This window comes from Trachemys scripta, chromosome 2 (genome assembly GCF_013100865.1).
Source record: "Trachemys scripta elegans isolate TJP31775 chromosome 2, CAS_Tse_1.0, whole genome shotgun sequence".
Classification (NCBI taxonomy): domain Eukaryota; kingdom Metazoa; phylum Chordata; order Testudines; family Emydidae; genus Trachemys; species Trachemys scripta.
In genome coordinates this window covers 169,947,607-170,019,695 of record NC_048299.1, presented here as the reverse complement: position 1 = coordinate 170,019,695, position 72,089 = coordinate 169,947,607, and the positions used below count along the sequence as shown (strand labels likewise).

General features: G+C 41.3%; 1 protein-coding gene and 1 long non-coding RNA gene across 4 annotated transcripts in view; one reads left to right on the top strand and one right to left on the bottom strand.

The window, feature by feature from the left end:
* Positions 1-23,169: 23,169 nt before the first annotated feature.
* On the top strand, positions 23,170-53,735 carry BLOC1S5 (biogenesis of lysosomal organelles complex 1 subunit 5). 3 transcript variants are annotated; one of them, XR_004644655.1, is made up of 6 exons: positions 23,170-23,739; positions 25,531-25,613; positions 34,180-34,309; positions 36,356-36,414; positions 50,115-51,844; positions 53,025-53,735. XR_004644655.1 is itself a non-coding variant. In XM_034762287.1 (5 exons), the coding sequence occupies exons 1-5, from the start codon at positions 23,232-23,234 to the stop codon at positions 50,289-50,291; spliced, it is 957 nt and encodes a 318-aa protein (XP_034618178.1). In that variant the 5' UTR covers positions 23,170-23,231; the 3' UTR covers positions 50,292-53,735. The 3 variants fall into 3 exon arrangements, 1 of the variants encoding a protein (XP_034618178.1); XR_004644656.1 differs by having other exon boundaries at positions 50,115-53,165; positions 53,533-53,735; XM_034762287.1 differs by having other exon boundaries at positions 50,115-53,735.
* Positions 53,736-65,967: 12,232 nt separating this feature from the next.
* LOC117873191 overlaps positions 65,968-72,089 on the bottom strand; it is a 23,716-nt gene continuing 17,594 nt past the window's right edge. The window contains exons 2-3 of the long non-coding RNA XR_004644654.1: positions 69,196-69,241; positions 65,968-66,581 (exon numbers count right to left, since the gene is read on the bottom strand). This is a non-coding gene — a long non-coding RNA (uncharacterized LOC117873191). The remainder of the gene's footprint in view (positions 66,582-69,195; positions 69,242-72,089) is intronic.

Sequence of the window (72,089 nt, the reverse complement as noted above, 5' to 3'; positions counted from 1 at the left end):
TTCTGGCCACCCAACTTTGAAGGCAGTGCAGAAGTAAGGATGGCAATACCGCAATTCCCTACAATAACTTTGTGACCCCGCCCCACAACTCCCTTTTGGGTCAGGAAGTGCTGATCTCCCCCATTAAACCTATATAGTATAGGGTAAAAGGACACAAAAGACCAGATTTCAGTCTGCGATGCGTTTTTCATGGCCATGAATTTGGTAAGGCCCTACCTATGACTGTCTAGTAGCAGCCGCAGAAACAAACCAGAGGAGTTAATACTGCTTGGAGCAATATTAATGCCCATTCAGATATTTGGAGGAGAACATGCTACAGAATTGTGGCTCTACTCCATCTCCATCCACTCTTATTCTCAAATTTCCCTGGATCCCCAAAGAGGCTTCCACATCATCTTGAACATCTTGACTGCATTACATGGATCCAGCACTCTCCCACTATCCTACACCTTCCAGCATGTGTTGTCAGTTTTAGTTCCTCTCAGCTAATAGAAATGGAGGAGGTTCAACCATCATACTGAATAAAAGGTTAAAAATATCACAAATATTACCAGAAAACTAATACAGTAAATAAAGGTGATTATGTATCATTCTGTTGTCACTCTATCTTAAAAATGTGCCTAGAAATGTGGGAATTAGAAGGGAATTAGTAAAATGAACATTATTCCCAATGGCTAGAAAGGCATTTGCTCAAGTAGCATATATTCTAACTTCAACATTACAAGCACAGTTAGAATACTTGATTTTTTTTATTCTCCACTTAGGATTTTTTTCAGAATGGAGTGAAAAAGGATGGGTTAGTAGTACTTTTGCCTTAAGAAAAAGTTGATAGAATTAGATCATATTGATTTATTTTCTATGTTTATTTATATTTTAGATTGTTAGAGACAATTAGGCTTATAAGAGAATGTTGAGAAAACATGACGAATAGTGCAGCTTGGCCTATTTAAAGTTGTATGGGGTACATTTTTAAAGATAAAATTAACCTTCACATGATGTACAGCTGATGCTTATTTATTAATGTAGATGATCTTTGTGAAATTGACATTCTGATAATTCTGTATGGAATGCAGATGGATAAATACTCCACTCTTTAAAGACAGTTACTCCTTGTCCTTCTGCTTCTGTTTTGTAATAGTTCATTATACACTCACTAAACCTCAATAAAAGTGCTGTAGTTTTTCCTTTTCCCCTCCCCTTTCCCTTTTTTAAACTTCTGTTTGCTTAAGGGTGCAATAAATAGTGTAATGGTATTTTACTTTGTTTTGTTGTTTCACAAACTGATGATTATGATGATGACCATAATGATGTGATGAATTTATTTTCACAGCATTTCATAAACAATGACACTCTTGTTTAATGCATCTCATCATTGCTTATTATTATTATTGCATAATTGTTTGATCCAATTTATTCAAGGCCTGACATGTTATGGTCTTTTAAGTATGTGCCTCTGGGATTTAAGGTTGCTGCCATATGGTGTGATAGCACTGCATGAAAACCTTTCAATAATTGAAGAATTCAGTAGAAGAATAAATGTGATCATTGTTAGTGTGCACTTAAACATCCATTTATCATGTTGGCTTGACTTACTGTACTTCCAGGGCTGGCCTTACCATGAGGTGAACTGAGGTGACCGCCTCAGGTGCCAGACTGTGCGGGGGCACCGCTAGGACCCAGAGTGTAGAAAATTGTGTCTGGTGCATATGCATTCTCTCTGCTCTATATGCACAGAGATGGTGGAGTTGTCACACCCCAATGGCCCCCTCCCTCAGGGAGTCCCCAGGGAAGGCAGATCAGCATTGTACATGGCTAATGTTGTTGCAAGCATCACAAAGCATTTTGGGGAGGGTCAATAGTGTGTAGTGCGGAGTAGAAGTTTTCTCAGCAGGTACGAGAGGCCTGCAAAATCATTCATTGCAATGCAATGCATGTATGGAGGCAAATTTTACCAGTCACCAAATGGGAGGCAGTCACCCAACATTTGCCTTTGGAGCACTTCCAAGTCCCAACCTTCCTCCCCAATTGTACTTGGGGAGGGTCACCCTCCAACTTGCTCTCCTTACCCAAATGTGGCTTCCCCGCCCCCAGAAAAGGCAGATCCTAGTGGGCTCCTTGTGGGACAGGGCCAATGCGGCAGCTAGTATTTGGAATATTCAGCAAGGGGCCATGAGAGAAACAGTTGGAACAATTTTTTTTTTTTTTTTTTTTTTTTAAAGAGCCATGGGGCTGGTAACAAGTGCAGACCTTACTCATCTTACAGTGGCTACTGCCGCCCTAAAACATACTGCCGAATTGGCCCTCCACACGCGGGATACCTTACAGGGACTAATTAAGACCATAATTGAGGCTGGGGATCAATTAGCATGGAATTCGGTATGCTCCCAGCTCCAGCAATATTTAGCCCTATAAGTCCGTAGCATCCAGGAGAATGTGCTCTATGGAGTCTGGCCCGGGGAAATCCATGGCCACACAGGAATTCCCCAGGAACAATGGCCTTTTCACCACTTCTGGAGGCTCCTTAAGTGAAAGTGCACAGGCATAGCCTGTTCCTTCACAGCTTTCGGACCCATGAAAGGAGTATGGGCCCCTGCCATGAAAATCCAACCAGGCATGTGGGAAGGCTGCCTCTTGGACTGGGTGATCCATCGTGACATGTGGGAGGTGGATGCTCCCCCAAATGACACGGCTAAGCGATAGTCCAGGAATGCAGTCAGGACCTATGGATTGCAGAGGGCAACACTTGGCAGCTGTGGCCTATGGAGCCCCCTCAAATAATGTGTAAAGAGAAGGCAATGCCAGGCCACTTTTATGAGGTGGGTCAACACATCTGTAGGGAAGGGGAGGCATCAGGATATGCCCCCACTGCAGCACATGTGTTTACCACTACCTCTGTAGGTGTTTAGAGAACCATCAACCCCTTTTGATTTGCTGTTAAGATCATGAACACAAATTTTCAGTGCACTGGCCCATCGTTATGCAACAGACTGTTAATGTTTCTAACTATGTTGTGTTTAATTGTTCATGGATAACACCCCATGTGTTTCTGCTGTTGGCACACATCCAAGAGCAGCTTTCAGTATTCCAGACAGATGCCTTCTCCTTCATGGTGTTACAACACACGTTTAACCAGAAGAAAGCTGCCTTTACCACCACCATTCAAGTGGGGCATCTATGCCAACAAGAAAGTGTTATGCTATGTTAATGTTACTAATGAAGCCAAAAGTCATTATTGGCTGGTGTATGCAATTGTTGCTGTCCTAACAATTTGGTGCATACTTTTAGGTAGAAGATCAACAGTAACCCTTGCCACCGTAGCGGGGGAGGAGAGGGGGGGCAGGAGGAAGAGGGTGGAAACCTAAATGGTGACCCCTCCCAACAAAATGTTGATTGAGGGTCAAGGGGGGGGGGGAAATGTCACACCCCAATGGCCCCCTCCCTCAGGGAGTCCCCACGGAAGGCAGATCAGCACTGTATGTGGCTAACGCTGTTGCAAGCGTTGCAAAGCATTTTGGGGAGGGTCAAAGGTGTGAGAGTGTGGAGTGGAAGTTCTCAGCAGGTACGAGAGGCCAAGAGGGAAGGGAGAAAGAAAACAGCAGAGAACGAAACAATTCAACACTCCAGCTAGCTGAATCCGAAGATCAGAGCTGGCCCCCAGCCAGCCCAAGGACACAGCTCGCAGCCAAGCCTTGGCTGCGAGCCAAGAAAGATGGGGGTTTGAACATTCTCACAGCTGCTCAGAAAAAGAAGAATCCTACTGCCCAGACCTGCAAACCGGCAAGGCCAACTAAAGAAGATAACCAGCAAAGTGTGAAAACACAAACGAGATGACAAAAGGGGGGTGCCGAGCCAAGCATCCCTGGAGCCGGTGTGTTTTGGGCAGCCGAGAAGGCCACAGCAAGCCGATTGGAATTGGTACAAAGAGCACCAGGCACAGAGGGCCCTGGATGACGACACTCCCAAAGGAACCCAGGACTTAAAAACCCTCCCAAGAGCTGGAGCAATTCGGAGAACACAGAAGATTCTTGGATGACCCGGGCCCAGGACAGCACTCCCCATCCACCCTCCCTCCCTCCCCGCTTCTTCTGACATTACACCTAGACTTGGCCAGTCTGGGTTGAGAGAGTATGAAAGTGGGTTAGGGCTTGGGGCATTAACGCTTTCTTCCTTCCTTTGAGTGACATGGAAGCATTTCCCGCACTCTCCACTGTTATTATTATTTTATCAATAAAGCTTTAAAATTCAGATGTGTGGTGTGCCTCATCATCTCCTCCCCAAAAAGATCCTGTGGTCCCAGCCTGATCAACTATGGGCCCAGGCACATTGGTAACGAAAATCTGTCACACTGTGCTGGAGGAAGGAGGGCACAAGAGACATAACAGGCAGGCAGGCGAAAAGGTGAGAGAATAACAGAAAGCAGCAGGAGCTGCAGAGAGAGAGAGGAGGAGGAGCCTCTGATGTACCTCTCTAGCACCCCCAGGAGCCTGGACTGATTAACACCAGCTTCTCAGGGAGCTTCCCGTTTCCTGCGGCTTCCCTGAACCCACTTGAGGAGAACAGGCAGTCAACTGAAGTAGTAGGAGCCAGTTAGGCCCTGAAGACGCTGATATCTTCCCTCACTCAGGCCCTGCTACCAGCCTGCTTATTTGTCCCCTTCAATTGGGTGTTGAGAGCCACTACAGCTGGCACAGAACAGCAGTCATGAGTGAAAGAAGAAAATGCCCCTCTGGGACAGCATTCAGAAAAAGCAAGCAAGCAAATGAAGCTTTTCTATCTAAGCAGGAAGGAGCTCTCCTGAGATACACAGACACAAATGTTCACAGTGAGCCTTCTGGCCCCAGTGAGGATGTGAGTGGTGAGGAGATGCCTGATCTTCCAGTTAGTCAGAGTGCAGGTGACCTGGCAGCTACTGCAGCATCTCAAATGGATGTAACCATGCACATTCCTGAAGAAAAGTGTAGCTCAGAGAAGAGTGTGGTGGAGGTGCAAGAAACAGCTGCTGCTGAGTTTAGTTCCTTAAGTCTAGATGATCCAGGACTGTGGACCCACTTGAGCAGTAGCCTGAGGCCTTATACTGCATGGGCCACAGCAAGTGAAAAACTTCATGTTCCCTAAAAGGAAATGAAAATAGAAGTTTTCATCCAACACATTACTGGCATGAAATCCCCAATGGTGACAAAGTGGAGAGGCCATGGCTTATGTACTCAAAAACCCAGAATACTGCATACTGTTTTTGTTGCAAACTCTTCCAGTCTAATGTTCCAGCCACATTGGGTTCTACAGGAACAAGGAGTGGAAAAATCTGGCTAGAAATCTGGTATGCCATGAAAAGGCGGCAAATCACCAGAGAACTTTCCATGGGTGGAAAGAGCTTGAGATGAGACTAAGGTTAAAGGCCACTGTAACGTGGTGGGACTCACCCCTGCAGCACCTCCTGTCAGTCATCCTAGGAATTAGCTCTTTGACCCAGGAGCGCCCTCTGCAGGCCAGTGTCCTGCTGGGAGCGGGTCCCTCCTGGAGTCCAGTGCCCCTTTCAGGCTGGGGTGCTGCTCCCTGGCAGTACCCCCACAGATCTCAGTCTCCCCTCCCCAGGGAACCCCCACCCCCTATCCCCACCTCACCTCAGTCTTTGGCTACTGCCAGTCACTATCTAGCCCCCATTCACTGGGGCAGACTGCAGTATAATTGCTACTCATCACTGGCAAGGAGGGTTTTGGACCTGCTGTCTCTGCAACCCCAGTACCTTCTTTGGCCTTTAACAAGGCCAGCAGCCTGGGGTGGTTTCTAGGCTGGAGCTCCCCAGCTCCTCTGGCCTTCTTCCAGGCCTGCTCCAGTCTTGGTATCCTCTCAGCTTCCAAGCAGCCAGGCCCTTCCCTCTCTATCACTAGAGAGAGAGACTCTGTCTCTGGCTTCTGGCCCCAGCCCTCTTATAAGGGCCAGCGGGGCCCTCATTAAGACAGCCTTGGTCTGATTGGGGCATGGCCCCCAGCTGAGGCTGTTTTTCCCAATCAGCCCCACTTTTACTTCCCTGCCACAGCCCACTCCTTGGGCTGTTTTAAGCCTTTTAAGACAAGAGCGGGTGACCACCCCGCTAGAGCCACCATAGATGATCAGTGTCAAGAGAAGATTGCATCAGAGTCTCTTTACTGGCAAATGTTCTGAAAAGGCTCATTACCATTGTGAGAATGCTTGTTATCCAAAATCTAGCATTGCGTGGCACTTCAGAGCAGCTGTATGTGCCAAACAATGGAAACTTCCTTAAAATTGTGGAGCTGATGGCTGAGTTTGATGCTGTACTCCAGGAGCATCTAAGAAGAGTCACCACCCAAGAAATGTACACACACAACTACCTTGGAAAAACAATTCAGAATGAGATCATACAGTTACTGGCAACAAAAGTCAAACAGAAGATTGTGGCAGATCTGAAGTCAGCAAGATATTACTCTGTTATTCTGGACTGCACACCTGACATCAACTATACAGAACAAATTACTTTAATGGTGCATTTTGTAACAACAACAGAACCTAGTGAAAATGTCCCTGCAATGGTGACTGTCAGAGAAAATTTTCTAGAATTTATTGACATTGATGATACTCAGGACAGGCTCCAGGCACCACCCGAGCAAGCTGGTGCTTGGGGCGGCAGATTGAACGAGGCGGCATTCCGCCCAATTCTAGGACGGCATGGGCGCTTTTTTGTTGTTGTTGTTGTTCTGCTCCGGCCGCCCTGTAGGGGGCGGCGGCGCGGAGGATGGGAGCTCCCTGCAGCAAGCCCGGCAGGGCAGTCCTCATCCTTCCCTCCCCGCCTACCAGAGCAAAGCCCTCGCGGCAGGCGGCACGCGGCGGGAGGGGCCGCGTGGCAGGACCCCGCTGTAGCCCTGGCCGCCCCCCTTCTCTCTCTCTCCCACCCTCTCCCTTCCCCTCCCCCCCGCTAGCCGGTCCCCCTGCACCTGCGCTCCAGCGCACAGATCACTGTTTTTTGTTTTTTGTTTTTTTTGCTTTGCCGTTCTGGCTGCCCCGTTTTTTTTTTGTTTTTTTTTGTTTTTTTGCTTGGGGCGGCCATAAAGCCAGAGCCGGCCCTGATGATACTACAGGAGCTAGTATGACAAATGTGCTTCTTAAAAAGTTGGAAGATACGGGAATTGCAATAGCTGATATGAGAGGTCAGGGCTATGATAATGGTGCCAACATGCGAGGAAAGAACATGCGAGGAAAGAACAGAGGAGTGCAGACACAGATACGAGAGTTAAACCCTTGAGCTTTTTTTGTCCCATGCAGTTCTCATTCATTGAACTTGGTGGTCAGTCATCAGCTTCTAGTGAGCCTGCTGAATTTTTTAATGTAATTCAAAGCATCTATGTATTTTTCTCTGCATCAACTCATTAATGGCAAATTTTGAAGCAACATCTGGGAACATTCTCTCTGACATTGAAACCACTGAGTGCCACATGATAGGAAAGTCGAGTGGAGGCGATAAAACCTATCAAGCACCAATTGGAAAGATAGATGATGCCATGGTTGCCATTATGGAGGATAATGCTATGACAGGAACTGTTTGTGGGAGAACAGTGGCAGAGGGAAATGGAATCACCAGAAACATATATAACTTCACATTTCTGTGTGGCTTAGTGTTGTGGCATGACATACAGTTTGAAATAAATGTTGTAAGCAAGAGACTCCAAGGTGTTGACCTTGTTATATCTGGAGCAATGGAACAACTGGACAAAGCAAAGTCAGACCTACAGTCTTACTGGTCAGATGAGGGATTCCAAAACATTCTGAAGAGTGCACAGAAGTTGGCAGAGGAACTTCACACTGAAGCTATTTTCCCACCCATTCAAGAATACAAGAGTCACCAAAGAAGACGACATTTTGATTACAAGGCATGGGATAATCCCATAAGAGACCTCAAACAACAATTCAAAGTTGAATTCTTTAACTGGGTGCTAGATTGTGCAATACAGTCAGTTGAAGAACGTTTCATGCAGCTCAAGGAACACAGCTGTATATTTGGGATGTTGTATGATATTCCAAAACTCCTCACTATACCTGAAGAAGACCTACACCAGCAATGCAGGGCACAAGAGACAGTGTTGACACATGATAACATGCGCGATATTGATGCAAGTGATTTAGGTGATGAACTGAAAGCCCTTTCAAGATACATTTCAGCAGGATCAACTCCAAAGGCTGTTCTGGAATATATGTGCACAGATAAGATGACCACCCTCTTTCCAAATGCTTTTGTTGCTCTGCGCATACTTCTAACACTTCCTGTAACAGTTGCCAGTGGAGCTGAAGTTAATAAAAACACATCTACGTTCCACATTGATACAGGAGAGGCTGGTTGGCCTTGCAACCATCTCAATAGAGCATAAGCTGGCCCAGACTGTGGACCTTCAGCAGGAAGCAGTTCAAATCTTTGCAACCAAGAAGGCATGGAAAGCACCACTTTGATTATTCAAACAGATAAAAATGCCAGTGTTTACTATGCAGACAAGAAAAGTTCATTTGCTGTTCAGGCGTTTGAAAGTTAAGGGTTACTTAAAATTTTTGAACAAGGCATTTTAAGTTGTTAGTTCTCCTTTATTGGGGTAGGTAGCAGAGCAGTACCATGAGAGGAGGAGAACAGGAAGAAGGCAGAATTGAGACCTTTCAATGTTTTGGCCCAAGTGAGGAGGTATAGGGGCATCATTGGAGCTCCCCGCCTGAGGTGCCAAAATGTTGTGGGCAGCCCTGTGTACTTCTGATTCCCAGACTCCTAGTGGACCAAAATCAGGCTGATGATCACCACTTTCAGACAAAGTTGAAATTGGTGACCAGGTACCCCATTGGTATATTAGAAATACATAATTATATACGATTTACTTCCTTAGTCTTTACATGTAATTTAATTTTTGTATGGGTAGTCAGACCAGATCCTGCTTTTGGGAGTCTGAGTGAGGAGTTTCTTCATTCCAATCTACAGGACAAATCAAATTAAATATGTGACTATGTAATGTATGTAGGGAAGGAAAGAAGAGACTTGAGGAGATGAGTGGAAAGGAGAGATGTAAGAGGATGGAGGACTCCACATAATTATGAAACCAGTCTAGGTTTTTTGTTCAGGAAACAGCATCATATAACAATCATGACCACATTCATGGTCATGACCCCCCACAACAGACACAATGGTCATCAACAGGGATCAAAATATGAGTCCTTTGGCACCAAAGCATGAGCTAAGAAGAACTCTGTTGCTGTGTGTAAATAATAAGCTGTCATAGTTACTGAGGCAGCAACTAGAGGGGCACATAATCTCAACATTAAGTCACAGTAGTAGTATAACATGCTCACTTTTCATGATTTCCTTCCTTCTTCATCATTCTCCATTTTCTTTCTGTCATGTTCCATCTGTCCCACCAACCACCACAGTATGTCCCAATTGTGTGCACAGAAACTAGTTTGCATAGAGATCTCTTCTGGTTAACTAAAAAGAAGTTCATCCCACAGTCCACTTAGGCAAGTTACCGGAAAAGCTGTAGTGAAGATGCTATCTGCGCCAATGGGAGGGCTTCTAACATCAGCGTAGGTACTCCACCTCCCCAAGAGCCAGTAGCTATGTCAATGGGGGCGTTCTCCCATCAATCTAGCGCTGTCTACATTGGGGATTAGATTGGTGTCACGCAGGAGTGTGGATTTTTCACATCTCTGAGTGATGAAGCTATACCAACCTAATTTCCTCATATAGACCTAGCCTCTGAAAGGAACAACACGCACAAAAGGAGCATGTAGGGAAGAGGGTTCTGGAACTGGGTCACTCCCCATTATCTTTGTCGAAAGGGTCTGCTCCCCACAGCTGCGAATTGCAAAAAAATAAGGCAAGTAACTCACAAGAGTGTTAGCAGAGAGAACTACCAGAGAAAGTTGGAGGTAGACCCATAGATAATAATGATTGATAGGAATATCTACAGATGCATCAAAAACTTCACCTAGGACACCCATCCCAGTTCGAAGAGGTCAAGTTATGTCTCTACCTATATAGGTCTCTGGGGCCACTAGCATCTTTTCTCTCCCCTGTGCTTTCCAGCTTCCTGCAGCTGAATAATGGTTATCTGCTGCATGGATGTGCTAGTGGGAGAAGGGGGCTTGCTATGCCCTTCCCACAACTACATTTGCACTAGTGTGGCCATAAATTGTTCTTATATGTGTGAGTACGTAAACTAATAAGTAAATACAATTGTGCTATTTTATTGATACTGTTAAAATGAGACATAATGTGTATACCTGTTCATTTTCCCTTCTACTTTTCCATTTCATCATTTATTTATTTTAAACTCAGGTATATTTCATGGTCTTTATTGACAATATAAAAGTTGTGGAGATGTGCCTGTTTGATGGATTAGTACACTTATCTTTTGCCCCCAAATACCAATATTTCTTCTTAGCATCCATGTTTAGCTCATCTTACTGCTGTCTGTTACTGGAGATGTAAGTTTCATATTCTCCATACATCTGAGCACACTTCTATGTATTAAGCAATCTTCATTTTATTCTTAATTTATTGAAACTGAATTATACTCCTTGCCCATCTTTGAGCTCAGGGTGAATTTTATTGCAAAAGCAATGGGTGTAAAGTGGCCATCATATATTTCTTGGCTGAACAAAGCTTTTGGATTCACACAGGGGCTTCATGTCTCCTGTACTGGATTTATAACACTGTGGGTCCCACCTCTAGAGTAATAAATAGGGATATCAGAGATAGCAAAGAGAATTTGATTGTGCAGTAATAATTACTTGTTGCTTCTGTGCTCACATTCCTGCAGACTTTGCCTTTATTTCATGTACTGTTAGTGACTATAATTCCTTTTATTGCAGAACACAGCCAAGCTCATCTTTTACTGGGCAGGGAGGAGGGAAGTTAGTATTTTTTTATTGTTGTTACATCTTAAGGATTCCCCTTTCCCCTCCCACATTACCTTGGCCCCTTTAGGACGATTTTGATCTATTAAACTTTCCCTTCTCTATTGGAAGAACTAATCTTTTTTAGCGTTTCCAGCCTGGTGATCTAATTTGACAGCTCTTCGGTGATGTCTATTCCACTTCAAAGAGGCAGGTAGCCTAAGGCTAGCCAGCTGTATTGTGGATTCTGCAGATTTGGCTTGCTGTTCCTGCTGGGTGTCATCTGTCTTCTTAGTCTTGCAGTGGATAATTTTTGTCCTCCCTAACATCATCTGCCTGAGCAGTTTCTGCCTGGCAGGCCTGTCTGTCCAGGTTGAGCATCAAATACAGTAGCCATACAGCTAATCTGACAAGGCACTACTCCAAACAGTACAGCCCCAGGCCTGCTTTGACCAGGATCAGCATCACGGCCCACAAACTTCCAACTATCATGACTGCAGTCTCAGTCTTCCATCACAGATGCAGCCCATGGACTTATTCTGCTCACATAAAGTATGTCCCCCACTCCCTTCTCTTAAGGGATGTCATTTCAATTCCTTGTATCTCAGGAGAAGTCTGCCTCAACAGGTTTGGGTTTCCCTGCCTGTTGCCAGCATTTGACTTGGACACCGCCACTTGGATGAAACAATCCTTTAGTGCATTATTATTGCTAGACAGCCTGTGGGAAAAATGACAGGATTCAGCATGTTAATCTGAAGATTTTGCAATCCAGAATGCTGCTAACACTAATAGCAAATGGCACAATGATCCCTAAAAGAGAAAGCGGGTTCTATTGCAAGGCAAAAATGACACAGTTTGTTTAGTAAATCTTCCAAAAAATACATGATGACTACATATGTTGATTTACATGCTCCAAGCCATAGATATTTCCATATTTTTAAGACTTGATGACTATTTCTTATAAACTGACAGGTAAGGGCTCCACAAATATTGTCTTTTTATAGTAATCACCTCCTTCAGCCTCCCTTAATTTTTTTAAATATGCTTTGTTAATAAGTTAGACAAGGCTGTGTGAGCAAGGTGGGGGGGGAACATGGAGCAGCAAATAAAGCATTTTTTTAAAGATAAGAAAAAAGCAAAACAAAGAACAGGGATAATTTCAGGATACTAGCTCTGAAGACTTAGGCACTTATCTGTCACAATATTTGCCCTTGGTTCAGTCCTATAATTCAGAACCTGACATTGTTCATGATACAAAAATTCTGTCCTAGAAATGAAGTGGTTCTAAACTCTTGGTCTTTCAACTACAGGATTTTCCCATTAGCAAATAAGGGGAAAGCTGGATTCTAATGCTTGGAGGCAAGGAGGGGTAGAATTTGCCTGGGACACACGGGGTACATTTACACTGAAAACAAAAAAAAACAAAAAACCCTGGGGAATTGAATCTCAGAGCCTGGGTCAACTGACTTGGGCTCATAGGGCTTGGGCTATGAGGCTAAAAGTAGCAGTGTAGATATTCCTGTTCGGGCTGACCGCTGGCCCCAGGCTTTGAAACTGGGGGAGGGGAGAGGGTCTCAGAGCCTGGCTCCAGACTGAGAAGGAACGTCAACACTGCTATTTTTAGCCAAGTAGTGTGAGCCCGAGTCACTTGTCCTGGACTCGGAGACTTGCTGCCCTGGGGCTTTTTTGCAGTAGAGATGTAAAGAATGTGGAACCTTGAGAGGACTGCTGCTAGGGTTCAGCAGGGAGAAAATCAGTTGAGCAGCTTTGTCCATTATCAGTAGAACAAATAGAATATCCTGTAGATGTTAATAATGCAGTCACAATAATAATTTAATCAATTAATGATTGTAATGTGCTTTGGGCTCTTTGGATGAAAGTGCAAAGTAGCAGTAGTTATTATTACTCATGAAACCCCTGTAACTTCCTAGGACTTTAAGTGATGAGAGATTTTTTGCTTATAATATTTTATCTCTGGCAAGAATAATCTGGCAATAGCCTTTGGCATATAATATTTATGGAACATGCAATACTTAGAGAATAAAGAACAACATTTTTAAATTGCACATTATAAGAGAGCTTTTAAATTGCACATATTATAGGTGAGCACCACCTATCCTTAAGGTTGCCTGACCTTTCCAATTATAAGACCTTGTTTTTAGATGTTTATCTCCTTGCCAAACTTTAACCATTCAGAATGAAACTTCCCATGCTTTCAATTGTCAACTGTATATATCATTATGCATACACGCAAGGTGGCTGAATTAAGGTTGTACAGGCAACCTGAATTCTGGCATCTAGCTTTTGAGAGCTTGATTTTGCAACCATAACAATCTCTGAATGATTGTCCATATGCACATTCCATTTGTAGTGCAGCCCACACTCATAAATTCAGAGTCTTTTAGCCAGCAATGTCTGTGGCAGCCACACATGCACCTTGAGTTTACTTGTTTCCCGTACAAGGGCATAAAAGGGCAGAGTGGACTAACTACCATTCAGTTCCTCTCACTGCCTCCTGGCTTCAAGATGGAGCTGCTTGCTATCCATTGTTCAACAAACTGCTGGCTCTTTCTTCAATTTGTAAATAGTACAGTTAGTTGTTGCCCACTGACATTCTGTTAATTTGTATTAGAAATGGGTTTAATTTTACCAGAAATAGCTATTTGTTTCTGGTATTAGGATGACTTCTTCAAAATCCCCTGATGAGCACTTAAAATGTTTGTTTTGGTTGGGACAGTAGCACCTCCCTGGAAAACGTGCCATTTGAAAGTCCTCACTCATCTGATCCACAAAACAGGGAAGCTCAGCTCCAAATCTACTTAATGCACAAATCAATGAGACCAGCTTTGGATCCTGGGTCAGATTTGGATCCTAAAAATGCTAATACCAGGTCTGTAACTTCCCAGGCCTCCTCAGTATCATCTCCTGCTTCAAAATCTGGCAGGTCAACAAGAAACTGTCTCCAAGAGAGACACAGAGCAGGGGAGAGTCCAGAGTAGGTCCCTGACTATGATTTCCTTGAAGACAAGGGTGGCTTCCGCACACCACTGTGAGACTTCAAGGTCTAGTATGGTTACTTCTGAAGCTTGACCTCAGCATGGTACCAAAGTTTAGGTACTACAGTGGTACTATTTACGGTTTTCTTTCACCGAGACTGATAACCCCCCACCCCGAAACCAGGCAACATTTCCACAGGAAAAGACTGATTGCCTCTGCTGCTTGTTCTTTGCAATCTATATCTGTACCAAAACACTCATTTTGATGGGACAGTCAAAATGTCAAGGCATTTCCAGGGATTCAGAAACCCCAACCCTTCCTTTTAGGGACCATTTGACTTTCTTCAGGCACACATCGTCCTCCAATGGTCCTACCCCCTCAAACCATTGTGTTATGGACACAATTACTGTGGGATATCTAGTATAACACTGTGCCAAATCCAACCTCCATTCCCCAAGCCTCTTCAAGGACCCATCTCCTGAGGACCTACAACTTCAAGAAGTTTTCTTGCTTCTTTCCCCTGGACCCCCAAAAAGGGTTCCCCCTCAGTACCAAGGAAAAGGATTTTACAACAAATACTTCCTGATCCCAAAAAGAAAGGAAGATGGGAGCCCACCTTGGACGTAAGAATGCTCAACACCTTCATGCACAGGTTGAAGTTCAGGATGGTCCTGCTAGTACCCATAATTCCCTATCTGGATCGTAGGGGCTGGTTTGCCTATCTCAGCCTTCAAGGTTGGATGCCTAACTCTTGGGGTGGAGAGCTCACATGGATGGTCTACAGCAGAGGCGGGCAAACTTTTGGCCTGAGGACCACATCAGGTTTCTGAAATTGTATGGAGGGCCAGTTAGGGGAGACGGTGGCCTGCCCCTCCCCCTATCCAACCCCCCTGCTTCTCGCCCCGATGGCCCCCCCGAACTCCTGCCCCATCCAACCCCACCGTTCCCTGATGGCCCCAGCAGGACCCCTGCCCCATCCACCCCCCTCGCTCCCTGTCCCCTGACAGCTCCAGAATCCCTGCCCCTGACTACCCCCCTGGAACCCCTGCCCCGATTCAACCCATTCCCCGCCCTCTGACCGCCCCGACCCTATCCACACCCCTGCCCCCTGACCACCATCCCAAACTCCCCTACAGCTGCGCCGCCCAGCAGGAACCAGCCACGCCACTGCGCAGCACAGAGCACCAGGTCAGGCCAGGCTCTGCAGCTGCACTGTCCCAGGAGCTCGCAGCCCCGCCACCCAGAGCATTGCGCCGGGGGCACAGTGAGCAGAGGCTGCAGGGAGCGGCGGGGAGGGCCTAGCCTCCCGGACCAGGAGCTCAGGCCAGGCAGGAGGGTCCCGCGGGTTGGATGTGGCCCACGGGCCATAGTTTGGTCACCTCTGGTCTACAGGCTCAGGATTTTTGGACCACATGGGAAGTACAGATGCACATCGTTCTGGTAGACATCAGGGCAGTGCTCAGAGCTTGCAAGTCCTTTCTCCATCACATCCAGAGCAATCTGTCCAAATAACGATGGACAATACACGTATTATATATATATACAATATATATCCCCTGATTTATATCAACAAATGGGGGAGGGAGAGGTGAGATCTTCCCCATTATGGCAAGGAACAGTCAGGTTATGGAATTGGTGCATCAGGCACCAGATCTCCCTCTCAGCAGTACCCTTACTTGGCCTGCAGAAAAGCTAGACAAACTGAGAAGGCTGTTCTCGAATCATGAGTTGGAGATCAAACACTGGATCCTTCAGGATTTCTTTTCAGATTGGGGCCATCCTCTTCTGCCTATTCACAACTCACAAGTGTCACGTCGTTTATCTGAGAGGCTATCAGATGCCAGGCTATCATGCCTTTTTAATCTCTTGGTTGGGAGGCCCTGATCTATGCTTACCCACCAGTCTTAATGATTCCAAGAGTGATGTGCAAGATAACTGATATTGATAGCTCCAAAGAGGCCAAGACAGTTCTGGTTCCTCAATATTCTGAACTTTTCAGTGTGCCAGTCAAAGACTTAGCCTCCACTTCCAGAATTGCTTTCACAGTGAGAAGGAAAGATCCTTCATCCAGATCTGAAGTCTTTTCATCATGGTTTGGCAACTGGATGGATGCTAAACTTTTAGAGAAGTCCTGCTCATCTCCTATACAAAATATTGCATTAAACAGTAGGAAAGATTCTTCAAGACGGACGTTTCCTGGTGAAATGGACAAGGTTTTCTTCCTGGTGTCTCCGGAGGTCTTTGAATCCACAAGAAACTTCTGTGCCTGATATTTTGGAATACCTACTTAATTTGAAACATTAAAACCTGTCGCTTAGCTCAGTCTTGGTTTGACTGCTATTTCTGCATACCATCCTCCAGGGGATGGACAGTTTTTTCTCATCCAACTGTAGTGATTTTTGAAGAGTCTTATTGTGGTGTTACCACCAGATAGAGAACTGATCTCTCCATGGGACCTCAATTTAGTGTTTTCTGCTCTAATGGGTCCACCCTTTGGATGGATGGCAACATGTTCATTATTACATCTATGTATGAAAACTCATTTTTAGTCACCTTTCTAGATACAGTGTTTCTTAGGAACATCCTAAATTCCTACTGAAGGTTGTCACAGACTTCCATCTGAATCAACAGCTTCACCTGCCTATATTTTCCCAGAACCCACATGCTTCTAAAGCAAAGGCTTTGCTTCATACATTAGATGTCAGATGTGCTTTGGCATTTTATTTGCAAATAACAAAATCTTTACGATCTTCACCCAGATGTTTCATCTCCATTGAAGAGAGGATAAAAAGGGAACCCCTCTCATCTCAGAGATTGTCCAGATGGATATCTGACTGTGTGAGGACTTTTATGAAGTGGCTAAAATGGACCCTCATGCTTCTCTCAAGGTTCACTCTGTCAGAGCTTAAGCAGCCTTGTCAACATTATTGAGAAATGTTTCTGTTGCAGACATATGTAAAGCAGCTACCAAGGACCTATTCACACATTTATGAAGCATTACAATATCAGTGAAACCTGCAGATCAGATAATGTGATTCCACAACTTGCCCTCTATCCTCTTTATCTCAGTCCTATACCACCAACCAAGATTCTACAGTGGAGAGGAAACTGAGTGGCGGTTGGCCCACTCTACCTTTTTATGCCTTTGGTGTGGGGCATGAGGACACTCAGTGCTCATACACAGCTGGACAAATGACTCTTGAACTCAGAGTCATGGGGCACACATGCACTATGAATGGAATGTGCGTGAAGTAAACTTCCTTTCTTTTAATGTACCGTATTTTCCGGCGTATAAGACGACTGGGCGTATAAGACGACCCCCAACTTTTCCAGTTAAAATATAGAGTTTGGGATATACTCGCCGTATAAGACTACCCCTCTTCCAACGCACACCAAAAAAAAATTAAAAAAACATCAGATTTGATTTCAATATGGTAATTTTAATTCAAATGCTTATGACATGCAGGTACTTAGCAGGAAAACTGTCACTTATAAACATAAGGCTGTTTGTCATCAAACATGTAAACATAAAACAGTGCAAGTGGATTAAACTTTTCCTAATTCACTCTAAAGCTGAAAGGAAGGATAAGACAATAAACCCATGGGAGCTGCCATGCTGTTTGTTTTCTAAGCTGTCAACCAAACTGGAACTGATGATGATAGGAGGAAGATAACAAACAAGAGAGAGAGAGCAAGTGCCGGGCAAGTCCCTGGCGAGTTAGCAACGCCCATCATAACTGCAAGCTACGGTATTTTTACAGGTTTTGCTGGCGTGACAGTTTCCCTTTAAAAGCCTTCAAAATCCTCCTGTTCGTCATCTGATATCAGAAGTACATCAATGACATCTTGTGATACATTTGTAAGCCAGTCATCGTATGGATCGAATTCCGTATCAGATGGTGTGGTCTCAGCTTCGGCTTCCTCTTCATCTTGCCACAAGTAGTCGTCCTCCATACCATCTAATGAATTTGATATGCCACACTTCTTGAAAGACTTGATTACTGTTTCTGCATCAATATCATTCCAGGCTTTTATGACAAACTTGCACAAAACATCCAACTGTGGAGCACGCATGTTTCCTCCTTTTGTGAATGACTTTTCGCCGCTAACCATCCATTCATTCCACTGTTCTTGAATGCGATCTTTAAATGGCTTGTTTAGGCACACATCCAGTGGCTGTACCAACGATGTCAATCCTGCACTAATAACTGCCGCATCTGTGTTTAGTCTTGCACATATCCCACACCAGTAGACTACATTTTTGAATAAGTCCACCTGGTCGCCTGCTCCATACATTATCAAGCCATAGCTTTACCCCTTCTTCATCCATCCAGCCTTTTTCATTCACATGTACAAAACAACCAACAGGGAACTTGAATTTCGGCATTGTTTTTCTTTTAAAAATAATCATTGGTCTCAGTTTGGCACCATCAGCTGTGCATCCTAGTACCACTGTAAAACTGGACTTCTCATGTCCTGTTTTAATTAAAATTGTTTTTTCACCTTTTTGATGGACAGTTTTATTTCCAACCATATCAAAATTCATTGGAGTTTCATCCATATTTCCAATACTACTTAACGCATAGCCATGTTTAGTGCGCTGTTGTATTACGTATAGATGGAAACTATTTACTTTGCTATCAAGATCTGCAGGTAATTTTGGGGCGATTTTCATCTTTTGCCTCAGTACCATATTATGCCTTCCCATGAATCTAGTACACCAGGATACAGTGGCCTTAAATCTGTTGCTGTGATCTGGGTTAGATTTGGCCCACTGAAGTGCAAACAAATGTATTTTATTTCGTGTCACTACATAACCGTTTTGGCGATGCTCATTCACCATGTCTGCTACATGTTTTTCGAGTTCTGGCCAATGTGGAGTGCCTCTTCTTAATACACACTTACCCCTTAGCATACTCTTTAATGCTTTTTCATTTGCTTTCCAGTCCCGAACCATCTTTTCTGTTACTCCATATTGTCTTGCAGCAGCGCAGTTATTATGTTCCATGGCAAAGTTTACAACTTTAAGTTTGAAACTGGCTTCATATTTCTTTCTTCTTGCCGGTGGAGCCATGATGGGGTTTTGACTGTTGGACATTTGTATACTGTACTGTATGTACTGGTGCTATACTGTATGAACAGGTACAGATACTGGTGCTGTACTGTATGCGGTACCCAGTATACAACAACCACCCAATCACGGCAAGCGATGTACCTTACCGGCGATTGGCTGGTTGTTGTATACAAAGCCTGCTTGGATTGGTCAGCTCTCCCTGCCTACCCAGCCCTCCCTGTCTCCAAGACTATCAGAGCGGTAGCGCAAACACGCCTCTTTCACCCGTCTGGCCCGCCCTTGTATCCTATTACCTCCTTCTCTGCCTCTCAGATCTCGCACATGCGCGCCTGCACCGCTTCACTGCAGTCCTCAGGAGCGAGATCTGAGAGGCAGAGAAGGAGGTACAGTAATAGGATACAAGGGCGGGCCAGACGGGTGAAAGAGGCGTGTTTTTCTGGGCACAGTGCCGCTCTATCTCTTTTTTCCATACCCCGGGCGTCCCGGACGCTTGCAGCTTGCTCCGCCCTTCACTTACACCTTCCCGGTGAGGCGCCCCCTCACCTCGTCATCGGGCGGGGATGCGGCCGCGGCCGTTTTTGAGCTCCCCCCACCATATGCGGCGACCGCAGATTCTCCAGTCCGGCTCGGAAGTTTCAGCACCCGCCCTATAAGACGACACCTGGCGTATAAGACGACCCCCGACTTCTGAGAAGATTTTCCTGGGTTAAAAAGTAGTCTTATACGCCAGAAAATACAGTACTTTGCAGTGTGTAATATCTCAGAGTTTTTGAAGATTTGAACTCTTATTTCATCTTTCTTCACTGTCAAAAATAGTTTAAAAGGGTTGTAATGGAAGGGGGGGGAAATGGACCTAAAATAATACTATTATATTTGTTACCTTTTTGCCAGGCAGAGAGGGTGTTATTTGTGAAGCCACAAATTAATCTTCTAATGAGGGAACATGAAACCATTATGCTTCACCCCTCTGCTATTGTAACAGTAGCTGCTACAGCTACTTTGGCAGATCTCTGGTGTTCCTAGTACAATGAGTGCTGCTGCTGCTCTGGTATTGTTATGGGCCAGCTCTTTAGAATATTGTATTTAGTTATTATTTTGGCATGCTGTATGGTGTTTTATCTGGTGCAAATAATAAAAATGTATTATTAATTATTATTATTATTATTTATTTGTACTGCAGTAGTACATAAAAGCCCAAGCAGGGATTTGGGCCAATTCTACTAGCCACTGTACACACATGCAAAAAAGACAGTTTCTGAAAAAGTTAACAAGATGCAAGTTGAATTAAACGTGAAAAAGTTTATTGAAAATAATATCACACTGATAGTCTCAAATTGCTTTAAAATTCCACAGTTGGAGACCTTTTCTTTTTGTTGTTTATTAAATGTCACCCACTTTATATATATATATATATGCCAGAGGTGGGCAAACTACATCCAGCCCCTCAGACCTTTTAATCTGGCCCTCAAACTCCAGCCGGGGAGCGGGGTCGGGGGCTTGCCCTGCTCCACGCGCTCCCAGAAGCAGCGGCATGTCCCCCCTCTGCTCCTTTGCGTAGGAGCAGCCAGGGGGCTCCGAATGCTGCCCCCACCCCAACCGCCAGTTCTTCAGCTCCCATTGGCCGGAAACCACAGCCAAAGGGAGCTGCAGGAGCGGTGCCTGGGGACAGGGCAACGCGCAGAGCTGCCTGACCACACCTCCATGTAAGAGCCAGAGTGGGAGACATGCTGCTGCTTGAGGTAAGCGCTGCCCAGAGCCTGCATCCCTGACCTCCTCCCGTGCCCCAACCCTCTGCCCCAGCCTGGAGCCCTCTCCTGCACCTTGAACTCCTCATCCCTGGCCCCATCCCAGAGCAAGCACCTCCAGCCAGAGCCCTCACCCCCTTCCGAATCCCAACCCCCAACCCCAGCCTGGAGCCCCCTCCTGCACTCCTCATTTCTGGACCCACCCCAGAGGCCACACCCCCAGTCCTCACCCCCTCCCACACCTCAACCCCCAATTTCGTGAGCATTCATGGCCCACCATACAATTTCTATACCCAGAAGTGGCCCTCAGGCCAAAAAGTTTGCCCACCTATGAGATATGCTTTCTGTTTTGTTAGCCCATGCATCTACTTGTTTTTCACTATGAGTGTTTCTGGAAAAATACTTCACATTGTGTGAAGAGATGCTGTTATCAGGACATTTTGAGATTCTATACTTAATTCTCTCACACTGTGAAATTCCCTATTCAGTACTCCTCATCAAATTTACTCAGTTTACAAGTTAATTGACCGTTTCTCTTAATTCCAGCCCTGCAAATGTAGCCTGCAATCTGAAAATGTAGTTATTCTTTCTGCGTAAGATGTTATCATATGGTAGAGTTAGTATTATTGGCTATTTTCTGTACATTTTGACCATTGTTGTCTGTGGGGATCACAGAGTGGAACAGGGGTGATGTGCAGACTGTACCTCTCCCAAGAAACTGGCAGCTCACCAAAGAGTAGCATCACAGAGTTAAAGGGTGTTCTTCATTCCTTTAGCAACTTAGGCAATGGATATGGTATTGTAAAAAGGGGAAATTAGGACTTATTATAAAGGGATGTATGTAAAAACCCTGTGAACCTCACACAGACAAATAACCATATTTCTTATATCCATTTTCATTCACTTTTTGTCTGGATGGTGAATGAACAGAAGATTTATGTTTGAAAAAATATCAAAGTATGAATTTTGAAAATAGCTGGTATTCAAACCTCCTAGGCTGTCTTTCTAGTAAGCTAACATAGAAAGGGACAGTCAAAAGAAAAATGGAGGCAAACAAATTCATTAAACAAAGAGGAGTCACAGGATAGGGGAGCTCAGTGCCATAGAGTCACAATTGTGGGGGGGTTTACTCTCCATGGCTCTGCTAACTCCCAGATGGTGACACTAATTACCATACCACCATTGAGAGCTGCTCGCCTAATGTACAAACCATGGACCATGCAACTCAGGAGACCTAGATTCTATTCCTGGATTTGCCACTGGCCTGCTGGGTGATTCACTTTGCCTCTCTGTACCTCAGTTTCCCTATTTGTAAAATAAGGATAATGATACTGAGCTCCACTGTAAAGCTCTTTGAGACGTACTGATGACAAATGCTTTATAAGAGGTAGGTATTCTTGTTTGTTTGTTGTTGGAAGACAATACATAGAGAACCTATCAGCTGATTTATCTACACTTCCTCTTACACAGGCAGGAAAAACAGACATATTTCTGACTACTTCTCAGAATAACTTCCTGAACCAGGGAGATTTTCATTACTTGCATCTGAAGAAGTGAGGTTCTTACCCACGAAAGCTTATGCTCCCAATACTTCTGTTAGTCTCAAAGGGGCCACAGGACCCTCTGTTGCTTTTTACAGATTCAGACTAACATGGCTACCCCTCTGATTTCTGAACCAGGACTCCTTCCCAAATAAGAGAAAGTTCAACCAGTTGAGGGATGTGTGTGAGTGGCAGAGCCATGGCACCGTAGCACAAATCCAGTCAACACAGTATTAATTATTTTAGTTTCCTGACCTTCAGAAAGATGTATCAAAGTGCGAGGCTGAGAAGCTTTACACTTGTTTCCCTGAATGACCCTGTCAAAAATTTGATGAGCATCCTTCTATCCCATTTCATACATGATGAAAATTGTCCCATTTTTCTTACATATGATTTTACATTAAGGTATTTCATTACAAGCATCCAGACTACTGCAACAGAGGCTATTTACTCAACAGCACAATACAAAAAACCCTATACATTATGTTCGTTTTTTAAAAACTCTGTCAGTGCCTGGTAAAGGTCCATTTGTAATGCAGAGGCACAAGAAGGCAGAGTTAAGGTTGCTGGGGGAAATTGTACTCTGAATTCCCTCATTTTGGTACGATTTTCAGTGGCGCTGTTTAGATTTCAAGCTGCAGCCATCCAGCTGTTGTATAGAAAACCCGTTTTGCACTCTGTTGGTCTGTGGCCGCTGTACTGAGCAGGTGAGTGATGACCCCCCTGCAGGGAGTGAACTAGTCTATGGTGAGAAAGCCTTGCCAGTGTGAGCAGCTGTGTCAGCAGAACCGGTTCCTGCCGGCAGCCGGGCTGCCTTGTCAAGGAACAGGGCCTGGGGAGAGGCGTCACCTCCCGGCCAGCTTGGGACGGGGCTGGCCCCGCGGCGGGACGCTGCTGTGACACGGGGAGAACCAGGCTGGGGCCAGAAGCCGCTGCTCAGAACCAAGGCCCGCCGACGCCGTGGTGGGATACAGCGAGGGCGGGGCCTACCCAATGGGTGCCTGCGGACAGGTACCCGGGCCTAGCTTGGCCACTGGGGTGCTGCCACCGTCACAGGCGTGGGGGCGTGTACTCTCCACGAGTCTGCCGAATCCAACAGGGTGGCCGCGGTTGCCATGGCGGCAGCGCGAGTCATTCACCCTAACGAAGGGCGGCCCGGGTTTAAGTTCTGAGGCCAGAGTTCGGCGCAGCCAAGTGACGTCATACCGAGGCGTTGGGAAGGAGGCAGAAGCTAAGAACCAAAGCGGGCTGCGCAGAGCTACGTCACACCGCCGGAACGCCTCAGCGCGAGCCCCGCGCTCCTGCCGCGCCCTCTATCCGCGGTGCGGGCGCGCGCGCGCGCATGTAGTAGCTCGGTGGTCGCCGCCCCGCTGCGGCCGGAGCTGGAAGTGCGGCAACATGAGCAGCGGCCCCGGCACCCCGGGGAAAGCTGCGGGATCCCCGCTCCCCGCCGGCAGGAAACTGGACTCGGTGGGGGCGGCGGCCCACCCCATTATCAAGGGTAAGGAGGGGACCTGGCCCCGCCCCCGTCCCAGGGTGGAGACGCCGCGCTCAGCCCCTGCTGTCTCCGCCGGTCTGTGTCCGGGGTCTGCCCCGCCCGGGCCCGCTGAGCGCCGCGCAACGGCCGCTGGGTGAGCGCGCGGGGCTGTGTCCGAGTTCCCCCAGCCACCCCCGGAGTAGCGAGAGAGTCGCTCCCTCCCCTTTAGCACAATTCGCCCCTGGAGCTTGTGGCACGAGGTGGCGAGAGGCTGAGAGCTCAGCAAGATCGAGGGAAGGGTCGGAGGTGTGCGGCTAAAGCGCCCCCGGGATGGCATTACAGAGAGGACGGGGTGCCGGTGCACGTATTTAGCAGCGATATATATACTCGAGTTTCAAGCCAGAAAGCCAGTGCTAATCACCTGGTGTTAGGCAGAAACTTCCCTTGTGAACAAGTCATTGCCTAACTTTTCAGTACAGCGTTTCTTGTACCTTCCTCTGAATTAGCTCATACTTGATTGGTGGCCATCTAGTCATGTAGCCTGCCTATGACAGCAGTGTAACTTGGGACGGCAGTTTTTATTATTATTTTTTGTATATAACACTTGTTTTCTATATCTTCCTCCTGATGTCACTCCTGAGGTTGTCCTAGCAAGGATAGCATTGTTAATCACTGGCTGGCATTGCTGCCTTTTCATTTTCTTTGTATCTTCTGCAGCTCAAATACTAACAATTCATAGACCTGCTTCTTGCCTTCCTGGTGGTGCTCTCACCTTCATGCCTTTTCTTGCATTGCTTTCACCACCTGAAATGACATCCTGTTTCTGTGTAGTAAGGCCCACATTTTCAGATTTAGGTGTCTAACTTTAAACCCCTTAATAGTTGCTCTGATCTTCAGAGGAGCTGGACACTCACATTTGCTTTGAGTAAGTCAATGGGACTCTTGGGAGCTCCCATATCATCAAAATTTTGATTTAGGGATCCTTGCTCCTTTCCTTTCAATTTCTTCTTGGAAGCCACTTCTTTTGCCTTCCTCTCTTTTCTGATTTTTGTCCTGCTTCAATTTCTATTTAAAAATATCTGAACTTACATGAGTCATTCAGTGATACTATTTAGCATTTTACCATACACTCTGTATTTGTTGCAAACTTTGTCCATCTTTTCCATTTTCTCAAACATGAAATAATCTACTTATCTGTGTCAGGTAGGAAGTTTTTGTAGGTGAGTTCCATCAACTGCTGAATCTAAGCTCTCATTTAAGAAAAATATATTTGTAGGCATTATAGTTGCAAAGAAAACTTTCCAGACTAGTTCTAAATTGATGTATTACTGTCTTCTAGAGTTGTGGATGTGCTTTCACTGATGCTTTCAGCTTTCCCAAACAGTTGCTGAGTGGAAACTGACAAGAATCAAGTTAGTTTCACTCTACTCTGCTTCTTGTCAGTTATATGGAGCAGCAAAGGCAAATACTGCAGCTGTCCTTTGAGGATGAGGCCTCCAATAGTGGGTGATAGGTGGGGGAATGGAACCCCCTCATGCACCCTCGTAGCAGTCAGGAGGGTCTGGGATGGCAGAATATTCTTTTTTTGTGGCATTTATTTTAAGATGATGGGTTTGTTGAATTAGCCAGAAAAGCCATCTGATACTATCATAGCATTAGTTGAAATCTTGTATTAGCTTGCTTGTCCTTTTGGATAATGGTGTCTTTTTACTTTTCCTCCTTTTGAAATATTCTGTGCTTCACTGTGTTGTTTTTTTACCTAGTATCGATTGTGTCTTTAGAAAATTAAAACTTTGGATTTCATTACTCTTCTAGACATTGGAGAAATTCATTCCCGACTGCTGGATCACAGGCCAGTTATTCAAGGAGAAATACGTTACTTTATTAAAGAATTTGAAGTAAGTATTTGTTTTTAAAGAGAAGATCTAGTATAATTATGAAACTTCATTTAGCGTGCTTTTATATTATCAGTGGCCTGTTATATATACTGAGATTTGAAACAGTTTTAGCACCTTCTTAGAGAATCTTGTTTGACATGCATTTCCTGCCCAAAATAGATGTATACTACTTCTTTGAGTGATGTCCCTATGGGTGCTCCACTTGTAGGTGCAGCAGCACTCCCTGCACCTGGGATCAGCGATCTTCATCAGCAGTGCCTGTCAAACTGCACATGCATATCTCCCTGCTCTCACACTGTGAGCGGGACATATAAAGAGAGCTGTGCGGTCCAGCTGCCCCCAGTTTCTTCTCTACCACCTTTGGTCTGGGATGGTATCTGCAGCCGAGCCCATTTCCTGTTCCCTCAATAGATAGTGCCTTATCTGTTAGTTGTAGTGTAGTTAGTATTTTCTTTTCGTTCTCCTTTCTTCTGTCTTAAAAAGAAAATTTTTGTTTGTTTGTTTTTTAACTTTACCTTTATAAGTATTTCATAGCTTAGTTTTTTCTTTTCCCCGCTTCGTGCCCTTCCAGACTGAGAAGCTATTTTTCTCTCACCATTATGCCTGGATCCCCTGGGTTTAAGAGGTGCTACTCACAGAATAGTCACTGTCTGGAAGAAGGACATGTCCCACAAAATTGGTCCCACTGCCACGGCCTGACAGCCAGAGCCAGAAAAGACCAGGACATTGGGTTAAAATTTCTCCTCATCGGGAAATTGTTATGACTGTATTGGACCTGGGTCCAGACTCTCCTCCTGTGAGGCCCTCACGCTCTGCCAGGTTGTCTGCCAATCCTAATTCCCCGCATCCCTTGAAGAGAAAGTAATCTCTTTCTCGCTAGGACTAAAAGAAACTGTCTCCCTTCTCAAACTTTGAGGCACAGCCCATCAGAACACAATCCCGTGTGAGGTCAGTTGCCTCAACATCATCTGACAGGAGACGTAGCTCCAAGGCCTATCCAAGTACCTCTAGTAGTGATCCGAAGAAATTGTCTAAAGACCATTACTGGGCAGACCTACAGTCCTCAGCCGACTTCAGCTCTGACCGACTTCAGAAGCTACAGCACTGACAAAACCGCTGGCACTGGCGTTCTTTTCGACACCAGCCAGTTCCTCCGCACCGGCCACATTGGCACCAACCAAGTCTCTTGTTCTATCTACTGTATTTGTTGCTATATAAAGAACAAAATAACTTAATTTTCCAGACACCTGAAAATGTAAAAGTGTATTAGAGGGTATTATAGATGAAGAACAAATATTTTATTTATTTGGAAATGTACACTGGCACTTCTCACCAATGCATCTTGGTCACTCTATATCAATACAAGCAATCAATTAAAAATGATCAAAATATAACAACTGCTTGTTTACAAACACACACGTTCACTGTTATTACAAAGGTCTCTCAAAAGCTTTGGCTGGAGTGCAGTGCAGTAATCTAGTCTAATGTTACAAAGTCACTGATGTGGGTGAATCATCAGAGGAATGGTTGCAGCCTCCTGGTTGGCTGTAGATGGAAAGGCTCTGTATTGCAACAAATATCTGAGATTTCAGGAGAGCAGTGGATCCATACTGACTCTGAATGCTGTAAATGAAGAACTTTTTTTAAAAAGCAACAGAGGTCCTGTGGCACCTTTAAGACTAACAGAAGTATTGGAGCATAAGCTTTCATGGGTGAATGCCCACTTCATCAGATGAAGTCTGCGTCTGATGAAGTGGGCATTCACCCACGAAAGCTTATGCTCCAATACTTCTGTTAGTCTTAAAGGTGCCACAGGACCCTCTGTTGCTTTTTACAGATTCAAACTAACATGGCTACCCCTCTAACTTTTTTTAAGATCCAGAAAGTGTGTAGTAAATATATACAGTACTATCAAGTTTATCTGAATGTTCTGGGGAACATATGAAACTTTTGGATAACTGGGCATTCAGATAAATAGAAGTACTATTTTGAGCTGGGTTCTAGCTGTAGGCTGGGAGGCAGTAAACAGCTGGGAGTGGCAGCCTGAAAAGTCACTTGGGCTTTGCTTTACCCTCAGTGATGATTGCAACATCAGTGACATCTCCATTGCACTTTTTATTAGGAAGGGCCATGACCCAAGCTGCGAAGCTCTGTGATGGAAGAGGAACACTGACTGGAGATGCAGCTGTAGATACAGCTGGTTACAGGGGCTGTGCTTTAAACTGGACACAATTTTGTGTCATGGAACCACTTTGTGAATGGATACATTGTTATACTGGTATAGCATGAATTACACATCATGTTTTTTATAATCGGAAGGATATGTATATCTATCCTTAAGAATGTATTGCTTGTGATTGATAGAGATATCTGGGGCACATGTGGATTCGGATAACTAAGATTTTCGGATAAAGGGAATTCAGATAACTGGGAGTGTAGTGTAGCTGTTTAAAAAATGTGATTAGTTCTTCTTTCTCCTCCGTCGTCCCTCCAAAAAAACGTTTTGAGAGAGTTGGTGAGTGAATCAATGAGTTTTCCTTGATTGTCTGGGAGTTGTGAGCACAAACTAACTTAAAGTAATCAAATTTTGTTTGGCACATAAAGGGCTATTCTCTTAATGTGTGCATCTACTTGTGTGTGCTGATTAGATCCACCTAGTTATTCGTTTGGTCTAATGGCTATTTAAAAATATCTTTGCACTGAAGTGTGCTATATTTAACCTATGCATAACACCTCCATCCTGTGATCTTACTGGATCTCAAGCTAAACAGGGTCTGACTGGGTCATTAGTTTAATGGGAGAATGTATTGCTAGATAAGATGCAGTATATGACAACCTTAATTCATAGCATAATTTTATGGGGATCATTATGAGAGCTAAGGGGTTAAAAATAACATGAGCATTTGTGGATATAAGTGCTGCAAGATCTTTCAATATTGATTAAGGTGTTAGCCCAGGTATCCTGGTGGAAGTCCAATTTGGTTAATTGCTTCTGTACACATACTAAACTTACCCTGCAGTTTTCAAAGAGTACAGAATTCTTTACTTCCAATCCTACTCTATTGTATAGGTGCTGGTGATTGTTTTTAAACAGCTACTAGTTTCATTGGTGAGTGACATTATCTTGGTTATACTAAGACTTATTTTGGAAATGGATCTTTGTGGGGAGGACCTCTGCACCTGGGGGGGGGGGGGGGCTGGGCTATGTGCCTGTGTAGAGCCCCATTGGTGTCAGTGGAGCTCTCCATGAGTGCAGGGGTCTATCTGTATGGAGCAGTTTGCAGGTTCAGTGCATGAATATATTTATGAATCTTTCATCATGAAGGATTCCTGACATGCTTTACAGGGGTATTGTGTGTGGAAACTGGTACAGGGCCTGCCTGCATTATGACATTCTAACCAGTGCTTTTAGTCATAATTTGACTGGCCATCAAATTTATCTGTATTTTTAAAAAGAAAATGTGTTTTGAAGTAATTTAGTTGTTGGTGTTCTGTGATGGAAATATACTTGTTACTTTCTATGGATTGTTAGATTTAAAAACAAATCCAGCCTTAACATATTGTATATTTATTTATGTATTTGTTTGTTTGTTTTTATGGATGTCCACAATGTGATTAACTTATTGCAGAATATTCAGTTGTTGATCTTTTATATTTTACAAAAGGTAAGAGAACAGTTAAAGAATGATGACTTGTATCCAACTAAGAACAAGGTTGATATATTGTTGAAGGAGAAAATTTTTGCTAACTCAGTTTTGAATGAGTGAAAAATAATTGCCACAAGATGGCAGCAAAATTTAGGAAAAGTAAATAGTATTCTGTATTTCTAAAAGATTAATTCTAAGAATAATTGTGTTCACACACATCTACATTTTGAAGGAAAAGAGTATGGCATTGAAAGGGTAAGATATTTGATTAGGCTGATATAATATGAAGACTTCCTTTAATATTTTTGCTCAATTTTTCCTTTTACAAACATTGCTTAATGCAATAATGAGGTTGTCAAGCTGTCTAGAGTAGCTCAAAAGCGTAAGTGCCACCCTCAGGGGAGACTGTCAAGGATCAGGGCACAAACCCCAAACCTCATTCATTCAACAGGGCAATTGATTACAAAGTGGGGGGAAGATCTTAGTCTACTTCTAGCAAAAGACAATTTTCTTTTACCTTAATTATACTACCTTAGGGGCCCACTATAACATATTACCAAGGTTCAATACCGTTGTTTCGGTGGGGCGGTGCTGGGGAAGGAGGGTTTGTTTCCGCGGGGCAGGTGGCGCTGGGGGGGGGGGGGGGGGTTGGTTTGGGGGGGTGGGGGGGGGGGGTCCATGGGGGGGGGAGCGCTGGGGGGGTTGTTGTGTTTCAGAGGGACTGGGTGGTGCTGTGGGGGGGTCGACGGGGCCGGGCATTTTGGCCCTCAGCTGTTTTCTTTGGAGTAATATGGCCCTCGCCGCTTTACGAGTTGTGCAGGCCTGACATAAAGTCACAGACAGTCCCCTTTGGCACTCCAGTCTATCTTGCCACCCATGCAAGCCTGCCTTTGTGATAGATGGTCCCTTACACCAAAAATCCCAACTGATCCCCAGTCCCAAAGGACCAGTCACTTGCCCCAGGTCAACTGAACTTCAGATCTCAAATCAAAGACAAGGTTTGTAGATAACCCTATAATATTAACTAAAGATGTATTGAAAAAGAAATTTGAATTATTTTACTTCTGGGGGAATTCTACACCAAAAAATTAAAAATTCTGTGCATGATATTTTAAAATTCTGCAAATTTTATGTGTCAAAATAACACTACATAATCATGCCAGTTTCAGTTATTTTGGTAATTTATTTCAAAATACCTGTCAGCAAGTATGTCTGTAACCACACACACACACTCTCTCTCTCTCTTCCCCCCCCCCCCCAGGAGTAGAGAATTAAAACACACCCCTATGACAACCCAGTTCCTGTTTCTCTATTCCCTCGCCCCTCCAAGCCCAGCTGGGGGACTATACACCCACACCCCCTTCTCCCCAGAGCCCAGATACCCGCACACACACACACACCTACAGCCCAGCTGCAGGGCCTCCCCTTCCCCAGGTACCTACACCTCTTCTCCCCCCCCGCCCCCCGAGCCCAGGGATCCAGAGGGAGAAACAGCCTGATACTTGGTCCCAGGTTTGTGTGGAGTTTCCTGCGCACCGCCATCTCCTTCCCTCAGGGCGAGCGGGAACTGTAGCTGCCAGGAACCCTCTAGCTCTCTCTCCTGGCAGTGTCTTTTATGTGTGAGCTGGGCTCTGCCGGGTCCAGCGGCACTGTAGCTCATTTCTGTGGGGGGAAAAAATTCTGTGTGCACAATATTTTCTGCAAAATTCTGTATTGCACAGTGGTGCAGAATTCTCCCAGGAGTATTATTTAAACAGTTAAAGAAGGTAAGCATACACACAAATGAGATACAGTTTTAGGTTCTAAAGGGCAACAGAAGCTGCTATAATATGCAAGCTCTGTATGTCCTTTAGGGTTAACCCAAGCCAAGAAGCTTGGGGATCCCTTTCTTATATTTATAAATATTGCCCTCTCCAAATTCCTAGCAGCACAGGGATTAAAAATCTCTGTCAAGAAAAATTATTATCCCCTTCCCATAGACCTCAAACTGATGGGACTAGAGTTTATGCACATCTTCACTTCCTGGGTGTGTGTGTGTGGGGGGGGGCGATCAGTTTTTTTTTTTTTTTTTTTTTGTCCACTGATGTTCCACAATAGCTTGTCTGATATCTATTGGCCTTCTTTTGTTGGGGAGGAGATGATGCCTCTTGTGATAAACTAGTATTTCATACTTGGTAATGCTTCTCCTATAACTGTGGGGTTTTACAGTTTTCACAAACTTTTATAGTTACAAAGCAAACATGGAAATATTACCTTATAGCATAGGATACAGATATTATAAGTAAGATTAATATATGCAGCATCCTACAAGCATTTCATAAAATCTAAACACATTCTTATGACTCTGATATCTATTTTAGCAATACTAAAACAAAGGCGAGGCAGACTGGTTTCTAGCTATGCATTTGTCAATGTTCAGTGAAGCTGAGGGGCCTTGGCATGAGCTGGCACCTGGTCTGCCTGCATCACAGAGGTGGAATGCCCTTTAACTTTTATCCTCTTAAATTCTAATAGAAAAAGTAGCTATAAATCCAAACACACGCAGGATGCAGATCTGATGGAAAAACAAGGTGCCATTTTTAGTTACATTTTAAGTGGATTTAATTTGTCTCCATGCTAGTTTGACAAGACAAATCTAGAAATTTATATCCATTTTTCCTGCCAGGAGAAGCCCACTTTGCTCCATACACACATTTTAAAATTGCTTTTCACCAAAGTTAACTAATAACTGTTGTCTCTAATACATAAATGTCCTGTGCAGCTCTTCAGAGAATTTATCATTTCAATTTAAATTAGGGACTACAAGGATAGGGTAGACTTTCCAGCCTGAGGGCTTGATCAGAAGCAAACTAAATTAACATAGCTGTCAGATTACAGCTAAGGTTTCATTGTGCTAATTTCAAGTATCCTTAAATTCTTGCTGGAAAGCTGATTTTTTTCCATCACTCTTATCCTTCTAGTAAGAACCACCCTTTCTTTTATTGAAGCAAAGGATAGTTTACACTTTTACTTAAAGCAATAAGGCTTAGATGTAGGCTATGTCTACACTAGCTCTTTTGTTGGCATAAGTTATGTTGCTCGAGTGTGTGTGTGGGGGGAAAAACCCACCCCTGAGTGACATAAGTTTCACCAGTATAAGCACTGGTGTGGACAGAGCTGTATTGGTAGGAGACGCTTTTCCACTGATATAGCTACTGCTGCTCGTTGAGGTAGTTTAATTATGTCATAGAGTGGCTACATGAGTGAGCTTACAACAGCGCAGCTGCATTGCCACAGCTATGCCGCTGTAAGTTTGCTAGTGTAAACATGGCTTTAGTTTAGAGTTTTTCCTCAAAAGCTGACACTTATCTATAGTTTTGTGGAGTGGTCTAATGCTTCAGGTCTGAGGGGTGTTTTCTTTAAGTGATAAACTAGCATACACTAAATAGTGACCTTTGGTGAGAACACTAACATCCTTCACTGATAAGAGTTTCATATTTGGAGGGATTGTAATCTAGTGAATATTGGACTAAGGATCAGAAAATCTGGTTTCTATTTGTAACTCTTAGAGCAAGTCATGTAAGCTGTCTGCACTTCCGTTTTCCCCATCTTTAAAATGGGAATAATGATGCTTGACCACATTTATGAAGTACTATGTAAGAGTATTATTAGTTGCTGTATTATACATTATTGTATAGGCTGGTGATTGGCAAATTACAATAGAGGGTTGGTTACTTGCAGCTCTACCTGCCAAAATGTAAAGACCAAGCTACAACAAAATCCAGCAGAGGGTCCTGTGGCACCTTTGAGACTAACAGAAGTACTGGAGCTTATGCTCCCAGTACTTCTGTTAGTCTCAAAGGTGCCACAGGACCCTCTGTTGCTTTTTAAAGATTCAGACTAACACGGCTACCCCTCTGATACTTAACAAAATCCAGGATAACTTTATGTATTTTTGATTTCTTGGGATGGTCCTGTGTGGCAGATCAAGCATAATTAAAAAGAGCAAAACACCATTGGAAAAACAAGGGCATAGTGGTGCTGTGTTGCCGGAAGCTTTATTTTAAAAAGCCTAAGCAGTAGAGCCTAGGCAGCTCAATTAGTAAAATGCCATTAGCACTGGGTTTGCTGATCAGCAATGAGTTCAGAAGAGATGCCACCTGTTTAGTCATTAGCATTACATTATCCTTTTAGTTTTGATTTCATCACTATACTTCAGTGTCAAAATCTTACTTGCCTTGATTTTGGCCCTGGATCTTTGTCAGTTCATGTACGCTGCCAGTATTATCACATTGCTAAACTAAAAGTGAAAGCTATCAAAAGGTAGAACTATTATCATTTAATTGTTCTGTAATCTTTTATTAATCAAATGCATAAGCGTGTGATGATTTCAGTTTTCTTGCCATACCCAACCCTTATTATAAATCTCAGATATCTAAATTACTATGTTTTCTCAATCCATCATATGTTAAGTTATAAATAACTTCAACATTTGTCACAGGGAACAAGAAAGAAGGGGACTTTCACGTTTGTTAATAAAGCTTGTAAATAAGCAGATGTGATGTTTTAAGTGGCAGTGATCTCTTTCATTCACTGTGATGAATTGTGCTAAACTTAATTGTTTATTAACCTGGGAACCACATTATACCTGCAAAATGGATTTTCATATTAACCCATGATTGCCACCTAATTATCCATTTGATTTCTGTTTGTTTTGTATGCATGACATTAAAGCTAGTGGGGTCTCCAGCTGTAGTTTACTCCAACTAAATAAACTGTTTGAGGCATATTATAGCTATTTAAGAACAGTGTGATATGTTATTACAAACCTTAAAAAGTCCAGTTAGAGCTAAATAATTACAAATAGCTTCATATAAGTATCCGCTAATGAAAACCTATGTAACACATGAAGAGCTTTCCTTTTTTACTTTTCCTAACAGGAAAAACGTGGCCTCCGAGAAGTGAGAGTTCTTGAAAACCTAAACACCATGATCTATGAGACAAATGACCAAACTCTCCCTAAATGTGAGGAGGTGATGCATGGTGATCTGAATGAAGTGTTGAAGAGATGTAAGCAAGAAGCTATTGTTTTTTTTATGGTGTAGTATTTTAAAAGGAATAATTTCAAATAATTTGAACTCAATATATGATCCTTGCTAAAATTGCTATTGTATAATAAGCCTTATACATGCAAATGTTTAATTCTCAGCTCTGTGCAACTTTAAAAAAGACTTACAGAACATGTATTTCTGCTCTACTTTGGTCTTATCCAATTCCTGTTAATGTTACTTTGTAGCCTTTCTACTGACTTTTAAGTGAGAGTTTTCAGATCCTAAAGGTGCAGCCCAACTTACTATGTAAATGTTGCCTGATAGATAGAACGCTGGACTGGAACTTCAGTGCTCTGACTTCAATACCAGGCTCTGACATCCTGTGGGATGATCACGGGAAGTCACTTCACTTTTTTGTGCCTCATCTTTTTAATCTTTAAAATGGAGATAATGATCTCCTTTGTAAAACAACACTGTGTGTATGTTTTTTAAAAAAAGCTCTTAGAGCACTTTTCATCCCTAGATCTCAAGGTATGGTTTTACAAAGGAGATCATTATCTCCATTTTAAAGATTGAGAAATGGAGGTTCAGAGAGATGAAGTGACTTGCCCATGGTAACCCCACAGACCAATGTTAGACCCTGGAATTGAACTCAGGGCACTCCTCCAGTATTCTGTCTACCAAGCTTCACTGTCTCCCATTTGTACAGTAAGTTTGGCTGCATTTTTAAGGTCTGAAAACTCCCACTGAAGTCGATGGAAGGGCTTTAAAGTAACATAACAGGAATTGGATAGGGCCAAAATGGAGCAAAAATGCACTTTTTGTTTGCAACTTGTTTAAGTTGCATACGGATATGTTGTATGTGGATACAGTGCTAGTTTCCTAGTCATAACCATCCAATTATATCTTTTATGGCGTAGATTTTATGTAATGTGCTCTCTTCTAAGGTCTATATTTTACTAGCTTTGTCAGTGCCTCTGTATTTTATACTTTCATTTCAGCCAGCAGCACAGCCTTTCTTAGACACAAATTGGGATTAGGTAATTAACTACAAAATTCAATCTAGCTGTAAAATTAGGTAGTTTATATATGTCAATAATATTTCACTTTGTTATAATCAACTTGTAATATGTATAAGCATGGTCTCTGGCATATATAGAGTAGTACACAGAAAGAGATACTACGCACGTGTAGTAAAGATTGTAGAAAAATATTTATACTTCGCATACTACTACTCAAAGAATGCAATCATGTAAGTAAAGCCTGTATCCAAATATATACACACTAGGGGGCATAGCAACCTTGAAATTGCCATTACCTGACTTTTGAGTGCTTTGCTGTGTAATTTATACGGCAGTACTACTGCTTTAATGATTATAAGAATAAATGAGTGACTGATAAATATTTCAGGAAACTAAGTTTTGTGTTATTGAATGCAAGACACCTGTTGAGGGAAAGATGAGTCTGTTCCACTGTGCACAGCATGTATGGAATATGATGTCAAACGAGTCTGAAACTGGCTAGAAATATAGTTACCACTGTTGCTAACACATTTTGGTAGAGCTAGGCTCACAAGGTAGAGGAGACTAGCTCCAATTTAAAAATGTTCTCCTTGTATAATTTTTTACTAAATCATTTATATTTGGAAAAAAATAAGTAACAAAGAAACAACCAAAACTTAGTGTTCACCCCATCTGGTTCTAGTTATTGGTTTACAAGACTTCTAGATCTTTTCTGCGGTGCTGAGTAGCGCACAGTAACTTGTCAGCAATATTATGGAATATGGGCACAGGAGGACTTGGCTGCCTTTCCCGTTTGGCTTCTAGAAAGCCCAAGGGTACAACTTAGTGCTCTATGTCCACATAGTTAGCATTGTAGAGTGCTTCCTACAAATACTGGGAAGACTTCTCAATCCAAAGGTAAGTGACCCCAGTGGGCAAAACCCATAGTCTTTTTGTGTACAGTGATAGTGTCCCAGTAGCCTCCTGGGTTTTATGCCTCTTTCAGTCAGGTTTCTCTTTGAGCTAGGGCAGCTGATTAATAGACTGCAATTTGTTTGTTTCAGTGCAAGCAGCGAACCATAGGATCCTCAGACTCCAGCAGAGGGAGCAGGAAGAAAGAAAGGTAAAGACAGATGGGTGGATTTATAATGTAACCTAAATATAAGACCCTCAAACTCATCCACAGCAAATTTTCTTGCTACCTAAAAATTCTTCAGTAAAACATAATTTAGGAATGTTTTTACTGTCATTTGCTAAAAATTCAACTTCCTTTGGAATGACATCTGCAAATGTAAGAAGGAGCTGAATAAAGCAGCCAGCAGTCTGTGTTATAGGAACACAAGACTGATAGAGCCACCAGCTCCTCCCTCACTCTCCAAATGTTTGGAAATATCTTTAAAATGTCCTTTTCAGTATTTTCCCCCTCTTTGCTCAGAGTGGTATTTGTCACATACTGGAGAAATTAAAAAAAACAAAAACAAAAAAAACCCCACCTTATTTTCCGTGGAACAAAAAACACTCACAAATCTACCAGAATGGAAATGTAAAGCTTTCCTGGTTAGCTGAAAACATTGAGCATGTTATTGCTTGTTGAAAAGGAAGCATTTCATGCTTGTGCACTGGTTATTTAATGAAAGGCCATATTATAGGAATATGTGAATCATTGGAATCCCTCAATTGGCTGCACTTTGCTTGTTTGAATTACATCTACTCTAAACCTCAAATTTGGAAAATTGTACAAGAAATTAGTTTCCTATGGTACTTCTGTTCCCATTTCACCTTTCATAATTGTATTTCAAAATGGTACTTTATAATTCTGTGGAGATTCAGAAAATGCCAGAACTGAGTCACATGAACTAAGATGTGCAGTGATGTGTATCAGCAGGTGTTCAGATTTTTCCTTCTTTTCCTTGCAATATGTCATGCTTTTCATGATCATCAGAGATGGCTAATCTAGCTGCAGTAGAGTACTGGCACTGTGTGAATAGTATCATGTCATGGGTCCTGCCAACATGTAGGTTCATTGTACCTAACACTGAAATGTAGATAGGAAACTAAATGAACCTACTGCCTCTTGCAGTTCTGCTATTCTTTCTGAAGTGAAATTGAAAAAGGTGGCTTGCTCTGTTTCAGAATGTTCATATTACTATATCTCCCCACTCAAGTATCAGGTTTATAGCTGGAGCACTAATCACAGCTACAGTTAAGGTTCTGTGCATGTTTCTTTTAAGGTGTGGTAAAACTTTAACTTCTTGGGTTGAAACTTCCCAAGTCTGGTCACTATCAGGGAGGGTGACTTTTTATTTATATATTTAATTTTATTTTAATTTGAATGAAATGATTCAGCCACTTTAGAGAGAGAGAGAGAAGAATGGGACAAAATGCTTTCCCTTATTGCATAGCTTTTTTTTTTGGTTTTGTTTTAAATAAACTATTTTGGCTTTTTCTATCGCGCTAATGTCAAAATGGCTGGCGTTAGCAACTTGAAAGTAGTTGGGGAAATACTTCTCAGTGAGGAGGGAAGTGCACTTTGAGTGTTCCAATGAAAACTGGGTCTTGTTTGTGGTATTAGTTTTGAAAATACTCTCTCCACTTGTACAATTCCACTTAGCTATTATTATGAAACTTCTAAATGAAGAAATGCTGTACTGTGCATACATATCTGATTAATTTAGGTGTAGAGTGATTTTTGTGTGCTGCCAAAGGTGTCCATTGAACGAGGTAGCGCTCTATGGGCTCTCACCCACAACTGGGTGGTCTAGTCATATAGTTCCAGGTTGTGGAATGTTTTCCCCTCCCTCCCTCACCCCATCTTTGAGGATAGGTAGGAAACCATAAAAATATCTATTAAAAAGTTTTGAGAACATGCCTGTGAATTGCATACATTCTTTTTTCTTTCTATTTTTTGTGTGTGTATGAAGTGGAGCAGTGCCTGTAGATAAGGTTACCTAACATTTCCAAGTATAAATCCCCATTTTCAATTGCTTTTAATTTTAAACATTGGGTGAAATTTTCCATGTTTGGTCTCTGCCTCAGTTTGAATCTTTTTAATAGTTTCAACAAAAACAGTTCAACTGTTTTGAACAGCGAGGTTAGGGGAAAATGGGTATCTTTGCCAAAGTGTGGCTTTTTGGTTTGTGTTTTTTGTTTTCATGTGGTGGTGGTTGTTGGGTTTTTTTGGTTTTTTTTGGCATTGCCAAAAACGTAACACATTCAGAACAGGTATCACATGTCTTAACAGTACTCTAGAAGATCTCTATTTTGCTACTGACATAGCTTTCGATGACAGTTCAGCCAATATGCAAGTAAAGACTGGAAGACTGTCCAGCATTGCAAAAAACAGGGTTAATACTTACTTATGAAAAGTAAATTTGAGAAACCCAGCAACGCCCAACTCAAGTATTTGATTTATGAGGCAAAGGAATACAAGAAGGTAGTCAACTTGCATACCTTGATAGTAAAGTGCAAATCAGTGGCGATGCTCACAAGGAAATAACCTCACAAATTGGCATGGTGGAAGCTGCGTTCACCAGTTTAAACAAGATTTGGTCATAAAAAAAATCTACAACTTAAAGCACAAACTGAATCTTCAACTCAAATGTTGGTTCTATCTTAATGTAAGGATGTGATAACTGGAAATTCACCAAATGGTACAGAAGATATCTAATTGCCATGCAAAACAAATGCCTTAGGAAAACACTAGGTATTAAATGGAATCAATGTATAACAAATACCATGATTGTCAGAGAGTTCAGCACCTTTTTATTTGTGAAGTTCCCAGAAAAGAAAATGGATATATCTGAGACATGTTAAGAATGAAACCAGAGAGTCTACCATGTCGTGTGCTATTGGACAGCTGGAAGAATATGCAAAAAGGGTTGACCAAAGGAATGCCTCCAAACACCACTCATAGGGAAACTTATGGGACTGAATGACAGAGGACATGCAAAGAGCGAGTCAAGATAGACAGAAATGGCACAGAATTGTTTGTCCACTAAGCAATGTTTGATGGTGCAGGAAGGGTTCAGAATTTTTAATAATAAAGTGTTTTTTGCAATGTAGAGCAAAAACTTAAAATTTCATTGCTATCCCTGTGAAAATCACTCCAGATTCTGCCAAATTAATGAACAGCCAGGAGAAATTGCCATTTGCACAGCATAGTAGAACTTGTTCAACCTGGGTGAAAGTATGACCTGTATTTTGCAAGAGGTCAGACTAGATGATGGGCCCTTCTGGCCTTAAAATCTGTTGAAGTATCACTCTCTTATCTGATGGGTGGTCCACATTGAAGATAACAACCTATCAGAGAAGTTACTCCTTTAGTTTAAGTGGTTAGAGGTCTGTGTTGTTGGTCTTGAAATCCTTGTTTGAACCCCAATGATGAATAATATGTGAGGGCTATTTATGATTGCACACAACAGAAATTCTGAGGTTTTCTCAAGTTATTTTAATAAAATAAAACTAAGAATGAGGCAAAGGGCCTGCAAACAGCCTCATTGATTATGCAACCCTGCATCAGGAACAGGCAATCTTAATTCTAGAATTTCTTGTCTTCTGAGTGGTTGGCTTTGCAAACTTAATGTTTTTAAAGTATTTATTTTATATGGAAAAGAGAGATAGATATAATCTCCCTTATCCCATTCATTGCAAACTTTTTTAGAATATGATTTATATATTCCTCTTTATTTTTTTTATTTTGCCAATTGGATTCTTATGCCATACCTGTCATTGTGGTACCCGATCATCTTAAAACCCATAATATCGTGTATGTACAAGGAGCCATAGTGGAGTTGCATATATAAGCTTAACTATGATCTATCTTGACTTCTGAGTTTCTAACAGTGCAACCTTACCACTCTCGTAATGTAGCTTTGCTTATGGAATATCTTTTTCATGTGCCAATATAGTTGCATTGGTGTGGCTTAATTCACTTCAGCTTCAGAATTTAACAAAGGTCATAACATGGCTTTCTATTTTTAAATGTCATCTCTTCCCTGCCACTGTCTCTTAGAAACTGCAAATGGTGCTAATCCAACTGTTTTGGAGATTAAAAAACAGTTGAGGATTATTTTATTTAAAAAAATTGGACTTGAAAATTCTTACTTATTCTATCTCTGGGTAAACTAAATACATCTATATTTTATTCTTCCCACGAGTGTCATTAATTTTTCTGCAGTGTGATGTCACAGAACTTATATAAAAGTGTGTCTTTTTAATACATTTTCTTTTTAAATGGCTTTTTTCTTTTTTTTTTCTTTTTTTTTTTTTAATTTTTGCCCAGTACCACATTGCCATGAAATGCTGTGGACATATTTGAACAGCAGGAAATTATTGGCTTGTCTAATACTTAAGACATAGATTCTTAATTATAGCTAACCAGGAGTTAAAATATGACTTTGCCTAATGATTCCTGGCTACATATCCTAGTAGAATTGTACAATACTATGAATTATTTAAGACTTCAGTTCTGATCAGGTGTAGTTGGGTGTGCATATATGAACTTGCATTTCAGTTCTTCCACATGTAGGAAGGCATCGGCATGCCATGTAGTATTGTATCCTTGTGTCTAAGTTATCAACACACAACAATTTAGGTCAGTATGCAACTTATTACATATATGAAGATGCATTATACTGTGGCCACATAACATCCGTAAAGAAAATCCTAAGGCTTCTTGTGTGTGGATTCTTTGATCGTTGGATTGTGATTAGTAGGTAGTGCCGTCTTTTATTTACTTAGGTCTGACTTAATTTGCTTTTTGGAACACTAGAATGTGCATTAAAAATTGGTAAGCGCTCTATTTTAACTTGCATTTTAGGAACTAAGGATTTAAATTATAGAACTTTCAAAGTTTTTTCAGTACAATGAAATAATTTCTGTACAGGCAGTCTCATGCTGTTGAATTAGGATTGTTGCACAAATGACAATACAGAAGTGAAGAGTTAAAATTAGATTATACTTTGAAAAGCTACTCTTTAAAAAAACATTACAGTGAGTTCATTCTTTGTGTCTCTTATCCAATGTCAAACATTGTCAGTTTTCAAGTTAAAATGTCTTTTCTAACTGGCAGCCCTGTAAACTTATGGTGAGATTTGAAAATCAAGTTGGTTCTTTCTGGTTTATTCATCATTCTTTGCAATCCAGAATCTGCAATTGGAAGTTTTAAAACTTTTCTCTAAAAATACCCCTATTCTCCTGGGGGAGGGGAGTTTATTCTGCTGGTTGTGTCAGGGCAAGAATATAATCAAGCTCACATTCCAATAGCTGCATTGGTTCTGCAATGCTAACAGAAATATAAAGTAGTAAAAGCTTATAGAAAAGTAAATAGTTGTTACTGTGACTACATATAAGGCACAAATCTGAGGGGGAAAAGGTGCTGTTTTCATAGTCACTTTTATTAGTATAACTGCATTTTAAAAATGTAGGCGTCATTTATAACTTTGCAGTAGTAAAGGCTTTGAATTTAGCAAGTCAGAAGTGTTGACATTTTTTGAAGATTACAGAAAGTCTAATCCTTCTAGCTCCTAATACGTGAATATGAATTTTAGTTTTGTTATTTGTAATAGACGCTTCACAGTTGGAGTACCTATATTGTAAAGGAACTTCAAGTTAGCAATACCTTAAGTTTTGTATGCTTAGGAGTGTGCCACTTCTAATTATCTGTGGAAGTTCCCTGCATTATTATAGAAGGGGGTGACTTCCAAAATGCAAACCTCCCATGCTACACATAATTCCTTGACCTGGTGAATATAGATGTTTCAGAAATTACATGACACAGTAACATTACGCACCTCAGCTGGGGAAATAATGAAAAACATAAGTGTCGACAGAATATGATGTTTGCTTTCTCATTTATTTCCCCTCCGCTCCAATACCCATAGTGATTAACTACTAAATCTAATAACTTCACTGCCTAGTAAATCAGTCCGCTGTGTATTAAGATCTTCAGGTACCTTGCCTATATAAAGCCAGTATTTTTGTGGTATATGTTCATATTAACATTTTAGAACACTAGTAGATTTTCATTTTTAATTTATTTCCCTTTCCTTTGAGTATATAGGCAGTGGAAGCACAGCTTCCCACAAAGGTTGTAGTATTTACATGTTAAGCCTGCTCTGTTTTATTATTCTGTGTCCAGAGGTAGCTGAATTTCCATCCAGATCTCCCAGTCTTCAAATATTTATTATCCCTTATGACAGGAAGAATAAGCTTTGGAAAACATTGGTTCTCATTTGGGCAGTCTATATTTACACATGTGCAGAATTCCATAAAGATCTTTTGGTTTGTTTGGTTGTCACTTGAATTTAAATATCGACAGAAAAATATTAAATGCTTGGGTTACGGTAAATATTTTTGCTTCTGTGGCACATTAGATAGATAAATTTATAATCTATTCTAAATTTAACTTTCTCTTTGAAGAGGAGTCAAAAAATAAAATTTGAAAATTCTGGAAATGAAGTATCCAGGATATTTCTTGCTGGCATTGATGAAATTACAAATTAACGTTGTAAGGCTCCCACTCCAGTACCCCAGTTGTCCAAAGCAGAGGTCCCAAAACTGTGGGGTGTGCCCTCCCACGGGGGCACAGAGGAACATTCGGGGGATGCATGGTGGTGCCCAGGCCAGCCCCCATCAGGTCAGGGAGGGAGCGCCACACTTCCAGGCCAGCTCCACCCCCAGCCTTGCTCCTCCCCCAAAGCTCCACTGCTGAGGAAGCCTTGGCTGTGCAGTAATGGAGGGAGGTGCAGACAGATTCTGTTACTGGTGGGGGGCGGGTAGAGGGAGTGCAACTGTTTGAGTTTGGGCACCACTGCCCTATGTTATCCACAAACTTCAAAGAGTTGATTTCCATAGACATAAACCAGATTAGCTGAAAGAGTGCTGTGAAGCGCTCCAGCGCATGAAGAATCTAAGATTGCTGTCTTTACAGTGGTTCTAGCTCCTGCTGACCTGAAATGCCTGACCACCAGACTGCTAGGCTAACATGTTACTCCTTTTAAAAAAAAAAAAAAAAAAAAATGCAGATGTCAAAATTTCAGTCAACATTAGCATTGGAACGGTGATGCACATGAGCTTTCCTTCCATAAAATCCAGTTTATATCACCATGTTCAAAGTACAGGCTGATTAGCAGGAATACTCAGCACATAAATGTGTCTTTAACTGAGTGGGCATCTTGTATTCTTTTTCAGGGCTAGGTCCAGAGATCCTCAGTGTAGCCTGTCTGTAGATGTGGGGTTTAGAATCGAAGCTGATTGGATGGTGAGGGTCTAGCCCCTGCTTTCCAAAGACCCCCTCAATTTTGTTCTGCCTCCTGCAGGTACTGGCAGGGAAGTGGAATCCAGCACCAACTACAAGAGAGCGAGAGATCTTTTGTTAATGAGTAGTTTAGATAACCTTTGGTCTAATTTGGATGTGTTGGTCAGCTGCTGGACATCAAAAAGTCTTCCACAAGATATTTCTACTCTGTGAAGTGTTTCTGCATCTGGGCAAGATAAAGGTTCTGGTCCTCACCAGTCTTTCATGCTCCTTATTCTATACTGCTTTCATCTCAGACAATAATTTCTCTCCCTCAGCTCTGTAAAGAGTTTTCCTGGCTGCAGTCTCAGCCTTTTATCCTTCAATTCAGGATTTAATGTATTTTCTCATGTGCTACAGTGCCAGGATTCCTAAAATGCCTGCTTCATGTGTTGTCTTCCATCTGGGAGCTAATGCTGTCTTGGGACTTAAATGTGCTTGCCAAACTAATGGAACCACCACTTGACATGTGGTTTGATTGCTCTCTGTACCATATCTTACTAAAGGCTGTTCTTAATGATAATCACATTGGTTCAAAGAGCTTATGAGATGTAGACATTAATGGTTGACCTACCATATACCATGTTCTTTCTCACCTGAAGTTCCCTTTTTTACATGACTTCTGATTTCCACTTAAATCAGGCTGTTAACATGCTTGTGGTGAACCTCTGCTTCCACCTGTTTCCCAACTACATGTGGGAACACTAGGTTGCGTTGTCTAAATGTCAAGAAGATCTGAATTCTTACCTGAGTAAGATTAACTTGTTCTGTAAATCACCCAGAGTATGTATAGCACATGGAGTTTATGCCAGGGGCCAGTGAACTTCCACTCCAAGACTATCAAATTGGATCAGACTCTGCATCCATACATGAGTAAGCAGGGATGCTAATGCCAACTGGTCTGAGGATGCATTCCTCCTTGTCTAAGGTGATCTGTATTGCGTGTCTCAAATGTCTCCAAAATACAGGGTGTATGCAAAGCTGCTACCTGGAATTCTATCCATATTTTACAGCATTACTCCCTGGAGTTAGCATTTAGATTTGTATACTCAACCTGGGAGAGTTAGACCTATAATCTCTTTCAAGCAGTCCTCAGACCCGCCTCATTGTGATTTAGGGAGCTGCTAGTCACTCACCTACTTGCATGCATTTTCAAAGAAGGAAAAAATAGATACTTACCATAGTAACTGGTTCTTTGAGAAAACTGACTGCCTGGGTCCACAATTCCCATCCTCCTCCCCCACTATTTCAGAGTTTTACAATAAATTCTTTAGTGAATGGAAGAAACTGAGTGGCATTTGGTGCTATGCTGGTATATTCTCAAATGGGGAAACATAAAGACAAACATATGGATACCTAGCTCCAATGGACACTGCTGTTGGAGAGTTTTGAAATGGCATGTATGGGTGTACATATTCCTACACCATGGAACTGTGCAGGTAGGAACTACATTCATGCTGATAAGTAACCATCTTGTATCCTCTGTAGTATATTATTGTTTTAATTGTAATTTTCTTTATTTTAAACAAACTAGGCTAGTTTTCCTTTGTTGGCCACTTATTTCTGGTAACAAACAGTAAAGTATTTCTTCAACACATGGATCTACGTACAAGTAACAATATTCATTGACAAAGGATAGTTCGTTTGAGCTGTCTTTATCCTTTCTACAGTGAGATCTTTTCTTAACTAGTTTTCCAGCTGACATGACCGAAGCACGGGGAAGTGGTGATGTATTCAGGTTGCACAGTAAGCTAGTAAATGTTTCCTAAATGCCAGTCTTCCTGGTATTTCTGAGAACCTATAGCAATTGCAGAATGAAACATTAAAGCTTCTAACATTTTTATTCATTGCAGTTTGTTTTAACTCATAAGAGAACTCAAGTGCTCATATAAACAAAATGAGATGATTTAAATGTCTGGACATAAAGTTTGGCTGCCTGATGTCATACCTGTGTCGATAAACTCTAGTATACAAACACTCTGTTTCTCTTTTTTTTTTTTTTTTTTTTTTAATTTGTAGCTTACATTAGCAATAGGCGAGGCTATATTTGTCAGGGAGATTATTGCATATCTTGAATGATCAGTCACCTTTTAATGATATGCACTGTAAAATCCTTGTGCTGTGTAGCTTTTATTCGGCATGATGTGAAAATCAACTAGTGCTTCACAATGGGGAGTCTTAATTGTCAGCACTAAGAGATTAGTATTTTGTCTGGCTTATAAATTAACACATATGGTTAAGGTTATGCCCTAGGCTTGCAAGTGGTTTGACTTTGAGGTGTGAGAAATATAAAGTGAGGGTGTGGGGTATGGAAGGTTCCCAAGGAAGAGAATATCTCAATTGGAAATAACCTGAAATAACATTCCTTTAAGATGAAAATAACTTAGTACTTTTCCACAATCTTGCAAATTCTCATGAAAATTTACCAGGACAGGCACAAAATGGACTTGTGCCTAGGCTGTTAACACAAAAATATTTTATTTTTGTGGCCATCAAAAATTAACTTGCCTTTAAATTTTAAAATATGGTAATGATGAATTTGTATAATGTTTTGTTGTACCTAGAATTCATGGTATCACCTAAAAGCACTGACTTGTGAAAATTCATCTGTTTATTCTAAGAGTCACTCAAATCTGATCTATAAAGGCATACAATTGGAGGTGGTGTGGGGCAGTGTATTTTTGAAGAAAATTCATGTGTATATCTCTAGTATAGTATATGATTGATCATGTCTATGTTGAAAAGCTTTTAAATCTCTCTGGTCACTTAAGGATGTTGTTGGAAAGTGTGAAGTGGATTTTCATATTTTAATGAACTACTTTTACTTCCTGTTTCCCTCCCTTAGGGATTAGGTGTTTTTAATGGCAATGTACTTAAGTATTTTGTTTAAGGATGATATAGGGAATAATATAACTCTTATCTTCAAGTTAATATTTTTTGCATGTAGTACTAAAGGGAGCTAGTGTACTAATCCCTCTAGTTTGTTAGTATAGAATGTATCAATGTTATTTCTGAATTCTAGGGAGGGAGCCTCCAAAATTGGTTATCTATGCAGTGACTAAACTGTGTTTAGTGAAAGATTCTTCCTCCCTTCTGGTTCTTTTGAAACATAGTGTTAGTTAACAAGACCGGAAAATTTCCATAAAACCATTAAGGGGAGAATAAACTCCCAGCATCTCTCCTTTCTCTCTTGGAAGCTGTGAGATAAAAGCCATGTTGTTGTATGATCATATTTTTTTGCTGCTTCACTTGATATATGAACAGAGTAGTTTCAAGTTGCTGTATGTGACTTATAGTATACCTTAAGGTTGTGTAGTTCTTTGGATTTTTCACCATAGGTGAATATCAATTTACCAGCAAAATTAAGTCAAGTACCAGAGAACCTTCTTCTTATTGCTCATGCTGTCATTCTTAAAGACCAGCTGCATAGACAAGAAGCTTCCTGTAAAGGCTTAGTAATGTACATAGTCCTGTTGTGTTCTTATGTTGAGATTAATGTTGAATTTCCTGGCCAGAAGTGAGATTAATAATGACAGAGCTAGCAGTTGGGGAAATTAGAATATAATTTTGTAGGTGTATTGATGGGGATGGGTTTTGGGTGTCAGTGAATAAAATGTTAGAATTAAGGCTGAGGGAGCCATGTAGTTACTTCTTAGTAATGCAGACATTTGGGGGGAGGGAGGCAACTCCGAGACAGTAGGCGAGAACCTGGGCTATATACTTGTAGCATGTGTCAAATGTGCAGGACTGACAGCCCTGGAGACCCAAATCCTCCATTCACAGGAGGCAGCAATGCTCTGACATAGGCTAGTGTTAATGTCATCTTTGCTTTCTGATTTTTAAAATGTATTCATATCTTCATAGTATTTGAATAGTATTCATATCTTCATAGTCATATCTTCAAATCTCCGTTTATGCTGCGGATCAGTTTATAACCCTGTGGATTCATTTTTATTTTGTGCATAAAATCATTACTCTATGGAAGTTAGGACAATTCTGTTAAGATACATTTACTTTCTCATTAGTACACTGCCTGTATTTATTTAAAGGGTAAACATTACAGTAATTGTTTTTCAGCATTAAATTGTTTAATCCCATTTGATCATATTTTTGAGGAACCCAAAGAGCCTGCCTGTTAATATCACTTTGTCAGTGTCTTTCTTTTGGGCCAAGACAAACTAGAAAGACTGTTTTGGAGAAGAAGAAAAAAGGGTGGGGAAGGAAGCAACCCTCTGCCTTTTGACCAATGGTTTTATCAGCTCAGTGACTTTATACGTGGGTGGAAATGGTACTGCAGAACATGGTGATACTTGCTGTTTTCCCTGCAAACCATTCATGTTGTCAGGGGTGCAGTCTAGTCCAGTCTGAACTGTGGTTACTTACAGGTAGGCACTTTATAATCATTCAGATACACTATTAATAACTGCATAAACAATTCATTAACACTTCAAAAATTTGAAAAGGTATAGACATTCCAGCTCTCTGGTGGGACTACAGGTACATATTTTTTTAACAGCTGCTCTGTTTTGTATAGAAGATATATAGAACTTTTCAATGAGTGATACTGTTAGAGTACTTTGAGTGCTATGTGGTAAAATTAGCATGTTCACACCATGATTTATTTTTGCATGAAAAAGCTAAATATATAATATGGAAAAATAAAAACAAGCTAGACATCATGTAGTGTCAATCCATCTTAATTTGCTAAAATATTGGATGAATATATGAGTTTGCACATTTGTACTACTCCTATGCTGAACTACTCTATGTAGAAAATAGTAGCTGATGGATAGAAAATGCTGATGTACCTTCACCCATGGAGGATCAACAGAACTGATGTGCTGTACACAGTTATTGTGATTTCTGTGTTCTTGGAATAAAACACTAGAAGGTCAAGACTATTACTATTGCTTACAAATATTCGGTAAAAGCTCGTCTTTTAATGTCTGTACATGTTTCTTTAGAACTGTCTTCCTTTCAAGACAAGGAGGTGAACAGAATCCTATTTACCAGAAACAATGAGTAATGTGGAAGCTTGAGGGAAAATTACCGATAGTAAATATGTATGAAAACCATTAGGCACAGTGAGAACTTGTTGGCTAAGAGAGAAACACAATCTACCAATTCCCAAAAGTCAAAATATGAAAATAAGAACTACAAAGATGGTCTGTCTTTTCCTTTGACCTTAGAGGTTCCTTCATCAAGACTTGTTTCTGGTGGTAATATAGAACCTTACCATTATAGTGTTTTAGAAATTTGTTTTGTTACTAGTTTAAAAATGTCCATTGAGATATGTAAACATGTTCTTGTTTCAATTAACAAAACACTAATTTTTATACTGAGGTTGATGTGTAAAGTAATGCCCAACAGAAAAATATGGACTGAAGTATACTACATGTACAGTGCATAGTACACACTATTTTGTTACCCATTTTGGTCTGTTGTACTAAATTTTGAGGCACTCTATATTTATAGTTGTGATGGGATTTCAGCCATTACAAGAGGCATCGATTTTGCACTTGTGATGTTTGAAGAACCACCTCTCTTTTTAGCCTCCAGTGCTGGAAGTCAGGAATCCTCAGTGCAAATACACACTGTAAATGAACACATTTGACTCCCTAAAATTGTACTTTATTTCTCTCTCTTAGATGTGAAATATAGTGGGCACAATATTTTCCAATATCAGCCTTTTGTAACACAAAGTAGATGTATTTTGAAAGCATTATTAAACCATAGCATCACCTATAGAGGGTCCTGTGGCACCTTTGGACCCTCTGTTGCTTTTTACAGATTCAGACTAACACGGCTACCCCTCTGATACTTAGCCTCACCTATGTTTGTCTTTGGTGTGCCAGACATAGTTCTTTCTGACCAGCCATGGAACTGGGCTAAGACATTTTTAAAAAAATGAGCTGGAGTTTACTTGAACAATCCCCTTCCAAATTCTAAACCATGCTGAAATAGCCAAAATTCTTGCTTAAATGAAGAATTTCTCTGTCTGAGGGTCTAGTCAGTTTCTTTCAATATGAACAAGATAACGCTGAGTCCATTTCCACTCTAGGTATCTGCAGTGTATGTAATCAAGATGGAGACTGCTATTTATTGTTTGTATATTCCTGTGATCAAAAGTACTTTTTTAAAACAAAATGTGGGCAAGTGGAGTAGGCCATACTAAGATCAGGAATAGTGTTAGGAATAGTTCTTCCAACATCAGATAACAGAAATTATTTGGATTGTAGCTGAATGGAAGTGTTTAGCTTTAGAGTTTGATTATTATTATTTTTTCTTTTTTTGGTGACTAGTCTAGAATGGAGGCAAGTTGCCATTAGTTTGTGTGATGAGGCTGTATGGTTATCACTTTCCTTTTGATTTGTGCAGTGTGACTAGATGAATATAACTTTTACTTTCTGATACTGGAATGAAAACTGGACTCTTTAATATGTTTGCTTTTGTAAGGTCATCAAATCTGCATTAACCCACGGTCTTCATCTAGAAACCGTTTCTATAACTTTCCTTTCTCCTCTCAGCTTCAGACTGACATACTAATGACTGGTGAAAAGCAGCGTCTAGCCCACTGGGAAGTGTTCATGAAAGACCAACACAACAAACGAGGAGAAGTGGATGAAGAGCACAGAAAAGCTATGGAGCGCCTTAAAGAACAATATGCTGAGATGGAGAAGGACCTGGCTAAATATTCTTTTTAAGACCTTTTTCGTTGTTGTTGTTGTTTTTGTGTGCCAGTACTCTCTTGCTTCAGACTTATCAGAACAACAGTGAGGTTCTTTCAGAAAGCCTAATCAAAATAGAGGTAAAACAACCCCCACATCGTGCTGTAACTAGAACAAAAGTTTGATTTAGCAAGAAGAGTTTTGCATACCTCCAACTTTAAGTGCCTCTACAAGCTTGTTTTGTTCAAGGTAATTGGTGTTATCACTATCTTAGTTTGTAGGACAGGCAGGTCTAGAAATGGAGTTCTGCCTTTATACCATGGCTACATCAATTTAGGGAGTTGCAAACTAGAATTCCTTAGCTTGTGAAGACAGCCTTGTCTGCGGGGAAGAAAACAAAAACTGAATTATCTCTGTATAAGGCCACAGCCCTGCCATAGAGAGCAGGTATTATAAATGCAAGCCATGCTTGACTGAAATTAGGATGTATACACACTCATTAACAGTTATTTTGGGAAAAGCAGCATGTCTTGCGAAACAGTGGATTCTGAAAGGCTAGAATGCATTACTCAGGTATAGTTACAGCTGCACTGTTAGGAAGTTGAGTTGAGATATTGATTGCTCTCTAAAATAGGCACCACAAGAGTGGCTGTGAGGTCACAGGAAACGATGATTTTTCTCTCTATGTAACTGGCTCATGTTCTTGTAGCTTTACACTCCTAAGAATACCTTCCACAGCCCAAACCACCTAAAAGTAACTTTTAAAAGTATATCAGTCCTTCCATTAGCCTTTTATCAGGTATGGTATTTACCTTAAGTATTCGTCCTGCCATTGATGCACTCAGTAGGATGAGCAATGCCCACCTTATTGGGACTTATTACCTAAAATCTGTTATGATAACCTTAATACAGTTGAGGAAAAATCTTTTTTTTTGTTTTTGGCATGGCATGGCATGGTAATCAAGTAAGTGGCATTAAAAATGAAGCATCTGCAGTATTAATTTGTGTTCTGATTAACAGGAGTATTTGTGAGCCCCTGTGATCACTGTGATCTTTTCTTTTTATTTAAAATCTTCATGTAATAGCAATATAACTGAATGACTAGCTTAATTATCCTTTTGTAAACCAAGTGAAATTAAATGCAATAACAGAAGGAAACTTGATGCAAGCTAACCTGAGGGACAGGAAGATCTTTCAAATATTACTTTAGGTACTATGCAATATAAAATAAAAACAGGTAAAAATAAACAGAACTTGCTCATTATCTGTGTTGGAATTGCACTATGCAGACAATGGTTGCCTGTGTAAATTTATGGCTTGGTGTCAAGGCTCCATTCCTGGCAGCATGTTGATAATGTGATTAAAGTTAGCAGAGGAGATGGAATAAGTATTTGAGATTTCTTTCAATAACACTGAATTCCTGCCAAACTGCTCTATCCGCTACTGTAGGCCTGACAGCTTCATCAATCATCATCAGGTACCTGGACTGAAAAGAGCACTTGCTGACACTGGAGCATGGTGGAATGTTGTTTAATTCTGTTGTGAATGGAAAAAACATAGATGGCTCCAAAGTATTCCACATATAAAAAGTGAGGAGAACCTACTAACGAAAACCCCTATTGAATGGAAGATGATATCTGGATTTATCTCTAAGTTATGTACCCATTCATGAATGGATGCTGTAACTAAGAGCCCGATTTACGTGCTTCATCAGAAAAACAGAAGATAATGTTGCCTGTCTTTAGGGTCCAGAGTCTCAATAGCATTTGTTCATTTTAAGGATAAACTGAAAACACTGTTTTCCACGAGAGGTTTTAAGAATGAAATGTCCTCAAAACCAAAATAACTTTCTGAAAAATGTACTCCTCTACCCCAATATAACGCAACCCGATATAACATGTATTTGGATATAATGCGGTAAAGCAGCGCTCCATTGGGGCAGGGCTGCGCACTCGAGCAAATCAAACCAAGTTCGATATAATGCGGTTTCACCTATAACGCAGTAAGATTTTATTTTTTGGCTCCCAAGGACAGCATTATATCGTGGTACACATGTACTTTGAGTCTCATTTGGTACTGAGTGAGTTTGATTTGTGTTTTATTCCTATAAAATAATACATAATATCAGATCCACTCAGTTTTGAACAAAAGTAAACCTACCTGCATCTCTGTGTCCCATTTGAGGGCTGATAAGAATGATATAGATGTTGCAAGGCTAGTGTATGCTGAACATCTGCACTAGAGTAATAATTTTAAGCCTAGAACTGCACTTCATTGGCCAAGAAAACCCAAAATAAATTAAATGAATGATACTACCTAAGGTTAACTCTTTTCAAAAGCCAGTGGTACTTTGTGCTTTTGGAAATTCCCCCTCAATATTCATTTTGGGAATTTATGCATTTAGGAAATATTTTGAAGAAAAGTGCTTAAAGTTGATGTTTAACATACAAACAAACATCAATCTGCTTGTTGGCCCACTTCATTGGGAGACTCCAAGAAAAATATTTATCACTATTAAGTTATTCAGTAGTCTTTATTAATTTTTAAAAATATCTATTGTGCTGTAGCTCCTGAAATAAATTAACAGTACATACAACTTGACTTTAGAGTGGTTTAGCAAGGTGGATGAAAAAATAATGCTTGGTTCTAAAATTTAAAAGGAAAACTGTGGTGCTTAGTTATAGCTTAGATAGCTCAATAAGTGCATCATGTATGTATGTATGTATGATTTTTTTTTTTTAACCTGTCACTCTTTCAATATTTGTTTAGCGAATGAGGCTGTGGTCTATCAGGAGGCTAATGATACTTCAAATCCTACACTATCATTTTCCAGTAGAGCCCCTGCTGAGAAGTCTCAGTTTTACCCATTTGAAGAAAAAATGCATATGAAGGGAGTTTCAAAGTTGGGTGGTAAGCTACGTAAAAGCAATTACATGTTTAGCCTCACTTAAAATGTTTAAATTCTTAACAATTAAACTTTCCAAAATCGCTTGAGTACTGATACAACTCCCATTAAAGTTGGTTATTAAAAAAAAAAAAAAAAAATCCGGTGGAGTCTACTGGGAGCTGGATCAGGCCTTTGACTTTTGCTACATTTGAATGATGATGCTGATGTTTGCAATCCTGCTTTGTATCAGACTAAGATGGTAGCTTTCTGCTTGATTGTTAAATCTTTTATATTTAGTAGTCCGAGTCTAAACTATATTGATTTATTCTTCTTTGTAACTAGAAGTAGTGGAATATCCTATACTCACTCGAATTTTCCTTAAATTTTAAGATGAGCTTTCTCTTTTGACACCTACACAACAAGAAAGCAATACTTCTACTTGAAGGATGGTGGGGAAAAAACTGCTTCTGCAGTGGTAATAGCCTGCTTAAAAGTATTACTTAGACTAATAGTAGAATAGTCATGATACTTTTTATTTTTGTAATATTGATCAACGCCTTGTATAAAAAATAAAATTTAAAAATCCTCTGTTCGGCTGTTCTGGGCCTCTAATCTCTTTGATGCCTAAAGCAGACCTTTTATTTTTAGTAGGGGGAAGAGGAAGTGAGACTCACTTAGATTCTGCTCCCACCTATACCAACCCTAGATGAAACCTCTTAAGAGAAATTCCACATCCAATGACGTGTGGTTGGAATATCACATCTTCACTGACTTTTTTTATTTATGAAATATATTTTAAAAAACTTTTGACCAAATTTTGTCTTTCAAATAACTTGTATTAAAATGGAGAAAATAAATGAAAACATTATCACCCATGATTCATTTCATTAAGAGGAGTTAATTCTCCAGTTGAAAAGGGTGTTTTACCTCTGTACACACCTTGGGCTCTGAAATTTGCAGGAACTCAGTGGTAGATGACAATGTGAGTATGACTGCTTTCAAACAGAGAGGCAAACGTTCCTTAATCATACTAGCACAGTCACACAGATATGCTAAAGAATGATATATAATTGGACCCCAAAATAACTATATGGTAGCTTTTGTACCAGTAAGTAGTGAGACATGTGTTGGACCAAACTACAGATATTCTAGCCAAAAAGCTATACTACTTACCTGCAGTATTTTGCCTGCTTTTTTTTGAGGACCAGTAGTGCTACAAGTGCTTCTTGCTACTATGATGATACATCTGATACAGTCTAAGAAGAGTTGTTGCTATTGTAGATTCTGTTTAAATAAAAGTTAGCCTAAATGTGTTTCTGAAGTGGAGGCTGACATCACTAACTGTCTCATAGGTGCGTTTTTCACTGCCATCCTTGTATAAACAGTGGATCAAGTTGTCTGAAATGGCTTGAATTAAAGCAGTGGGCTCTTGTCCGAGGAAGCCTCTGACCCTTTTAGTTATCCCATAGTGATAGCACATACTGGAACTAGCAGGAACCAGATTGCTATACAATGCCACACAATAGTTAATTAAAACATAAAAGTGATCTTTTAAAAGTATTTCAACATTAGAGTTGAGTGGTAAAGGGAAAAAGCCTGGTATTTGTGTACTTTTTGAAACCCATCTCTCCCATTGCCATACATGTGCTATAGAAAATGGTAATAGTAATCGGAGAAAAAATTATTTTAGCCATAGTATCATTTTAAATAAATGCCTTTTAAAAGGCAAGTATCATTTATTTAAAGAAGAAAAAGCATAAAATATTGTATTTGGTGCTATTAGTATTAAGGCACTTGCAGGTACAGTAGCAGCTGCTTAGATTTTTTGCTCCCATTAATCTTGGCTGTCCTTTATTTTCAGCAGTCTCTCTACAGTACTGTCCTGCTTCCTTGTTCCACATGAGAGAGGCTGTGTTGGGCCTGAGGGAGCTAGAACCAGCTCTGTTGATTAAGTATGGCCTGGAAATCCATGGGTTTGGGACATTACCCAATGCCAAGGACCTCCAGAACCCTGCCCTGGGAGGGATTGCTTCTTATAAAATTCAGTGAGGTGAGCCTTAGGAAAGATCTTTTTGTCAATTTTTCTGTAGAAGGGGAAGGTCCAGTGTGGCTATCTGAGCAGGAGAAATGGTAGTCAATTCTGGTAAGGTTCAGACTTGTGATCCTGGGAATCTACGCATTTCAAACGGGATGTTTTGGCAATTCAACCATTCCATCTCACAAATAACTGTGTGAATGTGTGTCCAATGGAGAGGAACTGCAAATAAGAGAGACTTGCACCATCAGTATGACCTAATGGAGCAAACAGTTGAAAGTGGGTGGATAATATTATGTTTTGAATACCTGCAAACTTACATTTACTAGTCTACTGGAATTCACAACCTGAGCCCACAGAGTATCAATCTTTTTTTTTTAAAATGACATCATATTTAAATAAATAGGGTGGGAAAGAACCAGATCACCCTCTGGATTATTTTAAGAGGTGCATCTAACTCCCACCTTCCAAACAGAGCTAATACTTTGAGAGAGGTATGGACTAGAAACCATTTTCCAGTCTGTTGTGACACATGAGCTCCCAGTCTGTGATCTAAAGAATAAATTATTGTTCTTTGAGCAGATCTGCATATTTCTACTTAAGGGTACTGCACTGCCTTGTGGTGCCTTGTGGTAAAAATCTCTCTAGCAGTGTCAGAACACTTATGTGCCCCTCTGCCTCTCCCCTCAGTGTCTCAATGCACTGAGAGCAATGCTATAAAGGTGGCAGAGCGCCCTCCCCAACCTAGTTCCTTCCAACTGCATGCCTGGATGCATGTGAATCACTCCAGTTTCTTTGAGGCCATAGTTTCTTTCTGCTTAGAAATAGTGTTAAGCTCATTCAGTACAGTTTTTTCCTGGTTCTGGGTAATGGAGCTACTTAAATCCCAGCTTTCTCTGTTTCTTCAGAAGTGCCCTTCCTCCCAGCATTCAGTGAGCACGTGCCTGGGAGAAGAATGCTCCTGGGGAGACTCACTTGCAGCTCTTCCTTCCAAAGGAAGGCCTTGAGGCTAAACCCTCTGGACCCAATTAGGCCTCAGATCATTGGTCTAAGAGACCAGTCTTTGCCCCTGTGGCTATTAGCACCAACTGGCTGTAAGATTCCAAGAAGCTGCAACCCCTATTGTGGTGGAATTCAGTTCCTATGGCTCCTCAGTCAAGCCCCCGAGGCTACGCATGCCCAAACCAAGGGCCATGTGGTGGTCAGATGTAACTGTCCTAGTTCCAGAAGAGTGGTCAACAGAGTTCGGCCACCCTTACCAGTGCCATACCTTGTTCCTCCCGGTTATCTGACCCTGATGAAACCCCTGCAGCTGCAGGACCAGGGCCAGTTCTGATGTCGATTTCCAAATCCAGGAAGATGGATTTGATTGATGTATCAGAATCTGGGCCATCAGTGCCTTTTGGTTCTGTCTGTCATGGCACAGAGACAAAATGGCTGCTGATGCATATGAACCAGCATTGCTAACATCTGACAAGACTGCTACAGCTCTGAAACAGAGATCCATCTTTGGTAGCAAAGGAAATGAATGCGTGTCAAATATTGGATCTGACGTCACTTCTTTGGATCGGTTGTTCCCAAGTCAGTTCCAGCTACATCCTTGGTTCTGGAGAGCTCTGTCACCATGACAGCTCAGGTTCACCTTCTGGCTCCACTTGCTTCATTGCTTCTAAGGGTACATCTACACTACAGGGGGGAGTCGATTTAAGATACGCAAATTCAGCTACGTGAATAGCGTAGCTGAATTCGACGTATCGCAGCCGACTTACCCCGTTGTGAGGACGGCGGCAAAATCGACTTCTGGGGCTTTCTGTCGGCGGCGCTTACTACCACCTCCGCTGGTGGAGTAAGAGCGCCGATTAGGGGATCGATTGTCGCGTCCCAACGGGACGCGATAAATCGATCCCCAAGAGGTCGATTTCTACCCGCCGATTCAGGCGGGTAGTATAGACCTAGCCTGAGTGGGGAAACACAGGGTTTCTAAAAGGAGACATTTTCCCCTGGTCCCAAAATCATCTTCCTTGTCCCCTGTTAAGAAGTAGAGGCCAGAAAACACTGTGTGTCTTTTCCCATAACACCCTTTGCTTCCTCTTCCTAGAACCCCTATACAGGGTCTCCACAAAGTGCCAGATCCCCATTCTTCCCTTCGGTTCCACTGCTATCACCATTATACTCTCTATTTGATCCAGAACTGGATCCTTGCTAGGAGGAAGATAGAGGAAGAATACAGAGAGCTGTGGCTCACTTTGTATCATCCTATGGTCTGCCTCCTGCATGTTGCCAGACCCTAGTTGCTGGGGAGACTAGCAATCCTGGGGCCCATGGCCTTATTGGAGGCCACCTCAGGAATTTTTTAATTACCTCTCCATCCACTGGGAGAGTAACATTTCATCTGTTAAGGATCTGGCAATCCAGAGATATTCGGATCTGACTCCTCTGGATCCATTGTCATTATTGACAGTGATGCCTGAAATGCTGCCTGAGGAAGATGAGGAGGAGGTAGATCCTCTCTTTTGATCAGGAACATGTGAGCCAGATTTATAACTGGATGGTCATGTGGAGGATGCTACACAGTTCCATGACTTGATGGACCAAGTCTTCCTGCAGTGTCTGTGGAAAAGATTTCTTACCTGGTATTTGATATCCTTGGGGGAAAAGAGTATCCCAACCCATTTTAGATGGTTTGCTAAAGCCGTGTGAGCTATGCCTGTTTCTTGTCAGTCTCTTTCTAAGAAAGATGACAATTCTCTCTCTGTTCTCCAATGTGAGAAGATAAGTCTATGGGATTGGTGTATTTGCTTTTCCCTCCCAGATACAGATCCACAGGATAGATGTTGTGACAATGTAGATGTGGACCATCTCAGCAGAGAGAGCTCTCAGATACATCAATGGTCCCTAAAGGATCAGTTGGTTCAGACTGTATTCTCTGTCTGGGTCAACTGGAGATGGACCTGTCTGCAATGAGTGCTAAAGTGTCACCTCTTCCGTTCCAGAGAGGGCAGGGACAGTCACTCCCTGTCAGATGCCTTCCTTTTGCACTGGGGGAAGGACTTAATGTACGCTTCCCCCTGCTTTCTGTTGGACACATTGGGACAGGGTAAGGGTGATACTCATTGCCCCGGCTTGGTCACGTCAGCAGTGGTTTACTGATCTCCTTCAACTGTCTGGTGAAGTCTGTGTCTTCCCCTGTCCCAGCAGGAGGGCAGGATCTCTGAAACTCTTCACCTGATGGTGTGGGTGATAGGACTCTGAATACGTATGCTCTTGAGCAGTCATGTTCTGAGTCTGTGCAGGATACTAATTAACTCTAGATGGTAACAGTTTCTAGTAGATTGTTTTCAAAAGTGGTCCAGATTTCAGATTTAAATGAAAGGACGATCTGATACTCCTCTATCTGCTTCCATTCCTTGTGTTCTGGAATATGTAATGTACTTAGAGAATTAGAGTTATCTGACTCGTTAAAAGTTAATTTGACAGCCATCTTCACATAGCACGTTCTAGTTGATGGCAGATGGCTGTTTGTTCAGTTAAAAGATTGAAAGTGTTATCAAATGTGTATCCCTCAGCTAGGGATCCTGTTTCTTCTTGGGACCTCAACTTGATGTTGGCCACGCTGGTAAAATTACCCTTTGTGGCCCTTGGCTGACCAAGACGACTTTTTCATTATTGCCATCACATTGTCCAAGAGAGTGAGTGAATTGAATGTCCGTATGGCTGACCCACCTTTCACTTCTTCTTTTCATAAGGACAAGGTAGTTCTCAGGCGTGATCCCAGATTTTTACTTAAGGTAGTATCTGATTTGGTGTGGAAATCAGACTATTAATTGGCTATTTTCCCCACCTTAAACCGCACTCTAATAAGGGGAAATCAGTTCTACACACTTTTTGGATGTTAGAAGGGCTATTACCCTGACAGAACCAAGTTTTCATAAATCATCAAAGTTGTTTGTGTCTTGTACGCAGTGTGGTTTTTGGGATATGGTTTCATCCCAGACTATTTCTCAGTGGATTAAACAATGTATTGTTGAATGCTACATGCTGGCAAAAGACCCTGTACCTGTTGTAATTTGACTGTATTCCACTAGAGCTGTGGCAACTTCCTTCGCCTGTCTTAGGCAGATGGCAGTTACTGAAGTTCGCAAAGCTGCAACCTGGACTTCGGTGCATACCTTCTCTAAGTACTGTGCCCTGAACTTGGCTTCTAGGGCAAACACTGGATTTGGCAGAGTGGTGTTTTGGTCTTGTAATGGGGTGATGACTCACTGCTGCGGCACCTCCTGCTGGTCATCCAGGGAATTAGCTCAGTGTCTCGCTTGCCGCTGGCCCCGGTGCCCCTTCCAGACCCTGGTGCCCCTTATCTCGGAGTTCTGCACCCTGCAGTACCCCACAGTCTCGCTGGGTCTCCCCTCCCCGGGAAACCTCAAACCCCCTATCCCCACCTCGCCTCAGTCTTGGGCTACTGCCAGTCACCATCTAGACCCTGCTCACTGGGGCAGACTGCAGTATATTTGCCACTCATCATTGGAAAGGAGTGTTTGGACCTGCTGCCTCTGCCTACCCTTGGGCTGCCCTCTCTGCAACTCCAGTACCTTCTCGGCATTAACAAGGCCTGCAGCCTGGGGGTTTTCCAGGCCGGAGCTGCCCAGCTCCTCTGGCCTTTCCCCAGCCCTGCTCCACTTTAGGTACCCTGCTCAGCTCCCAGCAGCCAGGCCTATCCCCCTCAACAGCTAGAGAGAAACTCTCTGAGCTCCAGCCTAGTAGCCCCTTTATAGGGCCAGCTGCGGCCTGATTGGGGCGTGGCCCAGCTGCAGCTCCTTCCCAATCAGACCAGGCTTACTGGTTCCCCACCACAGCCCTCTCACAGGGCTGTTTTAAGCCCTTCAGGGCAGGAGCGGGGTTACTGCCCCGCTACAGGTCTCTATTCAACTATGACTCTGTTCCCACCTCCAGGTTAGCTTCAGCATTGCAGATCAGCCCATCTCATAAATGGGAAGATGTAAAGCCACTCAAAGAAGAAATTAAGGTTATTTTGTAACCAGAGTTCTTCTAGACAGCTCTGCATATTTACACTTCCCACTTGTCTTCCCCTCTCTGTCAGCATCTTTGTTGTTCTGTGTCTATGGCTTTGGAGTGGAAGGAACTGAGGTGGTGAGGGCATTCTGCCCCCTTTATAGTCTCAGTGCATAGTGATGCTCGGGGAGGTTGGGTGGAAGCACTCTATCTGACACTGCTAGAAGAGGTTTTCACCATAAGGTGCCACACAGCAGCACAGTACCCATAAATGTAAATATGCAGAACCATCTTAAAGAACTCCAATTACAGGTAAATAATAATTTTCATTCTTCCATGATCTGAAACATTAATTGTGGGACCAGAAGAGCATTTTTTGTTGTCCCTCTAAATTAGATTATGAAGAAATTTTTCAACTTTGCTTTGTACTGCTAGAGTACTCTGCAGCCTAGACGGCTTCATTGAGCAAGGATAGATAGGCGGTAAGACATTGGTGGTGGCTATACACATTCCTAAAGTGCCCATCATACAGTGTTTGTTCCAGATTGTTTTGAAACATTAGTTCTGGATTACTCAAGGTCATAGGAAGACCTTTGAGTGTACCAGTTTTGTCCTTTCCAGATGATGTTAGCTCTCAGTAAATTGATTCCAGTTCCCAAAAATCCCCTCTCCATATGGTTCAAAAACCTGTCCAATATTTACTGTGTCCCCTAGAAAAGCTTCTATGTTGAATTACATAAATAGGAACAGAAATATTGCACATTCCTCCAATGTATTGATTAAAAAGTGCATTGCAAAAAGCTTCAGCTTTTTATATAAACACTTGTTGAAAAATATTACAATAATAAAACTTTTAGGCAGCAGTTTGATTTGTTAACAACTAATAACTAGTGTCTGGAATGTTAAGAACCAGTTTCCCGTTGGATTCCCAAAACATCCAGAAGAGTCAAATAAGATGATCTAGGGAATAAACTGAAAAATAATAATACAACAATGCCTTTGCTTTCTGTGATGAAGAACCACTCAGGAGGTTTTACTATAAAATCTTTTGCTGCAGATGCAGTTTCCTATGGAACAACCATTAAAATGAACGGAATAGGTAGATATTTATACAATAAAGTTATTTTTTACTGGATATTAAAGTAAGGAGGAAATCGATGATGGAGTCTTTTTTACATTGGGCCCCGTAGCGCAGTAAGGAAGCCATCACCAACAGAAGGCTCAGAAAATATGAAGTTTTTCTTTCTTAAATTTTTTTTAGCAAATATAGGTGCTAGAGAGAGATGCCAGAGCGGTCACTATGGCAGCTTTATTCATAGGAAAGTCACAGGAGAGGTAGTCCAAGCTTCCTCAAACTTCCCCTCGGCCCTTGCATAGATTAGTTAAGGCTGCCAACATGGGCTCCAGGTAGCGCCAGTTACAGTGGCGATTTTTGCACTGTAGATGCCTGTCCCCTGGGAACCATACTGAGACCACCTAACTTTCTTCACAGAGGCCATCCAACGGCTATTGAATGGTTGCTGCTTTAGGTCATTATCATCCTGGACTCCCTTTGGAATGGTTGCCTTAAGGAGAAATCTTAACAGAAAACTATTTCCAAATACATTTCATATAATAATAAATTATTCTTAACAGATTGTGATTTCTTACACGCACCCTCCCTGTGCCCTTAAATTCCCAGGGTAGTTTGTCCATTGTGGTCAAATAAATAAGTTTAACTTCCCCAGGGACCTTTTCTGGTCTGGTTTGATATCACTTAACATAATGAGGGGTTTACTGCCACATCATAAAGGGTTTTGTTTTAGGTTTCTTTTTTCCTGAAAACATAATAGTGCTTACATACCTTCTCAAGAATGCTTTCAGTTATGTGAAACGTGGACAAGTTGTCTGGGGCCAACCTCTTATCTAGACCAGATTCAGAAAGTCTGGATTCAATGCAGTGACTAGACTGCATGTTTTTGTTGTGTTTTTTTGTTTCTTTTAAAAAATTATATATATGCTCCTTGCTAAAAAACACTGCTGCCCCCATCTAGGAACAATGCAACACTCACATCATTTCCTGAAAGAGTAGAGTTGGAAGGCAATTATCTACTCACCAAATATGCAGAAAAAACAGTTCCTGATATTCTTCTCAAATATTTCAACTTCCCAGGAATCCGGAAAAAATAATTCCATGAGACGGTGTTATGAATGAAGGTATGACATTTCAGTTTCCTCCACTTGGAATCCAACATCCAGAGGTAATAAATTACTGTGCACTTGGCACTGCTGAGACGGGGGTCTGGCTGTGACAAATTGTTTTTCTTCAGAGCAGGAACAATGAACTGCTTTTACATCCTCCTTTGTATGGTGACAGGCATGGTTTCTTTCTCAATGGGCTTTCAGCAGCAATCATAAGAAATAGAAACCTGACAGCAAAGTATTTTAAACCTGACTTGTTTCATGGGTTGAAAGCTATAATAGGAACAGTCAGTCTCCTGGCCGTTTTACCTCTGCACACTTACATCAGTAAAATAGCTTGTGAACTGCACTCCTAGGAGGAAAATAATTGAATAAAAGAAAGGTCAGAAATGAGAATGCATGTTCAGTACCTTTTTTTTTTTTTTTTTTTTCCCCCCCTTTTGAGGGAATACTGCTTTTCCCATTAATAGCTTGGTCTCATTCCAACCTGCTGTCAGGTATAGCACCATCCAGTGCCTTGGTGAACTTGTGGCACTTTTTGGTAATCATAAAGGAAAGAGGAATAGAATATATTGAGAAAGATTCAGATATCGATTCCACAGATTCACTTGTGATTATAATCACCATGTTTATTTGTTCATTAACTAGTTCTCATTTGAATAGTTTTTAAATGGTACTATGACTTTTAATCAGATGTGATGTATTAAATATTAAATAGAAACATAGGAAATAAAAATGCTGTGCAAAGGAAGAGAGTCTGACTCGGACTGAGCTACTCAGTTTTCTAGTACTTCTGCAATTAAAACCCCCCACACACCCCTTTAATCTAGCATACAGTTCAACTATAGAGATTTATACCTATAGATTGGAGGTTTGCATTTTGTCTGGATCAGCAGTGGACAAATGTTGCTTGGTGGGTTTTGTGACTTGATTTTAGTGATCTTGACTTAAAGCTTTGTGAACACGGTAACTACATCACAAAAAATAACACTGCATGCAGGCAATCGTGGTAGAAAGGCCTGGGATTTAGTGGGCAGAAAGATTGGAAATACCAGCTTGTTTCCTAGAGATAGTTTCTTCAGATCAGGGTTAAGGCACACCAAGTGAGGCAGCATGGGGAAGCTTTCACTACTGATGCTTTATACTGCATTTGTTCTGGGAATTGAGGATTTCAGTTCCCGGGCAGTCAGTCCACCTGTAGAAATACTAAGTCTACCTCAATTAAAAAGCAAATATTAAAACCTCCAGCCTTACAAGGCCAACAGCAAATCACTGTTTTTTAAAACATTTCCCAGTGCCCCGTAATGAGACCAGCAGTCATCCTTGCCTCTGGTAAAAACTTGAAGAACAAGGTATAGATAATATACAAAACATGTTAAAAATCCATGCAGAAAAGAGACCGCACTGATTTAATTAATAGACTTGCATATCATAGCCATTCTTAGGGCTAGGCTTTGCAATTGTTAGTCATATTGGTAATCACTTACCTGAGTCATCCTGTTACCTTCATTGAGACTCCTAGTGTCAATGTGTACCAAGGTGAGTAAGGACTGTACAATCTACTTCTTTATTGGGAATAATTTTGAAGAATTAGATTGGGCATTTACAATAGATCACTTGGCCAGCAGGAACCTAACTCTGGAGTTGTATCTACATATATCCTCAACCCATTCCATTTGTGCCAGGATAAACACCAAGGGTGAAATTCTGGTCCCATTGAAATCAATGGCAAAATTCCCATTGACTTCAGTGGGGCCAGGATTTCACCCCCGTCTATAAAATCAACAGGGCTGAAAGAAAACTTCTTTAAGGGTAAAGATGAAACAGTATTCTATAAACATTGGGCACTTTGGAAGTCAAAAATGTATTTAGATTGACTTTTAGTTTTATCATTATGTAGGATTGCTATTTCTAACTTTCACACCCAAAATCATTTAGAGATTTAAAAATGGATTTTTTTTTTTTAAAGTTAAAAAGTAATTTGTCATTTCTGAGTTACGGAATGGTGCAAAAATACATTTTTATTTGCTACACTAAGCTGTAAATGTTTCATCACATAACTCAGAACTGGCTTTGTTTCAAGGCTTCACAGTTGCCACACACTCAGTCGGTAATGAGGACAAGTGCCTTTGACATATTTTACAGTTCATAAATAAACATACCCATGTTTGAAGTAAATATCAAAGAACATAGCAGTAGTCTAAAAGTTTCAAGTTTGGTTCTGTTCTGAAAAGTGATCCTGCAAAAATAGTATTGTAGGTTTCCATTGTCATCTGTCAATTATTTCTAAGTTAAATATGTTCTGTTTACTAGTTTAACACCCCCCATCCCCCCCCAGCTGTCAGCCCTGCAAACTCAATCTGGAATCTAAAAGTCAAGATGTTCTTGAATTCCTTCTGGCTTGTGTACCATCACTCTTGATAAAGATGCTACAGGCCAAATACTGTCCATAGTTACATTTGTGCAACCTAACAGTGTTCAGTAAAAGATCATTGTTTTCAAAGGTCTCAGTTGTGATGGACAACAAGATTTGATCTTACAATGGAAGCTTATGGCCTGGTTTTCAAAGGTACTGAGAATCTGTATTGTCTGACTTCTTTTCATCTATGTTGACTATATAATCTTAAAAGGAGTAAAAAGTAGTAAAAACTATTAAAGTAATCAAATATGACTTGCAATACCCACAGGGATGGTATCTGTGTAGTTATGAGGTGCCATATTTACTCACTTTACAGAGTAGAACTTCATTTCAGGGACCACAGTTTCAAAGTTTCAAATGTGTGTGTTTGCATGTGCCTATCAACTGCATTTGGAATACTGTGTGTGTGCATGTGTGCAGATCAGGGATTGGCAAGCCTACTTCCAGGCATATGTGCAAATGCACATGCCTAACTGAAAATCAGATCCTACATCTCTGACAGTGCATAGGATTACATAGAGTTGAAAATTTAAAATGACACAAAACATAGTCATTGTTCCAATAGTTCAGATTCTCCGTCTTTGCATTTCAGGATATCCCATATCTACTGCACTTTAAGCCTTTTGATTAGAAAACATTGGACCTTTGTGATGATGGTAATCTAAATATCAGACCAGCATGTTGAACCTACACCTTAGTTAAGTATGTCACTGCATAGGATATTTAGCCCTGAAGCCCTAGAGATCTACTTTCATTTCTGCTAAAGGCCAACATTTTCAGAAGAGCAGGGATTATAGTCTAATTACAAGGTTATCTTAATGGCCTGGATAAAACAGAATTCTCATGGCTTCTTGCACTGCAGAGAGTTTGATCATGATGCTCCAAAACTTAAAGTATCCTCTGAAAACATGAAAGAGAGAGAGTAAATTCAGAAATGGCATCTCCTTCCACCAAGTAGCTGAAGTGTTCATGCAAACAACCCATTCTTATCTCACGCCTAGGAGTGTCCAAATTTTGTATCATCTCTTACTTCCTCTAGGACAATCTCCTTTGTAGTCTTACATATTGTCTGCAAGAAAGGGGCAAAGCCAAAGAGCAGTAGTGGTGTCTGTGCTGCACAAAGAATACAGAGCAGACATGAAATTTACATTAATTTATTTAGTATTAGCTATTAATTATTACAAACATTTTACATTTGCCACCAACATGCAGGATACTGGAACATCCCCTTTGCAAGGTTTAATTAGTCATTTTTTACTTTAGCAACAGAGAAACTCTTGGCCATTTCAGCTGCAAGGACAGTAAATCAGATAGTTGCAAGTGGTTGACTTCCGCATTAACAACCTCACGATTTGAAGGTACTTATCATGGAGGGCAAATCACTGCAGCTGATGGCCGATCTGGTCAGGCAAAAAAGTAGCACACATTGTTCTGCTTATTAATTTAATAAAACTAAGACCCTGGTCATTAACATCATGTAGTCTTCAGCTCCAGATTACAACTAGCTAGCTCAGTATTAACCTGTCTGGACAGGCCTTGGAGCAGCTGGTGACTGTCAAATACTTGGAAAGTGTCAGTTTTGGAGGAAGCTTGAAAGCTGTGGACAACTACATAGCAACAGCTACTGCTGCTGCCATGTTTTCGGCCCTTTAGCAGCCTCTGTGAGGACATCATGACATCAAGCTTGCTACCAGAGTTATACCAACTCTGTTACTTGGCAGTGAAATATGGACAATGAGGAAGGCTGAAGAGCAACAGGTTGATGTCTTTGAGTCTTGTCTTCATCAGCTGTTCCTTATTAAGTGGAGGGTCAAGATCAGAAATTAGTATGTTTGAAGCTGAACCTAGCAACCACCTCCATCAGCACTGACTTAGTTACAGCAGATGGAAGACCAACAAATTCCAAAGTGTGTTTACTAAAGAATGTTGGTCACCAAAGCTTCTGTAGCTTGATAAGATTGCCAGTGATGGACATAAACTGACTATACAGCCAGACCACTTTAATGACCTAGCTAGAGATTGAGCTGGGTGGTGCTCAATCTGCAAGGGTGGGATTAGCCATGGTAGTAGTGGTGACTGATGATGCTAGACACTGTAAAGATGAGCGTTTACATAAATAACAGCCCAAGCAACAAAGAGATTTTTATGTCTCAACTGGTGGCTGAGCACTAGAGCAGACTGCTCACTTAGCAGAATATGTCCCCTGTCTGGTTGCCTAGCTTCACTGTTTACGTATCCTACATGTTACTGCAGATTCAAAACAGTAATCTCTGAGCACAAAAAGTGCCAGTAACCACCCTATTTTTATTTAGTTTAATTATACATGGCTGGATAGGAGAGTTCTAGCTCTTCCCACACACACACACACTTCATTATTTTTTTCTTTTTATGATTTGTCTTTTGCATTTCATATGCGGTTGACAATGGTATAGCAGCTGCCTTTGCCCTTACAGAAAGAGCCATCCTCTAGAACAGTTACATTCTTAGAACGGTTAGTCTCCTGTTTTATCTTGCTGTGTGACAGTGGTAAGATCAAGGAAGTGGACATCAAAACTGGTCTTCCATGTGTGCTATATGTAAGACCCTACCAAATTCATGGCTGTGAAAAATGTGTCAGACCATGAAATCTGATCTTTGGTCTTTTGTATACGTTTACCCTAGGGTAAAAGTACACACAGGTACACAGCATTTCTCAAACTGGAAGTCCCGACCAAAAAGCCTATTGTAGGGGGGTCACAGTGTTGTGTCTCTTACTTCTGCACTGTTTTCAGAGCTAGGTGGCCAGAGAGCAGCAGCTGCTGGCCAGGTACCCAGCTCTGAATGCAGTGCCGCTGCCAACAGCAGCGCACAAGGAAGGGTGGCATGGTATGGTATTGCCACCCTTACTTCTGTGCTACTGCTGGTGGCAGCACTGCCTTCAGAGCTGGGCGGCCAGAGAGCGGTGGCTTCTGGTGGGAAACCAAGCTCTGATGGCTGCTCTGGTGGTGGTGGTGGCGCTGCCTTCAGAGCTGGGTGCCTGGCCCGCAGCCACTGCTTTCCGGCACCCAGCACTGAAGGCAGCACAGAAGTAAGGGTGGCAATACCGCAACCCCACTACAATAGCTTTGCAATCCCCTTCTGGGTCAGGACCCCTAGTCTGAGAAATACGGTACTTGATTTAAGGGTTTTACATGTTTATATTTTGCTGTTTTTAAATATGTATTCATGCTTTGTTATTAAACCATTAAATTTAAGATTTAAATATCTGAAATCATGAAATTCAAGATTTTTTAAATGACATGACCATGAAATTTACAAAAATGGACCATGAATTTGGCAGGATGCTATCTATGTGACTACCTTTAAAATTTAGGAACATATTTACTCCTTGCCTTTCCCTTCTTTTATTTCTGCTCCCTGCTACATTTCATAGAGAACAATGATATCCTCTAAGCTCTAATATTCTTCATTTACCCACCTCATCTCTGACCATGTTCTCATTTAACAAGTCTAAATCAGAGGTTGCACAATTGAGGTTTTTTGTTTTTGTTTGTTTGTTTTTAGTGTGAAAAGATTAGATTGTTTTCTTTTTTACTTTGATTGTAAATGGAAAAGGTGGATGTGGAGTTTAAGTAAGGTTAAATAGAGTTCCCCCAAGATTTGTAAGAAGAGGGGCACTGTTTAATGTATTTACTAATGATTTGGTGGAAGGTGCAAACAGTAGGGTAGTAAAACCTCAAGCTGACAAATTATATAGAGGATTATGAGGAAATGAAGAAGGTCCTAACAAAGACTAGGCAATTTAGACAACATAATGGAGCTGAGATTGTAATTCAGTTGTTCTTTCCATTTAAACTATTTATATAAACTGGATTCTAAATTAACCGTAGCCATGCAGGAACAACCAAAAAAAAAAAAGACTCAGTTGTCATTGTGGATAGCTCAATGAAAATAACGGAATGTGCAGTGTTGGCCCAAAAACAAACAAACACAAAGGTTGTATTAAGAAAGGATTGGAGAATACTAAAAATAAAGTGTCATTTTATAAATAGATGGTGTGCCTTTCCTTGAATACCCTGTGCAGCTTCAGTTATCCAAGCTCAAAAAAAAAGGCAGAAATAGAAAAGATGGGGAGTGAAAATGCATAGAGCCATGAAAAGAGATGCATATGAGGAGAAATTTTAAAAGATTAAGACAATTTAGTTCAGAGAGCAGATAAGAGGGGATGTGATAATATTGAAAAATGGTAAATTCTGTAGAGAAGATAAATTTTGTTTCTAGTTTTTTTTTTGTGATTCATGAATAAGGGGTCACCCGGTAAAATGAAGACAACTCATTTAAAACTGATGAAAGGAATACTTTTTTACATAACATATAATTGACTTGTTGAATAAATAATATTTTGTGGTAACATGATCAAAGTCCTTACTAGGGAGAAATTCTCTGCAGGAGACTGACCTTCGTTCCTAGGGGTCCTGTAGGAAATAGAACATGATTATATAATTAAAGACCTGATCTTAATGCTTATGCACATGGAGACCAAATTAAAATTGTCTGGGCTACCTTAATGCTGGCATTTCCTAACTTTAGAGTACTTTTGCTTTGCAATAATAATTTTCTTTCCATGTAGATGGATTTTTTGGTATGGTATTCATTTCACAATGCACAATCATACACAATTAATCTGCTCCATGCATGTTTGTGATAACTTGTGAATTATAATTAACATTCTTAATATGTCTCATCATATAGTTTATGTAACAGGTTTGTTTTCTATTTCTGATCAATTGTATAGCTCCAGTGGTATGTTTAGTAAGTTTTATGAAAAGTATTTCAATCCAATTTTAAGGACAGTCTCCCACCCTCTCCTTTAATTCATGCTTGCCATTTTCCCAGCTATGTGTTACATGGGGGGACTGCACAAAATACTGCATGAGAGAAGATGTATATTGGACATCATTTGGCTTATCTCAAATGTTATTGAAGTTGCATCAATACTAATGGTTGTGAATGTAAGATAGGAAGGAGGGTAGTCCATCATAATATTGCTTATTGGTCAGACCTGTTTGGAAGCTGAGGTGAAGCAGATACCATAATGCTTTTGGAAGATAGTGTAAAAGGTGTACTACTTGGACATGGTGGCTGTGGAGAGAAGGAGGGTTCCTTCTGAGATAAACAAAGGAGCCTATTTTTCCTATATAGCAAAAATACTCAGACAGATTTCCTGGGTCTTAAGGCAGACATCTTGTTGGAACACTGAAGGACAAGCTGGTGGCAGCTGGCTATACCAAAGTAGTTTCCTTTATGTAGGGTGTTCATCATGCTTAACAAGTATTCCTTGTTAAGTTAGCTTTGTGCCTAGCTAGCTCCGTTTTGCAGAACAGTGTTTGCTTACTGTTTGTCTGGTTTGACTTTTCTCTTTGTCTAACGTGCAAAATAAATATTGCTTTTATTTTAAGGTAACAGTTGACACTGCCTTGTCACTTATGTGAAGGTATTTGCTGTTGGGGTTCCTCTTTGTGAAGGAAGCTGGAATGTGATAATGCCTTGAGCACTTGGTCACAGACAAGGGAATTGTGAGTCTTCTCATCAAAGCTGCTGTGAGAAAGCTAGCCAGCATCAGCTTTGGGAGAGTAAGACAACCTGTGGAGTGCACTGCTAGGCTTTGTTACAATTGTTGGTAATATAGTTGTACTTCTGAGCCTACGTCCTGATCCAAATGGAATCTTTCTGCTGACTTTGGGGGTGGGCTTTGGATCAGGCTCCTACTGTGGTGGATAAAACCAAGAAATCCTTTTATAACAAGTACTGAGTTTCCAAATCAGGATCTGAATACATACTTCTACTTCAGGACAGAGGAAAATTTCACAATATTGGACATTTCACTCCTGAGCTTTCAGCACAGCAGCTGAGTTGGACTCTTTGATAGTGATAGGGTAAGCAATCCAATACAGTAGGTCTTTCAGTTAACGAGACCTTCTATACAACAAAGGCAGGTACAAAAACATGGTAAAAGATGTCAATTAATTAAAAATAAACCACCAGCAACAACACACAAAAATACTTTCCATGCTATGTAAGTAATACATAAATATTTAAGCTGATTAAAATTTGATAAACTTATTAACTTCCCCACTTCTTTGATAGGAAAGCTGTGGAGTGAGATAAAACAGTGTCCTGCTGGGGAGGACAAACATCAGAGCATCCAATAAACTTTTTATACATATATTTTGTTAAGACGGGTTCCCATTTCCTTTGTGACTTTGTTTATTAATGAGTTGACTCATCCAGAGTCAAACAGCTTGTTTCCACACTATTGAGATGGATTTTCACTTCTGCCAAGTAGAGTCGGAGGCAGAGATAACAGCCAGCAACAACAATAGTCTTCCTCGCTCCATTTGCCAAGAACAATTGGCAGAAAGGACTTGGGGAATAACTTATCACCAGTGTACTGAAAGCCTCTGAAGCTCTGGAAGCACAGGGTTGCTATTTGCCAGCCACAGATAAACCGGAGGATACAGTAAAGAGCCAAGCTCATGCTAAAAATTTTACCTGACTGATATCGAGCTCAGTAAACAGGTGCCGTGTTCATGGGTTCATTCAAGTCAGGATTTAATAGGCTAATACAATTATTATTTTCACTCAATAAACCAAATTTATTTGATTTAATAGGCTAATACAATTATTATTATTTTCACTCAATAAACCAAATTTAGGTCAAATAGCTCTCACTTTTTTTAAAAGATGGTTTGGTCTTGTGGTATATTGTTCCCAGAAACTCAGAATAAAAATACATCTTTGTATTGGTTTAGATTAATTTAAAAATACATATATATATAAAAATGGAATGGTTTTGTTTTAAAAGTGTGGCAGCTATATGGCATCTATAGGATTCTGCATTATGAGAATAAAGAAATCCTGTCATAATACCTTGCAGCACGCTTTCTCCTGTCTGTCACCTCCTCTAAGGATTGCACTTGGATTATTATTTAATTGTTGATATTGATGCCTATCACAATTCTCTACTCACCATGGGGCCCCTCCTCATGGCAGCCTCTGGGGAAGCAGCCCTCTCATCTGGTCTGGTTCCCCCTTCTGTAATTGACTCACCCCATAGCCTCTCCCTTTGCAATTTGGGGTGCTCTCTCTCTCTCTCTCTTTGTGACTCAACCTTCTAGTTCACTATATAGTTCCCCCTTCCAGGGTATCAAAATCCCTTTGGATCAGATATCCAGATGGTGTTGCTTACAATCCTGTGCCGCTACCCAGTGGCTGGTAGGGGAACCCAGGCCTGCCCACTACTCCAGATTCCAGCCCATGAAC

Coding starts and splice junctions, on each gene's coding strand:
- BLOC1S5 (XM_034762287.1), top strand. CDS start 23,232: ATGGGTGCCTGCGGACAGGTACCCGGGCCTAGCTTGGCCACTGGGGTG. Junction 23,740..25,530: donor GGCCCACCCCATTATCAAGG/GTAAGGAGGGGA, acceptor TTACTCTTCTAG/ACATTGGAGAAATTCATTCC. Junction 34,310..36,355: donor GAATGAAGTGTTGAAGAGAT/GTAAGCAAGAAG, acceptor TGTTTGTTTCAG/TGCAAGCAGCGAACCATAGG.